The sequence below is a fragment of the Phalacrocorax carbo genome, chromosome 1 (assembly GCF_963921805.1).
Source record: "Phalacrocorax carbo chromosome 1, bPhaCar2.1, whole genome shotgun sequence".
NCBI classification, from domain to species: Eukaryota; Metazoa; Chordata; class Aves; order Suliformes; family Phalacrocoracidae; genus Phalacrocorax; species Phalacrocorax carbo.
Genome location: NC_087513.1, coordinates 212136266 through 212208354, shown reverse-complemented (window position 1 = coordinate 212208354; position 72089 = coordinate 212136266).

The following is a 72089-nucleotide window of genomic DNA, read 5'->3' as shown; positions in this document are numbered from 1 at the left end:
GTAAGTAAACAAGCCTTTAGACAATAAGAAAGAGACAGGAAGGCCCTGGAATGGACCATATTGAGCAGCAGATCTCCAAGGTACAATTTCTATACCACCTGATCCAGAGCAGGACTTGGTTTTGGAAATATGCTAAATCCCATGTGAACTCTATAATCTGAGATATGTTTTGGGTCTGTCTATGTTTCTCTTCTTCCAAGGGGCAGATATTCTGCTCTTGATTTATCCAAACAAACATATGCTCATAAAGTGTCCATTCCAACAAAACACATTTTTCCTGTCTGCGGGGGAGTCTGAACGATTTTTCAGCAAAATGGCTTGGATAACAACAGGTGATAAGACTGTGAGAGTACACAGCATATATGAATGTAATATCTGAAACTGCCTGACAAGGTGTTTTCCCCAAAATTGGTAACACTGAGGGGAAATCAAAGTGACAATATTTGCATAAATCAACCTCCAACCACATTAAACCAGATTACCAAGGGAGTCTCCGAGGAAAGAAGGAGCCCGCTTGAAAAGACGTGTAAAAGAAGCACGAAAATTTGTGACTGTGGGGAGATACACTGGAGTATGAACAGAGTGGCAGTCAAGCCTAGACTGATACTTCCAGATGTTATCCCATTGGCATCATGATCTCCAACCAAGGGCCGGTGGAGCATCTTCCCTGCCAGATGCTGTGAAGACCCTTCACCCTGCTGATGGGCTGATAGTCCAGGGGAAACATGTAGGGACTCACACATGGGATGTCAGTACAGGAGGTGGGGTTTCTTATTGGCAGGTGGATTAGCAGACTGTTGGAGATTCACAGGTGCATGTGAAGATGGAACACCCATGACAGCTATAGGAGGAGTGAGCAAAGAGGAGATGTCCTTCCAGCGTGTGCTTGCAACCTGTGCTTTTGGTGGGGTAGCATCCACATAACTGCATGTGTGAGATCACAATTTTTGGAGATTAGTTATAGAATGGTGCTTTGAGATCTGTAGGTGCTTATTCTGTAGGCCTTTGACACTGTCTCCCACAGCATTCTCCTGGAGAAGCTGGCTGCTCACGGCTTAGACAAGTGCACTCTGCGCTGGGTTAAAAACTGGCTGGATGGCTGAGCCCAGAGAGTGGTGGTGAATGGAGTCAAATCCAGTTGGCGGCCAGTCATGAGTGGTCTTCCCCAGCGCTCAATGTTGGGGCCGGTCCTGTTCAATATCTTCATTGATGATCTGTATGAGGGGATTGAGTGCACCCTCAGTAAGTTTGCAGATGACACCAAGCTGGGTGGAAGTGTTGATCTGAAGGAGGGCAGGAAGGCCCTGCAGAGGGACCTGGACAGGCTAGATCGTTGGGCCGGAGCCAATGGTATGGGATTCAACAAGGCCAAGTGTTGGGTCCTGCACTTGGGTCACAACAACCCCATGCAACACTACAGGCTTGGAGAAGAGTGGCTGGAAAGCTGCCTGGAGGAAAAGGATCTGGGGGTGCTGGCTGACAGCCAGCTGAGCATGAGCCGGCAGCGTGCCCAGGTGGCCAAGGAGGCCAATGACATCCTGGTTTGTATCAGGAATAGTGTGGCCAGCAGGAGCAGGGCAGGGATGGTGCCCCTGTGCTTGGCACTGGTGAGGTCGCACCTTGAGTACAGTGTTCAGTTTTGGGCCCCTCACTACAAGAAGGACCTTGAGGTGCTGAAGCGTGTCCAGAGAAGGGCAACAAAGCTGGTGAAGGGTCTAGAGAACAAGTGTGCTGGGAGGCGGCTGAGGGAATGGGTTGTTCAGTCTGGAGAAGAGGAGGCTGAGGGGACACCTTCTTGCTCTCTACAACTACCTGAAAGAAGGTTGTAGCGAGGTGGGGGTCAGTCTCTTCACCCTAGTAACAAGTGATAGGACGAGAGGAAATGGCCTCAAGTGGCACCAGGGGAAGTTTAGGTTGGATATCAATAAAAATTTCTTCACCAAAAAGCGTTGTCAAACATTGGAACAGGCTGCCCAGAGAGGTGGTGGAGTCTCCATCCCTGGAGGTATTTAAAAGAAGGGTAGGCGTGGTGCTTGAGGGTATGGTTTAGTGGTGGACTTGGCAGTGATAGGTTAGCGGTGGGACTCAATGATCTTAAGGGTCTTTTCCAACCTTAATAATACTATGATTCTATGATTTTGTAAGCATCTGGTAGAGTGGTCTATCTGTTGTATTGCTGATATTGATCCTGAATGAATAGTTCACTGATTGCCAATTAATTACATGTTGCTAATATATTGATACAACACTTTGATCCTGATTTAATGCAAGCCACATGAGTTGAGCAGTTTTGACTGCATCACCAATCTTTGAAGTGCACAGAGCAGTCAGTGCTGTAACAGACTTAACAATCTTCTTCCCTCGCAGCTGCACTTTTAATCTCTTCCAGGATGTTAAATGCACTTATCTTTGTTATTTTAAAAATGACTGCTGGTTTACTTGTTTGTCTTAAGGCCTTTGGCAAGGACCTTTATTTCAGAAAAGGTATTTCAAACTGTTTTGAAAATTATAACATCCTAAACCAGATCTGGTTTGGTATTTTTCTTCCCTTTCAATCATGCAACAAAAAATAAGACACTTTCTGGGAAATTCAGACCACTGTACAAGTAGTATGTATCTTGCCACAACCTTACAAGAAGAGTTAGCCCACTTCAGCAGGCAAAGTAACATGTTTCTCATCTGGAAATTATTCTTCACATAGTTTCCTCCATCTTCTTTCAGAACCTGAATGAAGTTCCATTTCCAGCAACGTTGAGACCGGTCAAGAGTAAACACACTCATGTGGAGAGCTGCTGAGCACATGTACCTCTTTCAAAGGATATGTGAGAATTCAGTATGACAGGAAGACACAACTCTTCTTTAGGATATTAATTTAAGCTAGACAAGTTCATTAAAAGTATCAGCTATAATTTTCTATCTGCTACAGATCTAAGGGGTAGCTCTTTTTTAAAAAAAATATAATGGAGTCCATGTGTATGTTTAATTCTGTTGGCTTGGGCCCAACTTACAGTCTGTTTTTCTGGCACCTCACTGTTTTTCTGTAAGCAAAATATAAAAATGATGTAAATCTGTGCACAAAGAAGCAGCAGCTTTCTGACAGCAGTTTTCATTCTCTGCACCAGATCTACTGCACTCAGCACTTCTTGTGAAAAAGAGCAGGCGGTCAAAGGGTTGATGCACAGAGAACTGACACTATTTGGTAAAGCCTCTGAATTAATGAAACCTTAATATTCTTCAATGAATCTAGTGCTCTGGTTGCAATATTACTTCCAGTGTTCCTTTTTGTTCAGTTGCTTCACTGTACTTCATCATTGGTCTAATATCAAATCTCTGGGTTGATAACAATTTAGCTGGGCTGCAAGGACTAGAACTAAAATATGAAATGAACATTTTATGCACTTAGGAATCTCTGAGATTGGAGCTTGCCTGTGCTATTCTCTGTGGGACTTTTTCCCTGACTTAACAAACTTGAACAATTAAAAGAACAAAAAACTTTGTGACCTGAACCGAACTGTCTGTGAACACTTCCCATGTGTAAAGGAAGTGTGAAGACAGTGGTGTACATCAGTCTCACAACTGCTTCGTTACCTTCTTACTTAAACCGATGACAGTGAAGTTATATATCCAGCAAGGTTACATTACAGAACACAATTAAGCATGTGCTTGTCTCCTTTGTCAAAAAGAAACACAAGGCACTACAGAATGAGTTTTGAAAGATTTCTGTTGCCCACAGTTTCCAAGCATTTTAAATTTATCATCTAAGTAACGTATGTATTTGTATTCATTTTAATAACTTTTATTATTATGCCATTACTGTAACTATCTAACAAACTTGTAGAAAAAAAAGTGGTTCCATACATGTTCAATTTTGTCTGTGATCTGCCTATGGAATATATTAACTTGGGGCAAAAACATTAATGAATATTCTAGAAGCATGATCTGTTTCCTTATTTAAGATTAATCCTTGACACATTATAGAAATGTTAAGAATTAGACAATCTTGTTGGTCTTAATACAATGTACAAGCTGTTTTGAAAAACTAAAATTTTTGTGTTAACATAATGCCATATTCTTTAGAGCAGCTTCAGCTACAAATTATTAAAAATAAATATATATGCATCACAGGTTATGAAGTTGACCCTATTCCGGAGTCATATCCCCTGAAGAGTCATCCATCCTCTCCTTTCATGGGTGGTCTTTTTTCATCCCAGATCTGTGGTTGCTCTGTAGTGAGGCATAGTTGGTCTTGGTTGAGGTTGAGGTAATTGCACTACTTGCTGTTCCTTGGCACCCATGTGTCCTTTGACATTGTGTTTGATGACAGAATAAATTGGTTGCCACAGCCATGAAAGGAGGAGGTATAGGTGGTGGTTACTCTCCCACCAGACCATTCTCAAATTTTAGGCTGCTGGGATGATCCACTGTGTAGTTTAGTAAAGAAGATTTTTTTTTCCTAAATTACTATCAAAAGGCTACGCAGTTTGTATTGACCTGACAGCGCAAGTTCCTGTGACTTTCTGGGCTTGTCTTAGTCTTGACTGTTTAACTTGTTTTAGCTGTAACAGCAACTGTTTAGCTGTCAGATTTAGGCACAGTTGGCTTTAGTTCACAGTGATAACAAGTTATTCCATGTAGATTGAATTATCTATGATCCTAGAATAAAATGTTGGTTTTAAGACTGTAAATTCAAGACATTACCAAAGGTCCCAGACTGTTAATACAAATCACAATGGTCAGTCAGTAACCCCTACAGGAGCACAGTCTTATTAAACTGGCTTAGATATAAAAAGAGTACAAAAAACTGAATAACTGAAATCAATTTCCAGAGGGAAAATTTTCACAGTGAGGACAGTCAACCATTGGAATAATCTCCCCAGAGAAGTGGTTGACTCGGCCACATTGGACAAGTTCAAGAGTCGTCCAGACAGGGTGCTGGGCCATCTTGTTTAGACTCTGCTCTCCTAGAAAGGTTGGACTAGATGATCCCTGAGGTCCCTTCCAACCTGTGATTCGGTGATTCTGTGAAATTAAGAGAAAGCTTACTTATGCAGAATGTGTTAGGAAAATGATTAAAAATAAACTCAAGTGCCTGTCAAGATGAAGGGTGAAGGGACACCCCACTGCAATCTTCAAAACCCACCCAACAGATAGGCTGGGTTGTGGGCAACTTTCTCAAACCCTGTCCCACCTCTGGCTTCATCATCCTTGGGTCTCAGAGGGACACTGTGAGGGTGTGAATAACACCAGGGAAAAAGGGTACATACTAAAAAGTCTTTACTGTATAACTATTTTACTTGTATCATTGAGGCTTTTCTGTATTATTTTGGACTATGAATGGCATCATTATTATAGCTGAACTAACAATTCATTACTGGATTTGAATTAGAATGGCAAATTAAACAAAAAAAAAAAAAAAAAAACTCTTGGCTCCACGTATATATGGTACATTCTCTTTTGCCACAATGAGAGTTCTGAGTGTAGTGACTGATGGTAGGGGGGAGAGGCAAAAGGGCCTAAATCTGGTGCATAGGGAATACCCTTTGCATGACAGATCTGGGGGCTGCTAATGCTGGAAAGAACTTCTGTTCTGTTTTTTCTGTGCATGCCCCAAGCACATGGGTCCCTCGTCCTGTCCTGAGCAGCTTGATGTTGATCAGTGAGGACCACTATGAACTAGTCCCTGAACAGACCAGAATTCAGAGGGTGCAGAAGTGGATTGCATCTTTTTTCTTGCCTGCATTGAGCTGTATGTTCTGTTATGCCTTCTACAAAATGCAGCATAGAAGCTATCCCTTCCCTGGCAGCAGCTCTTGTAAGAAAGTCAAAGAAAGGACAGCCTGAACCGGAACCAGCAGGAGCTGCACCGGGTTCATTTGGGCGTGCAACTGATTCTAGAGTTCATTATCAAACTGGCGCAAGAACCAAATGAAGAGAAGATGGAAGGAAGAAAGGATAAAAAATAGTAAAGGGGATCAAACTCTATCAGAAAGATGAACTTTTGTTCTGGAGTAAAAAGGCCACAACCTGGAATATTTGCACTGCAGTTTCTCAATTTTAAACTCACACTTATTTGGATCTGTATCGAGTCCCATGTCATGACTAACTTTTTCTTTTTTTTTTTTTTTTTGAATAAGCAGATTAGAAAGCTGCTTAGCAACAGGGTGCACAGCTCTTATCTCTGTGCCTTAAGAAAGGAAAGGCAATGATCTCAACTATGACAAACCTATGAATTTGACCTCAGTAGCATGCAAGATAGCAGGATACTTTTTGAAGAGATAATGATTACAGACAGGGTAATGAATGAAAAATAGGCTTGCCAAAAGCAGATTGTTCAGGCTTCATCAATATTATGGATAAATATTGTATTTTTGAAATGTATTTTGTATAATATTTTGACAAAGGGAGTGCAGTAGATCAAGCCTCTTCAAGAGCAGTTAACAGAAAAATTAAAACAGGACAAGATGGAACTCTTAGTCATACAAAGATCTGATTGCAAAGATTACTAGAAAAATGATGCTGAAATGGTAACCTTGGTAAAAGGGCGATTACCAGAGAAGCTCTTCAAGGCTCAGATTTTTCTGGTGATATGGGTACACAATGCAAGAGCTACAATAAAATTTGCAAATTATGCCAAACTGTGTATCAGTATTTCTTTATAACCAAAAAAATGGCAAATGCTAGAGAAAATATTGAAGCTCAAGGATTAATTTGGTGTGAGAACTCATTTAAGTAAATTTAAGCTGGAAATGAGAGAGACTTATATCCAATGGAACATGAAACTGGAACAGATCACCTTTCTACAGTGTCCAGAACAGACTGAGCCCATCACACATCACACATTGGAGGAGGGGGGAAAAAAGTAGCAATTGTATTTTAAGTTTTCAAAACTTCAGCCCCAGTAATAGCACATCATTAGCACCAAGCATCAGACACTGAAACTGCCAGCCAGTGATTAAACTACTTGGGTCATTAATTACCTGCAGAATGTTAAATGATGTTTCCCCATTGGGCTGTGATTAGGAAGCACATGTGCTTGCATAGTTCAAATTATATTTATAATTTTGAACTAGCACAATTGCAACAAATTAAACAATGGATTAAAAAAAGCACTTCTTTGTTCCCTGTTATACTCTGACATGATTTCAAAGATTGTTTTATTTTTTCTTATCCCACTTAAATGTAAACACAGCTCACAGAAGAAATATTTATTGATCTACAAGGATTGTCACAATAACATAAAGATCTCTGAAAAGGAAGAAGAGTGTACAATATAATGAGGTTCAATAGTCTAATCCACCTCCCTGGATTATCCCATGAGCACAAAGAGCAACGGAACCCCTACCCTGACTCTACAAGAATATTAAAGCTCAGTTTTCTTACCTAAGTATATTAGTTGCATATTATTGAGGCACACTTTGGTATGTGGAACATCCATTCCACAGGCTGAGACATACAACCAGGACCTACAAATGAACTCTGCCCTGACCGACTGGCACTTGTGGGTAGGATGGGACAGCCCAGAGCATCTCAAATAATAACAGATAAATGTCTGGACAACTGGATCCATCCTTAGATGTCTGTTACTCTGCCGGAGCCCTGACACGGTTCCTGGAAGACAGCCATGTGTGTTACAACACTGTGCTGCTCCAAAAGTTGTGGGTTACAGAGTTCGTCTACATGCTTTATGAATCTGTCCAGTTACTGTTATTACTATTTTCCTGGGGTTGTCTGGTTTCTGCAGGCCGTAACAACCTTGGAGGTTTTCAAATAAAATGGTAGGTGACTAGATAAAATTAAATCTCTCTCAAAGTCAGGATATAAATTGTATAGGAAACTTTCATTGTGTTGTTCTCCAAGTGTTTTGTTCTTTGTGCTGTATTCTTAATAGTGTTAAATATTGTTTTATAGGCACTGTTTCCTGTTTTTTTCCGCACATCCAGTGTCTTCACTTTGCCAGTCCTGTCTCCAGTTTGGTTTCTCCTATGGCTTTTGGTCCCCACTCTGTTCCTAATTCCCAGATTCAGTTTCCAGTTCTTATTTTCCTCTTCCTTTTTTTTCTTTCTTTTTATTTTTTTTTTAAATTTCTCTTCAAATATCTAATAATGTATTTCTAACTGAGATTTTCTTCTTTTATTGTCTGGCTAGACATAGTCAGAGGGGACAATATCTCTACCCACATCTTATCCTCTCTCCATTCAGATCAGACCTCCAGAAAGTTAATAATAAATTAGGCCCTATAGTTTCCTTGTTTCATCTACTGGTTTTTTAATGCAGACTAGGCAGTACCCCAAGTGCCTAGACATGACATCTGGATAAATTTTCCAAGGAACTAGCTGTAAAGCTTTACCAAGTATCTCTGCAATTGGTTTTAATGTGGTTCAACAATTAACCAATTTAGCTCAGTTTTCTTGGGTGGAACCAATTTCCTTTTACCCTCCCAGATTTAAAATACTTGCACTAAAGCACTTACAAGAAAGAAGGAAAAAAAAAGAAAAAAAATTATAAGTGTTTGAAAATGTATAATCCATAATTTAAAATCTCCTCGCACCCCTGCACTACGTGCTTCTACACCACTTTCCTGGCGATATATAAGACTACAATGGTCTTAGGGCAAGGGTTAACTGTAAGGCTTACATCTGGAGTTCAAGTGTTGAATTAACATGTAAAAGATGCTCATACAATGCTCCCCTAATCATGTTCCTGTAAACAGTCTGATTAATTTTTAAAAATAATATTAAATGGTTAATAATAATTTATTTTGGAGAGAAAAATGTCAGGCAATCTAAAAATCTGTCATGCTACTGAACACATATACTAACCAGCATTGAAACAATGACGTGTGGAATGTGTTCTGGTGGGATTAAACAGACAAACAAAACAAAAAAGTAATCTTGTTTCCATTTGTAGATAATTTGGGGGGGTGGGGTGGGTAGGTGAGGGAGGAATGGAAAGAAAAAGAAAGAATGAAAATCCATATATGCAGCACTCCCTGGATTTTTCTAGCAACTTCAGGTGCTTGGAAAAGAGTTAATATTTATCAGCTCTTCAGTTACTGCACTGCACTGTGCTCTGACTTCATATTTCTTGTGCTGCTCCTCTCATTTTCTCCTTGCCGATCTCAGTGAAATAACATGAAAGCCAAAAGGGTAACAACCCTTCATAGCCATTTCCTCTCTTCTTTTATCTTAGAATACTTGGTTTCTCATGACCTTTGCACCCCTCCTATTGCTCAGCCATGTAAAGGATACATAAAAATACTTGAATATAACCTCTACCAGATAAAGGAGTAAACAAACACATCTCCTCACACCCCTGGACTATGTGATTCTACACCACTTCCCTGGCGATAAATGAGACTACAATGGACTTAGGGCAAGAGTTAACTGTAAGGCTTACGCCTGGAGTTTAAGTTCTGAATTAACATTTAAAAGCTGCTCATACGAATTATCAAGTATTTTGAATCTGCAGTCCTCAACCTGGCAGTCTTGTAAGAAATGAATCACGGATAAAAAGCAGGACTGAAACTGCAGTGCATGTAACAAAAAAACCACCATATATTTGGGTCCATAGAGCGTGCAGCACCCCTTGTAGCTCTGGGGGAAATGGCAAGTCACATCATCTCACACCTGTTTCCTCTTTCAAGTTATGAAAATTAGGGAACTAACTCTAAATGTATAACCTGAAATCTGATCCACTTATTAAACAGCTTTTTTTACCAAAATAGTTCTCCCTCAGGGAGGTCTTGTATAGCTGTGTGTGCAAGCATACATGCATTATATTTTATGTATATACAACGTTCAGAATAAACTTTTTGGTTTTAGCATAAGCATCAATAACTCAGAGGATCACTGGATAATCTAATTGTAAGATTTATATAAGATGTGAGACGAGTGCATAGTACTTGAAAGGTGCTATAAAACATTATAATCATAATTATATAAATTATTTCTAAGGTATGAAGATTCAGTCAAACTAATTTTAGTGGGATTAAAGTTTCCAATTGCCTTAAATATTTAGGAGAATTAATGGGAACGTTGATCCTAATGTCAGTGAGGATCTCACATCTTTGAGGGAGATGAAGGGTGGAGATGGGGAATGGGGGAATGGGGGAATTTTTTCAATTTAACTACAATAATAATGTCTAAAAGTCTGAGAATTCTGCTTCTTTCATTCAGAGACCAATATTTTCAAATAAAGGGGTATGCTACTTGTTGAGCTTAGTTTGAGTCAAAATTTTGCCTGTTTTGTTACCCGAAATACATTCTAGGTTTAAAAAAAAAATGTACATGCCCTTAATCCATTTGCAATTCAAATATGAAACTTCCAACAAAACTGCAGTGCATCAACCCAGAACAAGCAACTCATCAAACCCCATAAACATGGCATGATCCCTGTAATGAAAAATGAGCTTTGCAACAGCCTGTAATTAGCATGGGAATGACAGGCACATTCTAAACCTTTCTGAACATATGGGTAATTATTGAAGAGCTATGACAGTAATGCATCACCAAGCCTATCTGTCTTACTGTGGTTTCACGTTCTGGCTGCCTCTCAGTGTGTCTTAACATGCCATTCAGTAATTTGGTGGAAACCTCATCACCGAAGAGCAATGATAGCATTCCACCCATAATGAGAAGGAAAATTAATAGAATCATCACTTAAAAGGAGTGTTGAGATTCCAAATAAGCACCCTAAACCATTTTATATTTCCAACCTGCAATCTTTCCAACCTTATAATTTGGTGGTGGGAATTCTGAAATTTCTGCAATAATGGGTATTTGCCTATCATTCTATAATAAGGAAGTGGAGGAGGGGAAAGAAAGAAGACCTGTACAAAATAGGGGAAAGGAAGATGACTGTGGACTTCATCAAGAGCCTAACAATTGTGAATCTGTTGCCCCAGTAATATTCAGATCCCCAAAAGATGAAAATTATTGTTAATACCTTGTATTATGGGAGTACCTTGAGGTCTTCCCATGGGGAAATAACAAACCTCATTGGCAAGTGTGCGGCCCAGGAAGATAGATAATAGACAGGGAAAGCCATTTTGGAAGTTCTGAATGAACACAACAAATAGGAGCTAGTAGGAAAGCACAGCCATTATCACTTTCTATTTAGAAGAGGAAAGCTGGAGTACAGGAGGAAAAATAGTCAATGATCTTTGTTAATGGTTACAGAAATAAACTTATCCTTCCACCAACACTCAAATTTTGATTTATACTTAATGGCTAAGTAGGCTTTTTGCAATGGTATTAGAAGACAGAGATGAAACTGGATACTGGAACAAAAATCCCTAAGTCTAATTTTTCAGGCTTTTCACCCTAACACCTCCCTTCTACAACCAGTAAAGCTTGAAAATGGCTTGCAGTTTTATTTTCATTTTAGATATATATAAATGGGGGTGGAGACAGAGTGGGAGTAAAAAGAGAAGGAGAAAGGCTGGGGATAATATTCACCTTCACACTGAACCACTTCTCTTAGCCTAAGTTATATAGCAGAAGAAAAGACAGGAGTGAGCTAACATCAATCATCCTTACAGATCTTTACTTTTTATTCATTGTTCTATTGATCTCTTTCAGCATTATTTCATAGGTAGATTGCAATAAAAGTCATTTCTTATTATGTCTCCATTTTAAAGCATATGACACAATAGTTTTTGAATGAAGGACAGGTTCCCTAAGGGAAAGAACAAAATCCTGGGCAAAAGCACAGATTTATTGATCTCTCCTTCAATAATAATGATTAAAATCTAACCAAGCACTATTGCCTTAATAAATTATTCAGCTCTCTTTCCCTCCTCCACATTCCAAGTGGATGCACTCCAAAAAAATAAAAGTTCAATCACAAAATGCTGAAAATACTGTCTTCTTCATGCAGTGAGCCATGACAATGTTAAAAACACACTAAATAACAGCATCTTACAGACAAGAAATACTTTGGCCCAAAGCCCAGCTGACCAGCAACTGGGGAAAGAAAACAATGTATGTCCTAGAAAGGAAAGGAAGAGATTTTGTCAGCTCTTTCCATTTTCTAGGCAAATCTAAGGGCACTGTTTTCCCTACTCAGCCACTTTTTCTCTTGCAATGGGGCAATAAGGACTGTCCCCATATCTATAACTCTTCTGTATGAGAATATATCCCTGTGGGTTAAGCTGGAAGCTTATACTCATCTATCAAGTGTCTTCACTTCACCCCAAATCTGAGGAATGTTTAATTGTCAAGACATTTTCTGCCTAGGCCTGCTCCCAGGATGTCCAGCCCTGAAGCAGAGATTTCCGGAGCAGAACATGCTGTTCACAGAAATAAAGCTGGCAAAGGATGCAATTTGTTGCCCCTTCATTTCAATTTGTTAAAACTTCCATGTTCATGTTTCATTCAAAGTTCCTGATAAGATTAACATATACATTGTATGTTAACAAAGAATGAATTATCAGCTGCAGAATGTAATCCTTCATACTCAGTATGCTTATACATACTATACATCTGAATATTTCCTCCGTTTGAATAAAATCTTGATCATGGAATCACAGAATCACAGAATGGCAGGGGATGGAAGGGCCCTCTGGAGCTCACCCCGTCCCACCCCTGCTGGAGCAGGCACCCCCAGAGCAGGGGCACAGGGCCGCGTCCAGGCGGGGGGTGAATGTCTCCAGGGAAGGGACCCCACAGCCTCCCTGGGCAGCCTGTGCCGCTGCTCTGGCACCCTCAAATGATGAAGAAGTAGGAAGACCAGCATAAAAATAGATACATTTCTAGACAGTGATCATGCATTAAAAATAAATGTTTCATATAACCACTCTCAAATTAACCTTTGTGCCACAACTACAGTACATAATTGTGTATCTGGATGGCTAGGGAAACACTTGTCTATCAAGATGACACTGGCTATGGACAGCAGTGGATAGAGGTGTCAGTCCTTTGAAATAAGATTAATGATTTGAACTATAAATATCTCACATTAACTTTCCAGAAAGGTCAAAAGAATCATATAAGCAACCATTTTCTCTTGTGATTATAATTCATGTAGTTTTCAATCAAGGACAATGTTTAAAAGCATGCATGCCAAGTTTGATATAACCTGATAATGAATTTTTTTAATAAGACTAGTTTTCCATAAAAATAGAAAAATTGTTACCTAGCTTTATGGAAAGAATTAGCTTAGTTGATAGATTAACCAGGTGTGACAATATTTATACAACCTGCTATAAGAAAAGTTTGCTATTAGTGGGTTTTGGAAACCTTTTTTTTTGTCATTTGCAATCAGTGCTATCAAATGCAAGCGTAGTTCCACAGTTCAAGCATCAAACAAGTCCACAAACAGTATCTACCTTTTCATTGTTTGAAATACTCAGAACCTACTCCTTTAAGTCTGATCTAAAATAAATTCAAAGTCAGGAGGGGAGGGGGCACAGCCAAGACAGCTGACCCAAACTGACCAAAGGGATATTCCGTACCATATGACGTCATGCCCCATATATTAAGTGAGGGGAGCTGGCCGGGGGAAGCAACGATCGCAGCTCAGGGACTGGTGTCGTCAGTCAGTGGGTGAGACGTTACATCACTTGTATTTTTCCCTTGGGTTTTGCCTCTCTCTTCCTCTTGTTATTTTCATTTTCATTACATCATCATCACCACCACCATCATGATCATTATTATCATCATTTTTATCCCAACTCATGTGTTTTCTTACTTTTGCCATTCCTATTCTCTCCCCCATCCCACTGGGGTGGGGGGAGTGAGCGAGCGGCTGCGTGGTGCTTAGTTGCTTACTGAGGTATAAAGCACGACACAGGTATACGATTTCACAATAACTAATGCATTAAAACATTTAACATTCATTTTACGGTGTTTTACAGGTGACCATGTGCTCCTAGTGCAACTTTTACTGACCGTTATGTCTATCAGAATTAATCTCAACTTTAAACAGACACTTCTAAAACACCCCCAGTGGCCACAGAAGGCAGGGCCAGCTCTAATTCAGTATAGCATATTCTCCTTTTAGGTGGAGACAGATACTAGATGACCAAACCAAACAGTTTACCTGCATGCAGTTCATTTGCCCAAACACCTTCTAGCTTGCCCCATATAAATGCCACGTCTCATTGAAATGAAATGCGCTACAACCAATCCCAAGGTGCCCTCCAGCTTCACTTCTCCTGGTGGGGACTGCCACTGAGAAGAAATGACTTTCTATGTTTATTATGAAAAAAACTGGAAGGAAAAAGAAAAAGAATAGTTCTCAAGATAGTTGTTCCCTTCTGCAAATGCAAACCCCTTTGAATTTGCAGATGTTTTCCTACATTCTAACCAGGACCAAGTGTCTTTGCAATGCTGTTATCACTGGGCTTTTGTGAGTCTCTCTCATATTCAGAGTTGGAGGAAGAAAACTCTGATTGTCAGACACTATAGAAACCATAATTGATCAGTGGGCGGCTCATATATATCATATGTTTTAAGACATATGAAATGCTTGCCTCTCCTGGAGCAAGCAATAGCTTCAATATATGATTCAAAAAAATAGAAGGCTTAGCTATCAGAGCAATGAGGATCCATTTTTGCAGTATTGAAGGCAGGAAAAAAATCCTCTATTTATAACATGAAATTATTTTCATTTATGAATAGCAATATAGGGTATGGTGGCCTGTGATAGCAGGGAACTGAATTTGTTGACATATAAGTTTTCTTCCCTAAAAATAGCAGTTCTGTTATTGGCTCTGGTATGTGCCTGTTGTGCATCACATATTTTTGCTGCAACTCAGAAAAGATTATTATGAATCATGGATATTCAAAATTTCATAAGCTCTGAACCAGTTATTCAGATTGACACTCCACACTTTATTTAGAAAATGATACCAACTTATCCACATCCAGTTAGAGGTAACAATTAAAGGAAGACTTTCCAGTGCAAATTCAGAATGACAAAGCTGTTGTGTGAATCCTCTATAGTGAAGATAGTAACATTAGGTTGGGTATTAGGGAAAGGTTCTTCCCCCAGAGGGTGGTGGAGCCCTGGAACAGGCTCCCCAGGGAGGCATCACGGCACCAGCCTGGCGATATTCCAGAAGCACTTGGACAAGGCCCTCAGAGACATGGTGTGGATTTGGGGTTGTCCTGTGCAGGGACAGGAGTTGGACTCCATGATCCTTTTGGGTCCCTTCCAGCTCAGGGCATTCTATGATTCTATGATTGCAAAGCTGGCTACTTCTACACCTAGTTTTATGTCTGTTATTCAATATTACATCATCCCCCAGGATGTTCTTTCAAAGCCAGTTCTAAAATGCATAAAACTACATCTTAGATATTCTGAGCACTGAAATACAAAATACAGCCATGGAGAGATACTGGCTGGGGGATTCCTCAGGGAGATTTTGCAATTATCCAGAGTAAAGAGCAGGATAGAAAGGTATTGACAGGCCTGGACTATTGAATTTAGGAGTAACTGGGCAGGCAATGATATTGACTGTCAATAAAGTTTTCACTTGGGGCAAGATTTAATCTGTGAGAAAACCAATCTTAATGTACAGGCATATGATTTAATTGTTTTCCCAGCAGAAAGCCTCGAAGAAGAAGTAAAGTGAACATCCTAAGCTTCACTGAACATACACAGATTCAAGGTTTGAGTCATTTTCTGTTACTCTTTCTCTCAGACACACACCTCCTCAGTATATGTGTCATTCTACCCAGAAGTTAGTCCATAGGATTGCAAATGGGACTCTGATTTCTACATACACCTGGCACCTCACAGTAAATATTTTATATTTTGCATATATTTGTTTCTAAGAGAAAGGATTTAATGAACCAATATTTTAGAACTGAAATAGATAGTTGCCAAGCCAATTTCCATGGTATTTAAAAGTCATGGTAGTCTGATGAAGTCCCCAGTGACTGGAAAAAGGGAAATGTTGCATCAATTTTTACAAAGGGTACAAAAGAGGACTCTGGGAACTACCGACCTCTCAGCCTCACCTCTGTGCCTGTGAAGATCACAGAGCAGATCCTCCTAGAAGCCATGCTAAGGCACATGGAGGACCAGAAAGTGATTTGAAACAGCCAGCACGGCTTCACCAAGGGCAAGTCCTGCCTGACCAACCTAGTGACCTTCTGTGATGGAGTGACTACATCAGTGGACAAAGGAAGAGCTACAGCTGTCATCTATCTGAATTTCTGTACGACCTTTGACATAGTCTCCCACAGCATCCTTCTCTCTAAACTGGAGAGAGATGGATTTGATGGGTGGACTGTTAGTAGATGAGGTACTGGTTGCATGGTCACATCCAGAGGGCAGTGGTCAACAACTCAATGTCCTAATGGAGATCAGTGACAAGTGGTGTCCCTCAGGGGTCCATATTGGCACCAGTACTGTTTCATATCTTCATCAGTGACATGGACAGTGGGATCAAGTGCACCCTCAGGAAGTTTGCAGATGACACAAAACTGAATGGTGCAGTTGACACACCTGAGGGACAGGATGCCACCCAGAAGAACCTGGACAAGCTCAAGGAATTGTCCCATGTGAACTTCATGAGCTTCAACAAGGCCAAGTACAAGGTCCTGAACCTGGATTGGGGCAACCCCCAGTATCAATATAGGCTGGGGGATGAAGGGATTGAGAGCAGCCCTGCAGAGGAGGACTTCAGGGTTGTGCTGGTTTTGGCTGAGAAAGAGTTAATTCTCGTCATTGTAGTGCCTGTAGTAGTCAGACGCCTTTCCAGCTTCCCATGCTCTGCCACGTGGGCAAGAGGCTGGCAGGGGCAGGGCCACAGCCAAGACTGCTGACCCTGACTGGTCAATGGGATGTTCATTCCATACCATGTGACACCATGACCAGTACATTAACACAGGCACTTGGCATGTGGGGGTTGTTGCAGCCTGGGGACTGGCCGTGTTGGGTCAACGGCTGATGAGCAGCTGCGTCATGGGCAGGTTGTTTTGGTGGTTCATTCCCCTTCCCCATCCCAGGTTTCACGCCTCTCATGGTTTTTCCTTTTTTCCTTGGAATTTTCCTTTCCATTGTATTTTTGTTGTTGTTGTCTTATTTTCATTATTAAACTGTTCTTATCTCAACCCACAAACGTTACCCTTCTGATTCCCCAGTCCCACCAGTGGGGCAGTGAGCGAGCGGCTGGGTGGGGCTGAGTTGCCGGCTAAACCACAACAGTCGTTGTCTTTTTTTTGGATGCTGGGATAATGGGGCCAGTAGTCTTGAATTAGAGGGAAAAGAAGCCAAAAAACTGGGATCCCTTTCTGGGGAAGGGGGCATTGACAAAGCAATTGGGAAAAAAACACAAGCCCTCAGCCTCTGGAGGCGACTCCTATCCGGAGTGAAGGAAAGGTATCCCTTTAAAGAAGATGTTACATATCGCCCAGGAAAATGGACAACTATGGATAAAGGCATCCAGTATCTAAGGGAATTAGCTGTGCTTGAGGCAGTCAAGGTGCCAGGAGTAGCTCTTGATTAAAAACTGGACACGAGCCGGCAATGTGCGCTCGCAGCCTGGAAAGCCAACCGTGCCCTGGGCTGCATCCCCAGCAGCGTGGGCAGCAGGGCGAGGGAGGGGGTGCTGCCCCCCTGCCCCGCTCTGTGAGACCCCCCTGCAGCGCCGCCTCCAGCTCGGGGCTCCTCAGCACGGGACAGACACGGGGCTGTTGGAGCGGGGCCAGAGGGGGCACAGAAATGCTCCGAGGGCTGGAGCCCCTCTGCTGCGAGGCCCGGCTGGGAGAGCTGGGGTGGTTCATCCTGGGGAAGAGAAGGCTGCGGGGAGACCTTATTGCAGCCTCCCAGTGCTTAAAGGGGGCCTACAAGGAAACTGGGGACAGACTTTTTAGCAGGGCCTATAGTGATAGGACAAGGAATAATGGTTTTAACCTAAAGGAGGGTGGATTAAGCCTATATATGAGAAAGAAATTTTTCTCAATGAGAGTGGTGAAACACTGGCATAGGTTGCCCAGAGAGGTGGTCGATGCCCCATCCACTGTGAGGTCGGACGGGGCTCTGAGCAACCTGGTTTAGTTGAAGATGTCCCTGCTCATTGCAGTGGGGTTTGGACTAAATGACCCTTAAAAGTCCTTTACAAACCAAACTGTTCTATGATTCTATGTATCAGATTTTAGCACATTTTACCAGTAATGCTTTTTAAGAGGACGCTTTTTTTAATCCCAACCTGGAAAAGAGAAGAAGTCAAAGTCCCTTGTCTTGGTTAATCCTGCAGGTTTGCAATCATGCTGGAACGGGGAACAGACCTTCCAACCCATACCAACCCTACAGTTATCTCTGCTTCCCAGAAAGGTCCAAGCTTCAGAGGAGTTTCTCCCTTAAAGACACACAATATCTTGCTCAAAATAATCACATATAACAATGCTGATAAAATTTGAAATTACAGGTTTACTTACAGCATATGGCATTGTAAAGTATTTGCAAAAATGAGTGCACCACACAGCCACTTGCTCACTCCCCCAACCCGAGCAGGTTGGGGGAGAGAATCGTAAGGGCCAAAGTAAGAAAACTCATGGGTTGAGATAAGAACAGCTTAATAATTAAAATAAAACAGTAATAGTAATCATAATAATATAATAAAACCTCAGGAGCGGGGAAAAAAAGACCAAACAAGTGACACAATGTCTCACCACCACAAAATCACAGAATGGCAGGGGATGGAAGGGACCTCTGGAGATCATCCCGTCCCACCCCTGCTTGAGCAGGCACACCCAGAGCAGGGGCACAGGACCGTGTCCAGGCAGGGGGTGAATGTCTCCAGGGAAGGGACCCCACAGCCTCCCTGGGCAGCCTGTGCCACTGCTCTGGCACCCGCAGAGCAAAGGGTTTTTTTCCCATGTTGAAGTGGAACTTCCCGTGTTCCAACTTGTGCCCATTGACCCTTGGCCTGTCATTGGGCAGTATCGAAAGAGCCTAGTCCCATCGTCCTGATCCATGACCACCCACTGACTGACTGCTGGTCCTCGAGCTGCGATCACTACACCCCCTGGCCAACTCCCCCCAGTTAATATACTAGGCATGGTGTCATATGGTATGGAACATCCCTTTGATCAGTTTGGATCAGCTCTCCTGGCTGTGCCCCCTCCCCTCCTGGCTTCTTGTGCACCCGGCAGAGCATGGGAAGCTGGAGAACTCCTTGACTAGTACAAACACTACCCAGCAACAACCAAAACATCAGTGTGTTATCAACACAATTCTCATACTAAATCCAATGCACAGCACTGTACCAGCTACAATGAAGAAAATTAACTCTATCCCAGATAAAACCATAACAACTACCTAAAAGAAAAGGGACAAGAAGCCATTAATAGCAGAGCGCAATCTTCCTCTAGATTTGAAAGGGAAGCTGAGGTAAATGCCCGGATGCTGAGTGGAGGCGTACCTAGTCAGTGAAGGAATGTTAAAGGGGTTGAATCTAGAATGCCATTTTTGTATTATAAATTAGCTCCAAGGCAAAAAGCAGATGTCCCTAAACCAGCAAGTTAGCTTCTATACATCCTATCTTTAGGCACTCTGTCTTTTTCATTAACACTGTAGAGGATTTAGGCTACCTCGGAGACAAGTGTCTTCCTAGGATGCAACAAGACTTCAGTGCCTAGGTCTCCTTGTAAATCTCATTTAGAAGGACTGACTCAATGTTACACAAGAAAGTTGAGGAAAGGTAAAGCCTTGAAACAAATTATGAAGGAGCTACCCATTTGAATGGGTAGCTATGTATTGTTGGACGGCTCTTCTATTTCCACAGATTATTTCGGAAGATGGGCAATAGTCAATAAGGTTCCACAGTCAGCTGTTTTAGAAATATTAATCTGATTTTTTTCACTACAGTTCAGAAAGAAGAACTGGAAGGTTATTTGGAATTGTTTTGGAAATTTCAGTGATTCATAAACCATCAGTGTAAGGAATCTGGATTTATTACAGAGATCCAGGCTAGTTCATTCCTGTCCAGAACAAAGCCATAGTTAATGTCCAAAAAAATTCAGCTTAAGACTTGGATCACTTGTAAACTGCTCAAAACCTGTATATTCACAAAGACATGTTGATGCTGTACACCCATGAATGCCTACCAGAGCAAAAGCCTATTTCAAAAAAAAGAAAAAAAATGATGTTATGGCAAAAAAGTTGCTTGCATTTAAAAAGCATGATGAAAATGATATCTTGCAGGGACTAAATATAGTAGGTTTCCAAGAGAGCAGCTTGCCTAATGTTTTTCATGCTTTAGTTTTGCTTTATTTAAATGAAGTAGAATATTATGAAATTAAATTAAATGGAATCATGGAGAACAATAACGGTCTACACACAACCTCATCATCCAAAGACTTATTTTCTTCTAGCTGCCTCATTTTAAGAAATAATTGTCTTGGACTGCAAGGAACCAAAGCAGTTCAGTGAAAAATTTTGAAAAGTAGATCTAGAAGACCTGATTGAAGTGTTTAAGATGACACAGAGAAGAATTAAGGGGGATCATCTTATCCACTTTTCACAGTCTAGTAAACAAAATAATTTGGTATGATTATTCATTGTATTGGTAAAATTACAGTAAATCAGAAGAAATATTTATTGATATACTGAGAATTTGGTCACCTTGGGGACTTCTTCATTTAGACTGGTCAGAAACAAATGCTGCACATGGATTGAAAATATGAGTAGCTGAAGAAGTGTGAACAAGATTTTGATATTTTATACATTCACTAGATGAAGCTTCAGGCACAGACTGACTCCTAAGGGATTCAGGAAGAGTGTCTTCTTTCATGAATACTCCTACTCCTTTCTTCTCCTGCCTTGTGTTCCTCAATGAGTCTTCACAGATAGATAAGAGCCAACTGCCACTGCCAAAAGCTGTTATCCCTGTTGCAGTCTGAGGTTTGAATGCAGATGTCTCTGTTCAGGTATAGTAGGAAGTGACTAGAAGAAAGAATTAACTTTCAGGAGAAAATATAACTGGACTTGACTGCAAAATGGGAGTCCCACTTCAAAGAAAGTTTATTCCTGAGTTTCTTTTCATTCATTCACTCCATCACAGAGACCACCGTTATGAGCAAAGACCCACATTTCAAGTTCCTTTGCCACTTCAACACTTTTTAAATCTGAAAAGTTATAACATTAGCTTCAGATACCATTTACCTGAAATATGTGTTATTCTATTTTATGCAGTTGTTAAAAAGATATTAAAGAGTCAATTTCTGAAATGAAATCTTTTGATCTGATCTTTTTTTTTTCCTTTATGTTTAGATTCATAGTGATTTTGAAGATGGAAACTGAAAAAAGTATGAGAAAACTTTACCCTAAAATAAGTTAGGATAGTTTAGAAAAGTGATGACTCTCTCTTGAACACTGCAGTTTTCCCCAGAGTTGTATTTACCCACAATGCACCATTTTTACTCTTGATGCAATCCTAATTTTTTAGAAGATATTTTTTACTGTATTTCCATACTGTATATTGATCCAGAGAAATGACCAGTTGGATGTATTGCTTTCCATTTATGCACATACATAACCTCTTTTCATATAATTGCAAATTAAATATTAACAGCATTTTTACCTTAGGGAGTCGACAGCATCATGTAAACAAATTTAAATCTTAGAAACTAATAGCGTGTTTAATAGAAATAATCAGTCTTGTTTAACACTAGCTATGACCTGCGATTTGGAATTCAGAACAATAATCTGTTCTTTTTTGTGGGACAGTTCCTTATTGTTTAGAAACATTTGCTGTAATTATTTCTATTTTTAGAGGGACTACTGAGAAAATAAATAAAATAAAATGGAACTGTACAGGTAGAAATGATGACACAACAGCCAAAGTCATGAATAATAAAGCCTTTGGTATCTCTAAAAGATTACTTTAACTTGCCCATCCAAATGGAACTTTCCAAAGAAATTCTGATCGTGTTCCTTTTCTGTGTAAAGTTCACCTGACTGAGAGTTTAATAATTGGTAAATCCAGTTGATTTGTAATTCAGTATCTTAAGTTCATGCGATATTAGTTGGTTTCTCTGCAATTTGTGTGTCGCAAGTAAAATCATAGTATCATAGAATCGTTAAGGTTGGAAAAGACCCTTAAGATCATTGAGTCCCACCGCTAACCTATCACTGCCAAGCCCACCACTAAACCATATCCTCAAGCACCACGTCTACCCTTCTTTTAAATACCTCCAGGGATGGAGACTCCACCACCTCCCTGGGCAGCCTCTTCCAATGTTTAACAACGCTTTTGGTGAAGAAATTTTTATTAATGTCCAACCTAAACTTCCCCTGGTGCACCTCGAGGCTGTTTCCTCTCATCCTATCGCTTGCTTTCCATCTGAACAGAGGTAGGAATATTTAGAGATGTTTGTTTTCACACTGGAGAGATGGGGTGTTGGTTTGTTTGCTTTCATATGTGTATAAGATTTTACGATTTGAGCTGTGGTTATCCAAACAGAACTTCGGCATTTATATTTGGCTATACTCCAGAGCAATCAATGAGTGTGGAGAACACTCCGCAGTGAGGCATCCCTGAATGGCAAGCCTTGAAATCTTTTGCTTGAATGCACAATGCCAACTATTTATTTTAATTTTCTTCCAGCTGAGATTAGGATAGTTAACAAGAAGTGAAATCAGAAGGTCAGTTTTTGCTAGTTGTAAGCCTGGAAGCACCTCTCCCATCACAAACACTGCAGGATATTATCTTGATTTTTAACAATTAGTCATCGGATAATATACAGATAATTTGTATAGTGTCTGTCACACCATAACCCTTTTCTCAAACAAAAAAAGCTCACATACTATCAGCTCTGGCTTCCTTACCGCTTAGGAATCTGGCTAAAATCGATGTCCAACACAGAAGAACGCAGGGACTATGCAAGACTTTATTTTTTTCTAATATGGGGGTAAATTTACTTCACACTCCCTCCAGTATGGTCCACTCAGATGATGTGCATTGTTTGGCAAATATTGGCTGCCTTTATTTTTCCCTTTTCAAAGCCCTAGATATTATTGTGCTGCAGGCTTTAACTATTCTTACTGCATGGACAGTGAGGTGCTTTAATCCCTCGCTTTTTACAGATGAACGTTAGAGTTCAGAGACTTTAATGAAAAATGACTAAATGTATCAACCTTCTTGGGTTACCAACTGACATTTACATATTTTTTTTTTCAGCAAATATAACCTTTTTACAGTATGACTTCTGTTCAGAAGATTATTCCAACCAACTCTAGATGCATCTCTGAGTACACCACCGACATAGACCCAGAATATCAGACTAGGTGTCTGGAAAAGGAAAACTGTCCTTGTAATATCAAACTTTGCTTGGTGTAAAAATATTATCAGTAGCCCATGCAAAATTTACTTCAGTTAGGAACAGAAACCAGGTCTTTAGATTGTAATCTCTCCTTCTACTCTTCTTTCCTTCATTCACTCTATGTCTTTTAACCTCTGGATTAATAAAGCTGGGGTTTTGTCAAGAATAGACTTGCCTGATCACCTCAGATCATCTACAGAGCAGATTTAGCCTGTAAACGAAGCAGTGCTAGGACTGGGCAAAAGAAAGGGGAGAAATTATTATCTCATAATACAAACACCCAATGGATCTGAAAAGATCACTCAGTTACACATTCAAGTTAAAAAGAGTTATCAAATCCACACATATAAGCTTTGTGCCTGTGAAATCCTCCCAGATGAGATGTAACATGACTGTCTTTAAGCTTTTTTCATCATAGACTGAGCCAAACTGAATTCGTTCACATTTGTTAGGGGCTAACATTATATATGCAGATTGTAGCAAGAGGTAAGCAGATATATGGTGACCCATTAAGGTGATTAGGACACTGTTACTTGACATGCGTCAAAGTTGCTTACACAAGAAATCTTAAATATTGCACATCCTTGTTATGGAGAGCTTGGTGTTTTTCTGAATTGACAAAAATATATGTTGTATATACACACCCTGGCTCAGTTTATTACTTCTGATCAAATGGCAACACTTATTAGAAGCAAAGGAAATCAAATGCAATTTGAGAACTCATCTATTCCTACTCTACTCAAACCAAATCAGCCTGTTGAGAATTGCAGTGATCATATGGATAATTAACACTGTGATTGTTATATTTGTTTCTTTATGAGACTTTAATGTGTTATTTGTTTCTCCCCCTTCTTTCCCTCTTGATATTTTAATATGAATTATTTAGTCAAAAATACTTTAGTGAATCTGTGATAGTAAATGAATTGTAAACTATCCGCCCACATTGTCCCTTTGTATTATTAGCTTTGACTGCATTCATTAATACAGATTGTTCCTCTGTGAAGGAGAGTGACTGATGTTGCAGTAGCATTTGTAGACACCAAAAAGGTTCTACTGCAGTATAGAAGGCAGATCCAACCCCAGAGGAGTTTCTAATGAAAAGTGTAAAGCCAAGGCATATCAATTGTTTATGTCACACGAGATTCTCACCAGCAACATTTTTTATTTTTCTTTCAGAGCTTCTGGTGTTAACATCATTTCAGTCAGGAAGAATTTGGATGGCTCATCCTCTTGACTCCCTGCAAAAGAACTAGTTCATCATGTGAAGTCTTCAGTTCCCTTTCCCTAGTTCAAAAGTTGTTGAGCAATCTTTCTTAATATTTTTGCAAAAAAAGTGTAATTATAGGATGATATCATACAAGTGTACAACTTTCAGGAAACTGTAAAAATAAGAAAACAGATTGTTCCAGTGGAGTTTGTTTCCAAGACAGCCAAAGGACTCTGATTTTGTGCTGTGAAGCCCGTATGTCCTTCACTGTTTCTGTTCTGGAATATGGTTGTGTATAAGGAATAAGTATGTGTGAGTGAGTCAGTTACACACATGTTTACTGGGTCAGGTATTTCTTTTTCATGCTGAATGATCTTGTCTGGCTACTACTATTTCAATTTAGCAAAGGTTTTAAGTTTGAGCTCAATTACAAGACTGAATTCCGGTTCCATATCACAGGTCTCCAGCATACTCTGTATTTTAATCTATCTGTAGAAAGACAGGGAAAATGACCACCCTTGAATTTAAGCGTATTCTTACATGTTATCAATTGATTTAAAATTTGGGATTAAGTTCATACACCATTAGGGTCAGTGATGATCCTTTTCAGAAAAAAACCTACTGAGAAGGAATGGATTTCAGAGGCTTGGGTTCTGGCTACTTCTAAAAGCTCAGACATTTCAAATTTAAGTGCTGAAATGCTTGTCCTTTGTTGAAAATTTGACACAGCAGTTATAAAATGTGTTAAAGTACTTGAAGAATTTATGTCTACTCCTCTACTCCCACAAACGTAAGTAAATGATGGAGTTCCCATTGGACTTGAATTACTTCTTTCTGTCTCGACAAGATTATGAGCTGACAGGAAAACTTACCAACTTAAAATTAATCTTTTTCTTCCATCCCCTCATTTTTTTCAGGTTCATGACATTGCATTTCATTACGACTCTTACAATACCAAAAAACCTCTGGGAGAAACAAGCATCTTATGGTATGGGATATTTATGTCCCTTCAATACCAATACTTACACTAACTTTTAGTGGTTATTATAAAAATATCAAAATGAAGAGTTTCTGTTACATACTTAAAAAAGGTTTTGAATTTATGACAGCAATAAAAACAATATAAAAGTAAAAACAGGAAGTGATAAACACGCATTTTTTCCACAGGTTCACACTGTATTTTTAAGATCTAACCATTCGGTTATACTTCTGGCTATACAAAAAGGCCACCAAACCAACAGTTTCACATGGCAACAGCAGCAGTAATAAACCTGCATGGGTTTGCTCAGAAGATGAGATGCTTCTTTCCAGGATCATACAGAAGAAAACAGAACCAACAAAATGCATAAATAAAAAAATTCCACCCTCCCTGAAAAAAAAAAGTAAAAACCCAAAACACGCCAATAAACCAAACAGCAAAGCACGATATAGAGGTTCACTGAAGAATTAACTCTGCAAAGCAAATATAAATATAAACCAAGACTCTTAATTCAAACAAAGTTTGTATCCTAAAAGAGGGAAAAGACCCTATGGGAACTTGGCATTTTATCTCTGCAGGAGATGCTCATATCTTACAGTCAAAGCATGCAACGTAAAAACCTCTGAGAAGAACTCAGAGGGTTTGAGCTGTGCTACAGTCAGCCCTGCCAAGCCCCATGCATGGCTCATTGAGCTCATTTTCACTTCCACGGACAAGCTCTGATGCTTCCAGTCATTACTCCAAATGTTACCCTTTTTTTTTTTTTTTTCCCTTACATGATCACATAAATAGTACTATTCACAGGGGTTCAGTTAAATAAACAAAACACAACACTGAAAGCTAAAAGTTTCCTTGAGGATGCTGATACAGGGTCCCGTAACACCTCATGTATAGTAACAACTTTGTAATGATTTGAGAACTATTTTCTGTTCTGCTCTTGACCCTGAAAATTATTCTCTCTCCCCAATACCTGCAGCTCTACACCACATGTAGATTTAATGGCGGTCATTCTTGGCCAAAAGAAAAAATGTGCCCCTCATCACAAGTCTTTTTCCTCTGTTTCTTTCCTGTTTGCACTACTGCTGTCTTTTCTTTCTGATGTTACTACTCTTCTAGTGACCTCTAAATGTAACGGGTCTGACAGCAATAAGAAAATTTGATGTGTAAGTATATCAAAAGAGCTAATCACTGCCTTGGCACAGAAGCTTGTTGACTTATCAATCGACCAATCTGGAATGACAGGACTACATTTTCTGTAGCCATGCAATCTTACTGCTATGTTCCTTATACAGTATCATAAAAATGCTGTCCAATGAATTTCAGTGAAATGCACTATAATGGGGACAATAATCATATGAACTCTAAGTACGTACTAGGTAGTATTTATTTGATTTTTACAGCAAGGAAACAGGGAAAGAAGTTACAGTAGCCAGAAAAATATAAAGGACATTTTCATGTCTCATCAATTACATAGAGATATAGTGTAAATTCCCCTTAAAACAGAAAAGGTCTGAACATAACAGACATCATTCTGTCATCCCATCCTAAAAACAGTAATTATTCTTACAATATTTTTTGGCAATCATATCTTAGTTTATGTCAAATTTTTTAAGATGCAGATAGAATTGCTGTTTATGTTAAACTCAAAACATTGGAAAGCCCTCTTGCAGTTCTCACTCCCACAGCTACAGAAAGCTTTGGTCCTATAAGCTTTTGCTCAGGAAAGTGCACAGAGCACCTTTATCATGACCAAATATTGGACTAAGAAAGCAGTAGTCTCTTCAGTGTGACTGATGTAATAAATGCCCAGACTCACAGAAGGAGAGCTAAAACAATGCCAAAACCTCCAGCAATTACTGTCTGCTGCCTTGTGGAATTCACTGGGAAGCTGAGCAAGAATGAATCAACTCAAAATGCTTAGGAGATGACAATGTGTCCTATGGGCTCTGTCATCTCTGGATTCACAATCATCATGTTTCCCTTGGAAATAGAAATATAAACCAGTCCTTCCTTGCAGATCATATCTGGAAGATAGGAAGTTAGCCATTTCACCTAAACTGATAGTCAGCAAGTCACCTAGGTTGCATGTCTAACACATCTATTAGCTAGATTATTCTAAAATAATTCCTGCCCTAGCAACCCTCTACAGGTTGTTTTTTTTCTTGTTTTGGAAGAAGTAAGTATTCCACAAGAGACAGAAGAATAAAGGAATCCAGGAAATATTCCATATCTGTAGTTTTATACTAAATATTTACTGAACCTGAGTTGACCTCTAGATCTCTTCTATATGCTGTAACTAAAAGTCTATAGAATTAGCTACACTGCCACATCTTCTCTCTTCCTAGATGTGAATATTTACTGCTTATCTCAAGTAATGTTTTCATTTGGAAGGAAAGGGTGATCCAAATATCAGAATACTCAGTAGACAACTGATGAAAGCCTTTACCTGGTTGATAGTAGATACAGGCACAAATATCTCAGGTGGAACTAAGAACTGGTTATCCAGTGTCTCAGGTGAATTTCCAATCTGTAGGTCACTGGATGATGGATATGAGAAAGTCTCTGCTTGTGGTTTACCAGGGTTCAATCTAGAACATGCACCCTGACACCAGCTGGCTTGATCCTCCAATAGCTGAAGAAAAATTTACTGTATGAATGCCCACCAACTAGGCTGGTGTAAGCATTAGACATCTCAGGCCATGTCCAAAACAGACCCATAGGAAGCCAAAGAGACTGACTAGTAAATAAACATCTCCCCTGAGACGCTACCTGCTTCCAGTTTTAGAGTATGGGAATGGGGGAGGACCAAATTTTTAGCTTTCTCATCCATGGGCACAGGCAGGCAGGATGCTGCCAATTGTCATCTTGTGGTGCTAACAAACCTCAGTTCTGTGGCTAATAAGAAAGACTGAGAACCAAGGTGGAAGGATACACCTTGGCTAGATGAGACACCAGGTTTGGTATGGGTCAGCCAAGTCTGTGGTCTTCTTCTGAGGACTATGACCAGGAAGTATAGATGCTTGACTGATGTTTCCTGTCTTAACTGTACACAAAACTATGTACAAAACTATATTTGAAACTGTATGACTCCATGGCTATATGAGGAGTTCCAATAATTTTCATGTAGCAGCTCACAGCAGAAAGATGAAAGCTTTGAACTGAGAATTTTCAAACCCATCCCCTATCATCCCCAAAACAACTTGAATTAAAATTTCAAAGCGCTGGACACCTGCTCACCTTGAAATGGAGATCACAGCTATCAAATTTGATGGGAAGATTCCTATTGTTTGTAACAATTCACTTGGGACTTCAAGGGTCTTTGAGCAATCCTGTTGTTAATATATTCATAACAGAAAATTCAAAACAGTCTTAATCTTGATTATCAGTTTCTGTTGAGGAGAAAACAAAAGCCTACATGAACTCCAAGATAAACTTTTTTTGAGCTGTATTATCTTTTTGACACTATCAAATGGCAAGAGACATGTACATTTCCCTATGAATGATATGTTCCATTCACTTGAAAAGGAAAAAGTTGGGTTTACTAAAAAAAAAAAAAAAAAAGGAAAGAAAGAATTACTAGCTTTAATTGTCACAATTTTGATGTTGAGCTTATTATATCACAGATTCTGTTATAATTTGAATTAGAGGAGGGACAGCAGTAAGTATGCCTTCTAACTCTAATGACAAATAATAATGTGCTTCATCTTAGCTCAATTAATATGAATAAGAACTTAAAAGATTACTAAAGTGCCTTTTTGAAATCATTACCCTAATTAGCATACCATTAGTTCACACAGAACTTGAAAAATAAAATAAGCTCAAACACTTGGTCAAAAGAAAACCTACATTTCTGCATAATAATGAATCAACAGCTGCAGCAGTCAGGTTTATTTACTAAATGCATAGATTATAAAGCTCTCATGACCCTAGCTACTTTGCCTGCAATAGTCTTGTAGTCTTTTATCATTGTGTTGGTTTTGGTTGGGATAGAGTTAATGATCTTCACAGTAGATAGTATGGGGCTACGGTTTGGATTTGTGCTGGAAACAGTATTGACAATAGAAGGATATTTTCATTACTGCTGAGCAGGGCTTACACAGAGTCAGGGCCTTTTCTGCCTCTCACCCCACCCCACCAGTGAGGGGCTGGGGGTGCACAAGGAGCTGGGAGGGGACACGGCTGGGACAGGTGACCCCAGCTGACCCCAGGGATGTCCCACACCATATGACGTCATGCTCAGCACAGAAAGCTGGGGGAGAAGAAGGAGGGAGGTATATTTGGAGTGATGGCGTTTGTCTTCCCAAGTACCCATTACACGTGATGGAGCCCTGCTCTCCTGGGGATGGCTGAGCACCTGCCTGCCCATGGGAAGTACTGAATGGATTCCTTGTTTTGCTTTGCTTGTGTGTGCGGCTTTTTCTTTATGTATTAAACTGTCTTTATCTCAGCCTATTAGTTTTCTCACTTTTACTCTTCTATTTCTCTCCCCCATCCCACTCGGGAGGAGTGAGCGGGTAGCTGTGTGGTGATTGGTTGCCAGCAGGGGTTAAACTATGACAATCATGCAAAAATTTTTGCTCAGAAAATCCTTGTGCATATCAGAAAATATATTTTATAAGGTTTAATCCTTCAGATCTGTTTGCCTGAAAAATCTTGGGTATTGTGATGGTCTTTACGTTACATGAGGTGGACAATACTTAGTGTAATGAGGCACTGATCTTCAGCTGAAAGCTACACGTATGTTATAACAGAGGTCAAAGGTTGCTCATTTTGTGTAAAAATAAATTCCAGTACTAAAATGTGTGCTAGAAAGAAGGTGAAATGAATGGCATGCAGATAAAAATATCATCAAAATATAGCCAAGTTAGTTGCAAAACTGTAGGCCAGTTGGTTTCCCTTCTTCAAAAATCTGAAAATCACTTGTGATTTGTTTACTATCTTTTCCTGAACTAAATGTCCACTTTTCAGCAATATGTGATTTATTGTGCATTTAAATAGACAAACTGTATGAACCGCTTGAGATTAGTTCAGGGTCTGTTGAACAGAGCATAGCTGTTAAACAATGTTTTGAATGGGAACTTGGATTTATTTTTTTGAAACACACCTTTGGCTCTTGGTGAAATTTGAAGCCTATTTTTCTCCTGCTGACTAACTAATTATCCTTTTCTAATTTTGTCAACAAATCAGCTTAATAATAGGCTCAGCTGTTTGCCAAACCAAGGATGTGGTTCAACAAAGTCTCTTAAATGGTGCTCAACTTGTGAAGTATGTGAATAATAAGGATCTTAATTGTTTTATGAGAAAATAAATTTGGTAGGTAAGAAAGAGAGCATGAACTTTTGCATGAAAGCAGAGAAGGCTGAATTTTACCTCTCAGAGGTAATAAACAGCATGTACCTAATATATAAATAGGGTTAGTTTCATGTTTTCTTTTGATGAAACTAGGGGAAGTAACAACAAGAGAAACAGTCAAACATGTCCTTTGCAATGGTTTTCTGAATTATGAAAGTATTGATACGCAAACATGCTAAACCTGTTCTCAGGACCTTTGCTTCCATTTAGTGTGAATTATTTCACAGAACCACGTGGGTTGGGAGAGATCCCCAGAGGTCATCTAGTTCAAATTCATGCCCAAAGTAAGTTCATTTAGGGTTGCTCAGGACCTTGTCCATGCTAATTCAGGATATCTTCAAGGAAGGAGAACATAGAATCATAGAATGATTTGGGTTGGAAAGGACCTTAAAGATGATCCAGTTCCAACCCCCCTGCCACAGGCAGGGACAAATTCCACTAGAACAGGTTGCTCAAAGTCCCAGCCAAACTAATCTTGAACACTTCCAGGGATGGGGAATCCACAACCTCTCTAGGCAACCTGTGCCAGTGCCTCACCACCCTCATAGTGAAGGTTTTCTTCCTCATATCTAATCTCACTCTACCCTCTTTCAGGTTAAAGCCGTTACGCCTTGTACTGTTGCTACACACCTTTGTAAAATGTTCTTCTCCAGCTTTCTTGTAGGCACCCTTCAGGTACAGGGAAGCTGCTACAAGGTCTCCCCACAGCCTTCTCTTCTCCAGGCTGAACAACCCCAACTGTCTCAGCCTGTCTTTGTGGGAGAGGTGCTCCAGTCCTCAGATCATCTTCATGGCGCTCCTCTGGCCCTGGTCCAGCAGTCCCATGTCCTTCTTATGTTGGGTGCCCCAGAGCTGGACACAGTACTCCAGGTGGGGTCTCACAAGAGTGGGAGTAGAGGGGGAGAATCAACTCCTTCAACCTGCTGGTCACGCTTCTTTTGATGCAGGCCAGGATACAGTTGGCCTTCTGGGCTGCAAATGCACATTGGTGGGTGATGTCATAGCCTTAGTCATATGAGTTAATATTTTGGGGCCTGAAGGTTGGGATTCACTTCATCTCACATAGATGTGAGCTAGTTAATGGGAGTCTATAATCTGTATAGAGGATTAATAACTCTAGCATTTTATTCTTATCATTCTATGAAAAAATCTGCAGTGTAGCTGATGAATTATGCTCTGGATTTGCCCTCTCTTCACTGACCATAAAGCTATCCCAGGTTACTGGTTCAGATGGAGTGGCTATACTGTAAAAACCTCAAGTCAGGTAGGATGAGTCTTATGGAAGTAGAAGTAAATAAAAATAAGTATCCCAAGATTTTTATAAGAATGTAAAGTAGAGTTTTAAAGAAAAATCACCTTGCTAAAATCACTGTCAATTACTAAATCTGGAAGAAACTTTTTTACTGATACGCTAATAAAAAAGTCATAGTAATTCCAAACTTGTTCTGGCTGCTTTAAAGAACATAAAGCTGACAATGATACCATATTGTCTCCAGGGCAACAATTAACTCTGGTACTGAATGAATTTCATAAACGTAAATAAAACAGACTTGGAGGAAATACAATCATGTTTGATCATGTAGTCACTGCAGGTTTCACCTTTGTTACCCATTTCGCTGTGCCTTGACTGTTGCGGTTTACCCACATGTTGACCACCTGAGTTTCCACTGATTTCCTTAAGAAATAACCATTGGGAAGATTCTCTTTTGAACAAAGGTCCTCTCTCTTTTCTTCCAACTACAGCCCCCATATAAAAATCTCTTTTTGTCTTATAGTTCATAAATGCTAAAATAATATATTGTAAGGTGATGGTAAAATTAATGGTAAATATCCTCCTTAGGGTTGATATATCTTCCTTCACAGTTAATGATGAAACTCCCATTTACCTCCATCATCAAAATTAAATGTTTAGCCATAAATTAGCCTTTTAATTATTCCTTATTATTCAGTCATTTCAGCCCCTTAATCATGAACTCTTTCCAGCCCCTTCCATGAACAGCTACTAACTTGATTAAGGTTATTGACAGGAACAGTCTATACACAATATTTCAGATGCAAAGTACTACCCAGAGAAACCCAAAGAAACCTGATCAAGGACAGGACACCTCTGTATAAACAGCTTTCAATCATGTTTTCTGTAGTGTCACACTACAAGCTATTGCTCAATCTAATTTACTGCTGATGTCTTTTGGTGTCCCTTGGCAGTACTGTGGCATCTAGATTTCTTTTTGTTTCTTATGTACCTTAGGGTTGGGTTTTTTTTTTTGACAGACCTATTATTACGTTTTTCCAAACTAAAGACACCAATTTATGGGATAGCTAAGGAGTTGCACACATGAGCACAGATCTCACCTTTCAACCTGAACTTCAAGCAAATGACACCACAGTATTCACATATGCTAATTAAAGTTTAATAAAATTTGTCATGATTCAGCCTTTCTGGGAATTTTTAAGGCTGGGCTAAATTGCATTTAGGACTACGTCATATGTTTACAAGGAAGGCAAATACCCGATTTAATTATTTTTATTCTCTTATTTTTTGCCGTGGTGTTACCACACGGTCTGCCCAGGGTTCAGATTATTTAGGTTAGAAATGCAAGACAGAATTACACCTGGAGGCTTAGGAGCCTGCTTAAGCTCTTTTTCCTCACTGGCACACATCCTGTTTTTCATGGTCTGACGGTGTTTTCTAATTCATGTCATACTTAATTTTATTAGCTGGTTTGAAAAGAAGTCAATCCTAATTTACTGGAGTTTTCCCCTTTTCATTTTTCATGGGTTGCCCACTGTCCTTCCTGTCCCATTCTTCAACATGTCAATGAACATGTCCTTATAGCAGTAAAAGCGGGACTGTTTTCATGTTAAGAACTTTTATCCCAAACATAAAGACTCATGGCTCCCTGAAATGGCAGTACCTTAACCATAAACAGTGAACCTACACAACAGGTTGCTGCAGCAAGTTAAGAATATCATATCTAATTGAAACCACAGGTGAAATATAGATCAGCAAAATGTAATTATCTGAACTGAAGCTCTTCCAGGACACCTGGGTTATCTCCTGCTCTTACAGAGGCTGGTGTGGGATCATTAGTGGCCACATATATTCAGAACCTCATTTTCCATCTCATCTGAAAGACATCACCTCCAGCAGTACGATAGCCAACACACATGCTGGGGCACAAATTGAGAGACAGTCTATTAACAGAAATGTTGACAGTTCCTCTCATAGCACCTTGCTGTTTGTTGGGTGCCTCTTCCAGCATGACCCTGATTATGTGGTTGCAGGTAAATAATTTATGTTCTGTATTGAATTTCTGGGCCTGTGCCTGCAGCAGCGTCAGACTGATCTCTTAGAATAGCCCCTCTTCCTTAAACCCATTCCCTTTGCTCAGTGAGTTCTCTGTCCAGCACTGAAGGAAAACAGGAATCTGATCATTACAAAGAACCTTGAATAAACTCCTGCCACATAAAGACATTTTATAAATTATTCAGCAGTCATAAAAATATAGCTAAAATTACATGGTCTTGCTAGAACATAATCAAGCATTTCAAAGCTGTCTTTAATCAGTAGCTAATCCATATTCCCACTCTTCCAGTATATTCCACATCCACTGGCAATCAAGTTGTTAAACAAAAATTAAGGCTAGAATTTTTCAGTCATCATAGCCCTGTGAATTCCTGATTTCAGGCTATGACTGTGCCAGTTACCCAGTTACCTGACAAATCATGCATTCCGCAGTGTGGTGTTTAGAGCTATTCAAGCTCTTAGTTATTTCCACTGATAGAGAAAGAAAAAGATTAAAACAAAAAAAAATAAAGTCCATGCAATCCCCAAGGCAGGTTGAAAGGATTGAATGAAGCACATATTTTTCCTTACACACTCCTGTGCTCCTTTGAATTTGATGCAGTTGTCAAACAATGTCACTTTGACACATGGTAGCACCAGATAATCAGATTACAATGAAAAACAATAAAAAGGAAATTGAGCTGGGTCATTCTTGGCCCACTCTGTCATTCACCCTGGGGATCTTTCAAAGGTACCTGATGACAGTGCAGCCAGAGGGCCATGTCCTTGAATAACTTAGCAGCTGCATCAAAGAAAAGTCAGCTCTGCTTTCCTTCCATTGCAGTATTTTCCTTGCAAATCTCATATCTGCTGCATATTTGTCCTTCTTTGACACTTACCTTTCGTTAGCCTTAAAGAGGAGGAAAACTATAGGTGTGAAAGTGCAAAACCCATTCTCATCGTGCGAAAGTGCAAGAGGGTTTCATTTGCCTTAATAACTGGGTATCAGTCTTTAGGTTATTGGACAAAATTTAAGATACCTTTGCTAAATCTGGACTGCATAAAGGGATCCATTTTTCTCTCAGCAGTACATAAAATTGCTACCTTATTGGATATGCAACCACGGTGGGGTATTTTGCATTTTTTCTTAAGAAGTGAAGTTGGGTTCTTTTTAAGGTGTCAGTTAAAACTCATTTCCAACCTGGAATTTTTCAAGTAGTTTTGCTTGGAGCACCACAGCTCCCACAGATAACAGGTCATTAAAACAACATTCAGCTATCTACACAAACCCCCACTCTGCTCCTACTTTCAGCTGCCTATGTAAAAGTCATCCTTATATCTTAGATTTTTACACAGTCAAGCACCTGACAGGTGTGTTGAAATGGCTGCTACCACACATGTCCAGAAAACCAGAATTATTTATCCCAGCATCATTGAGGCCGGGTCTCCAAGGTAATGTCCCTGCTGCAGAGTGGTTACTTCTGTCCCACACCAGAGTGCCTCAGCACACCCTGTTTAAACCTCAAGTTGAAATTGCCTAAAGCAATTTAGGATGATCCCTGAACTTCCAGTATAGTCAATAGCTTGTTAAAAAAGGCTAAAATTACAAAGGTCTGAATTATCTAGGATCACAGGACTGAAAGAAAAGACAAAAAAAAAAAAAAAAAAGAACATGTACTGTATTCCCCAGACAACACTGAATTGCTCTCTCATCTATGATCTTAAGGATTTCTTTTTCTAGTTTGAACTAGTTAAACCAACAGCGCTCTCACCAGCCTTATTATATTTCTTTAATGAAAAATGATATATATTTCTTTTCCATTCTCCCTGCCATCAATGTTTCCTCTTTTCTCTTTTGCCTTAGCCTTCATTGCAACTCTTCTTGTCACTTTAACATTCTTACTTCTAGATGATCTGTAAGGCATGACAGCTGTCCCACCACCTCGTCTCTTGCTTCTAAACATCTTTTATTCCATTCATATCGATGTTCACAGTTGATTCCATAACCATTGTCTCTGCTTTCTGATACAAGAGGTTGTTGACCATGACTCCATTAATAACACAAAATATGTCCCCACATAGGCATTTAATCCCTAGCTACGTCACCAGAAACTATATAAAACACAGATCGAAACTTCTGTATCTTGCTAATCATGTGACTGAATAAAGAGAAACTGAGTGGCTGTTTCATCAAAGCCTTACTTCCTAGTTTTAGAGATAAGCATATCTAATGTTTGTAGATGCTACAGCTAAGTGATAATTTTCAAAGGAAAATATTGCCTGGAAAGTAATTTTATTTCTCACTTCAATGCTTTAGTAAGATTTTTTCTTAAAATTTATATTTGGGTTTTTTGCTTATTTTTTCTAGATCCCTCTGGCAAGTACAGAGCTTATGTTTTACTGGCAAGGAACACTTCCAAGTCCCCACTGATTCCTACCTACTTCTAAAAGTTGTTACCGGCTAGGAGGGGGACTATCCAGAAGGTCATTGACAGGCTTGAGGAGTGGGCCCATGGAAAGCTCATGAAGTCCAACAAGGCCAAGTGCAAGGTCCTGCGTGCTGGTCAGGGCAATCTCCAATATCAATACACGGTGGGGGTGAATGGGTCAAGAAAAGCCCTGTGGAGAAGGACTTGGAATTACTGGTGGATGAAAAACTGAACATGAGCTGGCAATGTGCTTTTGCAGCCCAGTGAGCCAATCCTATCTTGGGCTGCACCAAAAGAAGCATGGCCAGCAGGTTGAGGGAGGTAATTCTGCCCCTCTACTCTGCTCTCGTGAGACTCTACCTGGAGTACAGCATCCATTTGTAGATTTCCAGAAGAGGGCTGTGAAAATTATCAGAGGACTAGAACACCTTTCCTATGAAGACAGGCTGAAACAGCTGGGGTTTTTCAGCGTGGAGAAGGTCCCGGGGAGACCATATTGCGACCTTTCAATATATGAAAAGGGCTTATCAGATAGATAGATGGAGAGAAACCTTTTATCAAGGACTGTAGTGACAGGACAAGGGGCACCAGTTTTAAACTGGAAGACGGTAGGTTTAGATTGGAGATACGGAAGACATTTTTTATAGTGAGGGTGATGAGGCAGTGGAACAAGTTGCCCAGTCACTGGAAGTTTTCAAGGTCAGGCTGCATGGGGCTTTGAGCAACCTGGGCTAGTGGAAGATGTTCCTACCCATGTGAAAGTGGTTGGACTAGGAGACCTTTAAAGGTTCCTTCCAACCCAAACCATTCTATGATTCTATGACTAGTCTCACTAACTAGTCTAAAGGCTTCTGCTGTTGACAAGTTTTATTCATTTTCATGTGTAGTCACCAAATGCACGGTACAACATTTTTCTGCTGTAGTGGCTGATTGTTCTCAGAATTTCTCCATCCCAACCCTAGTTACCAAACAGTTTGTGCAACTGTGTTTCTTCAGCCATTTTCCGCTGCCCACCCTAAAAACCTTTTACCTTCTCCAGTTATTTGCGCTTAACGTCCTATTATGTAGAGGAGGTTTGAATGCAATTCATTTTTTATTCCTATCCATCTGCAAGTAACATAATCCTTCTCAGTCATCCTTTAAGGTGTTTTTGCTTGCTGTTCACTACCACATGAACATCAGTCCTAGTACTTGCACACCTGAAAACAACTAGTGCTTTATGAGAATTGTTAGAATGAAAAAGGGAAGTAATTTCAAGTTTTCTAGTGCTTTAACATTTTATCTCCTTTCTTTCATAAATTGGTTCAGGAAAAGATCAAAATAAATTAATGCATAAATCTATTCACACAGATTCAAAAGGGAATTCAGGAAAGTTTGAAGTGAAATGAATCCCATGTGGCAGAATTATATGATGGCTGACCTGATAGATTCTAGTGCTTCCTAGGAAGCTTTCATGTTTTATTATGCAAATCTACAGGAACATGAATTGTTGACCAAATAGACTTTTGAAGCTGCTATCAACTCAATGAGTACTTAGGAACTCTTCACCATGCACATGATTGACAAAGTAGACAATAAGAGCTTCTTTGGAAGACTATTGTGTATTGTGCCAAGGGATCTTGGTGCTCATACATGCATAAGTTATATTTAATTTGTTTATAAATTCATATGCTATCTTTTCTTAGAAATTTGTTTTTCTTTTCAATAATCTAATAACTCAACCGTCTTCCATTTGTTTCTTGTAAACTGTCAATGGAAGAATGGCTTGATACAACACCATTTCAACAAAAACACTCTCAGAAATAATGACAACTCACTTTTTTTCACAGTAAAATCAAGAAGTTTTAAGGTATGTTCTCCAAAAGACCCGGAGATGGTTAGATGATAAGTGTTATACTTCAACATCACAAATTATCCAAGTATACACTCAAAGTATTCACCATGCTAAGTCAGAGGTGTCAAAGGCATTAATGCTTTCTCGTATAGCACCCTGAAATGTTTATGCTCATTTGCTCTTTGCTGCAACCAGTGTAGCATGTTGTGTTAAGAAGGCGGCCTTGCCATCAGACTGTGACTGTGCATCAAAGAACTGTCTGCTTCACTCTGGGCCAAATGGAAGGATGGAAGAGAGAAACCTTCCTCCTCTTCGTAAACGCTATAGAAGAAGCCTGGGTGGGGGAGGGTCTCTGGAAGGTAGAGTTTGGGAGAATTTAGTAAGGAGGAAGGTGGCATTATGAACAGAGATCTTGAGTTCTTGACAGGACGAGGCTTCAGATGGGCTAAAATGTAAAACATTCTTCCTAAGGCTGCAGAGGGAATCATTAAGATTTTATTGCAAGAGTTTGAGCCCCAGACAGCTGTTGGCTTGAGAAAAAGCCTGAAGAAAAGAACCCACTTTTCATCATTTGTGTATGGGCACAAATTGAAATACAAGAAACTGTTCAAGCGTATGAAAAAACTTTTTTTTTACATTGAGGGTGATCAACAATTGGAACAGATTTCCTGGCAAGTTTGTGGGGTCTCCATCCTTGGAGGCAAACAAAGCCTGACTGCACATGGGTCTGGACAACCTGGTCTAGCTGAGTGTGCTTTGAGCATGGGTTTGGACTGGATGATCTCCAGAGGTTCCCCCCATCCTCAACTATTCTGTGAGTCTGTGATCAGCACAAAAAACTGAGGCAAGATGTTTTCCCTTGAATATTAACCAGTCCCTGTCCTATTTTCTCTATGTCAAGGATTTGTGGCTAGTTTGTGTACCAGTAATACTTAGAGATTCGCAGCTCTCTTGGGTACAGTTATGCTAATTTATGAAGATCTTATACTATTATTTAGAATATTTTTGTTAAATTCTGCTTCAGCGTTATGCAGATCTGTTATAAAGACCTGCTTTCTCATTTTAAACATTTTTGTACTATGCAGCTGTAAATTCTAAGACTGTAATAGAAAACAGCAACAGATCTTTAAATGCATCAACATTATCTGGCACCTATAATTAGCTACCACAGGGAGCTAACAGCATTACCATTACTCTAATTAATAAACTATGTTTTCCTACCTAGGCCCACAATGTCCATTTGCTAATGCCAGTACTGCCAATCTGTGACGGCCACCCTAGTGTTCTTTCAATATCTATTGTAATAAGGCATTCCATTGAAGCCTGCTGTGATTGTTGACATGCATTATAATGCCAGCTTAATTACTGAACTACTGAAATGTACATGCTTATATGTGCTTCCAACTCTGAAGTGCTTCCTTTAGGTAACTGATAGCAACATAAGCCAAAGGTTTAATATGTACTACCAAGAGAAAAAGAGGAGGAAATTTTAAGTTTTAATTTCAGTCCCTTTCTAGGATTTGATGGGGTGATTTTTTACACTACGGACTCTCATTTTGGAGTAGATGAGACATTTTTTCAAGATAAATGAATACTTCACTTAAGAATTGCTGTCACAAGTCCCCTTCTTTCTCCTCCATTTCCACACTTCCACATTTTAATGATAGATATCAACTGGCAAATGCAGATAGGAAAGTCAGAAGTTACCTGTGGTTCATAATATTATCATTAATATGTTAGAAACAAAAAATACAAAAGCACTTTACAGGTAATGATGCAGTATTCACACATGTCCAGGAGTTCAACTTTGATCAAGATAATCAACCAAAGTCAAGAAAAATGGTTACTGTTCTGTGCAGCTCACATCTTTCTAGTAGTATCATGCCATTAATGTGCTATGGGGAGGTGCAGAGTGAATGATCATTCCAAAGAGGATGAGTACTTTGACTTATACGTTAACCCTGATGTATTTCTAATATTCTTTTGCCTCAGAAATATATTCCTCAGCAACTTCTTGTACGGATATATAACTTTCAGGCTGAAAGTATGTAGGCAGTAGAACGTAAAAAGGTGGAAAATATGATCTTTGCCTGAAAATAAAAGTTGAGAACTTAATCATGATGTAAATTAAGACCTTGCATGAAGGTGTATTAAATGAGCAAACTCCTTAATGGATGCACTACAACTGTCATCAACAAAGCTAACAAATACTATATGTTCTTCAACAAGATATTACAATCCAGGGTATGAAACAAAATCAAACACTGAAAAGAGTCTTGCTGAATGCCTGATGCTGTGGATTTGGCATAATAAAAAGAAGGGGGAAAAATGCAAGGGACCTTGCAGAGATTTTCTCTAAATCCTACTCCACATATTTTTGTTGTTTTATTTTGATGGAATAGTTATAATCTTTCCTTTTCTGTTCAGAAAATGAAAACTATGTGTGAAGTCCATTAAAGTTTTGACTGAGAGCTTAATAACTCTGTCAGTGATTTCTTTGTTTACTAGATCCTCTCAGATGCTTTCAACTTTAGCTGTTTTATCTTTTTTTCTCCACTTAGCCTCCTAACACAAGATAAAGAGAAATTTATCTTATTTAATCTAATCATTTTCAGTTATCTACTCATGAACAGTCCTTAATTGCAATTAGAGTAGCAGTCCCATAAAACTGTGAATGCTACTACTTATAAACTTTTTTTTTAAAAAAAAATTACACTATGACTATTTTGAAACTTACTCTTTCCTTTTGTGTTAGACAAACTGCAAAATTTGAGTGCAGTGTTAAGTGCTGGATCTCAAGCTGTATAAACTCTTGTTTGGTAAAGTAACTTGAAGAAATGTAATGGCAGACTGAACATAATTTCAGCCTCACATGGTTGCTATTAAATTGCCATTTGCTTTACTGGAAATTCTGATGAATCACATTAATGCTGAAGAACCACAAGCTAACATCCACCGGTTCACAATTATGCGTGGATAACTAAACCCAGAGGTTAAAAACACATACAAAACGACTTTTTTCACCTCTGAATGCTCAAATACTGAAAAGCATGTCAAGTATGTTTCTTAATAAGACATTAATAAAGCTGAATAGTGCAAAACATTAAAAAATTAGATCTGTTTTCTTTCTTCCAAATACTCTTTTATTCTCAGAAAAGAAACGGGACCCCAGGCAAACATTTCATTATAGGTTTTATAAAAACAAATACATCTTGATTACTTTGAAACAACCACCTAAGTCATGCGATACTGCAATTTATACCTTCAGAGAGTACCATCTGGTGTTAAAAATCCAATACTGCAAAGACTGACACCACTTTAATCTGGTTAAATGGCTTCAAGATTTGTGAGGTTTTTTTCTGATTAAACCTTTCTCTTTTTTTTTCTCGGCTACTGATGTTAACAACTTCCTTCTGTCTGTTTCATGAAGAAAGTAATATGTATGCACACAGTGTTGGCGTAAGAGCCTGGAAGAGTCTGATTAAAACCAGGAAGAGATATATCAACATAACTCTATTTCTAAAATGGTCAAGAATAGTTAGGGAGATCCTATTTCAAAGTTTTTAGGTTTTTCTAATGATCTAACAAGAATGGAAATTGTTACTTCAAATTATAGTTGTTACATTTTGTTGAACTTACTGTGGTTTTATTGGTTTTGGTTTCATTTGAGAACTCTCCCTGACATGACTTTGAAACATACTGAATTTCAAGTTTCTTTTTGTCTCTCTGTCTCTTGTCATTTTCTCTCAAATCACAATGATAACACACTGTGTGGGACATTACTTGTCAGACGTATATAAAATTATACATGTTCCTTTTCTGGGTTAAGTACAGATAGCCTGTCCACCTCGGTAAAGACTGGCGGTTAATGGCTTTGGCAGGGCAGATGACACGTCATGATTCCAAGCCCCTTGTCGTCCTGACATACTATAGCCCTCTTAGCTAAGCTTTTGTACAGGAGTGCTATGAACTCCATTGATTGGGAGCTTCCCAGGCTGCTTTGGCAGGTAGAAGTGATTATCATAATTTGGTTGTTCAGAGAGCGAACCCCACAACTCTGCAGACCTAACCTGGATGCTCTGCACTCACTTTGCTGGGAGGAATCACTCCTAGCAAAGAAATTACTGAAGGCTGCATTCAGACCATGCAGTGCAGGGTTGTGCTCACACACTTTCAAAAGATGATATTTTTTGTTTCTAAAATGGATCCATGTCATCAAGCTTGCTGAGTAGGACAGCTTGCTACATGCTATGCTCTCTGGCAGTGGCACCGCTGTAAGGTGTTTTTCTGCACCCTTCATTCAGTGGTACTAAAGGAAAGGGGTGACATCACTGCACGTCTATATAAATGTAATAATAATTACACCTATGGTCACAGTTCGGCAGTGAAGGACAGATTTCTGCTCAGGCACAAGTGTTCTATTGCTCTTTGAAAATAATATTATCAACCATTAAAATTGGTTTGTTGCTCTGTCCTGTCCACTCACAAGTTTTGAGACAAACCTTGCTCTTGTGCCTAACAGAGAACGTATTCAGGGATGACACTCATCTCACTGACTATGGGTGTTTGCCTACTGTTTTTCTTCTATTAGATAATGAGGACATCTAAGGCACCGTGCATATAAGTAAACTATATTTTTCTACTGAGGATGAAAAGTACCTAGGACTTCAGCTCAGGTTGAGATGTTTGCAACAGTAGCCTCTATATTTACTACCCGTGTTGACACTGAACCATTAGGCACCTGGTTTTTCTCCTGATTGTTACCTTCCAAGATGGGTATAACATGGTATTACTGTTTGTCAGTGTTATGTTCCTATTCTATTCTATTCCTGTCGATATGCACACTTATGAATGAATTTCAGCCTGTCAGCCTTGCAGAACACCCTGTGAAGAACACGAGTATTGCAAATAGGTATAGAAAGATGTTGGCATCATTTGTTCATTTATCTCAAAGCAATCAGACTGCACATGTACATACATACCAAATTAATAGGCAGCCTGCCACACATCAATCAAAACTTTAATATATTTTTCCCTCTCAGCCCTTCCACTCTCCCACAAATATGTTCCCTCCCTTAAATTAACTCATGGCACAGACACATCATGGAAATGCATTTAAAAGTGAACCTAGTGTTTGAAAATCTGTGTTGCACTGAAGTAATTTTACAGCATGCTAAGATTAGTGGTTTCTATTTCTTACGACCTGCTCAGCAAGAAATCCTTGTGCTGTGCAGTAAGGGCCAATGCTTGTTTGAAAGGCTGTTCAAGAGTATAACCGTGTCTTGTTTATGAATGTACTCCTGAATATTTTCTCTTTTGCACTTAGCTGAGAAAACAGTTATCCTTCCTTAAAGATATGTACTGAATAACCAAAGCTCCAGTTGTTGAACAGCTTTCTGCAGTTCTAAGAGCAGGACTGTGTTGCTGATCTACCTCCTACTTTCCCCTACTATTTCTTAGTACCATTCCCAGAAGAGAACTACTGCTCAAAGAATTATTGATCATGTCTGTTTCCTCTCTGTTTCACATGTCCCTGCTCAGTGGGAATTATTTTTTTTTCTGACCAAATGATGAGTCTAAGTTATTGCTCTTACACCTCGAAGTCAAGGATCCTCCTATTCACCACCCTAATAGTGATCTATTCCAAAAGAAAAGTACACAGATATGCATCATTCTGGCTGTAAATGATTTAAGTATAAGACTCTTGCTCTTCCTCATGGTCCTGCAGGAAAATTCTAGTGCTGGAGTGGTCTTGATTTTGCTGCAGATAATTTTGAAAGGCCGTTTGGCCATTTGACATAACATCAACCCAAGATTCAGGAGATATTCACCAGGATTTAGTTAATCAGCTGCAGATTTATACATCTGAGTTATCACCTCCTTATAGTCCCCAGGGAGAAATGGGAAACTCTGTGGTGAAATTAACCTTATCTCTCTAAAACAGACATTTTAAAATGTCTTCATTTACTGTGGAGTTCTACAAGAACAGGCAGCAGAGAGTAACTCAGATATAGTCATAACTTTGTAATATAAATCCCAAACCTACTGTATTTTCCTAGTTTTCCCTTTAGCAAATTGCTTGGCCCTGGTAATTCCCCTCCAAACTTTTTGCCCTGTAATTTGTAGCACCATTTTTGCTCAACGTGGGGTCATGCCTTGTGAAACAGTATAGGTTTTTGTTCATAATAACTATTTCTTTAATTTACTCTAACAATGATCCTGTGTTTCTTTACTTGGTTTTGCTGTTACAGGATACTTTGTTCTGGTGGTAGGTAAGTTTTGTGCATCCTCCTGGATCAAAAGTTTCTTTTGTAGTCAGATTCTCTTGCAAGGAGTTGTGTGTCTTGGCAGGTCTTCTTTGATTATTTTCTTCCTGTATCATTAATAGGGTACAGCTTCAGGCATGGTTAGTTCCCCAGGCCTTATTCTAAGACAAATGCCAAAATAATAATAGAGCAGCTTCTTATGTCACTTTTCCTCATCTCTATTAAAATGCCAAAACCATATGCTTCCCCCCCTTGCCTATCCCTCTTAATTTTTCTCTATTATTTACCTTATGACTAAATACTTAATTAATTCTGGGTACATTGTGTTTACACATTGTTTTGTTTCATGCTGCCGTCTGTCTCATTCTGCTGGGTGAAACGCTTGGGGACAGGAGCTTCTATCAGAATCCACTGTTTAGAAAAAGGTTGTGTTGTGTTGGTGAAATATACAGCTTGTAAAATATAGTATTCTACAGAAGTTATGCACATACCAGGAAAACAGAGGCATAGAGACTGCTTAGCAAAAAACAGAAGTTCATATTAGAATGTCTGTTGCAGGGAAGAGCAGAAAGCTGAAAAAAACCCCTAGGTCTCTTGCCTATATTTTAGGCCATTAACTGAAGTAAGATTTTTAAAGAGCATTGTAAATGTGACTGAACATGTTCAAGGTTCTAAATAACCCTCCTTTTCTTACTAACTTTTAGCCTTTAATAATTTTGTCAGGTTTTTCCATGGCATGACAACTGTTCCCCACTACCTTTTCAGATGTTTCTCCATTTCTATATTTGTTCATGATTGCACCGCTGACCTTTGAAAAGAGCTGGATTACAGGAGTGCATTGTTTATGTAAAGATGTACTGTCATTCAATTGTATGCATTTTTAGTTTGTTAGGAAACCATGTGTAATGAAATATGTGATGGATTAATGTTGGTGAGGATACAGTTTAAAGAATTCTATCCTTCTCTTTCATACCCAACCTCTTTCCCCTTAGAAAAATGCAAAGGAAAACCTTCGGTAGGATATCATTCTGTTGCCACTGAGAGGAGAGAAGTTTGAGTCAGGGCTGATTTCTTTACAGTCAGAAGTCCAGCTGCCTGGTCTGACCTTCTGAGCTACATATCATCAATGACCCATGCTCAGGTCTCCAGAAGGAAGCTTTGTTTGGGAGAAAGAGAGTGGGACTAAGCTTCGCAAAACCTAGGTTCCCTTCTTGCCACAGGAAAGTAGTGTAATCTCAGGGAAGATGCCTCTGTTCTCAAAATTTTTGCTTGCACACCATTTACACCGTAATCCTTTTAAGCAGGCAGTGTTCCTTTATAGCCTTTCCATCATGAATGTTTGGGTGGTACTTCTACTGGCAGTATGATAATTCAAATGACAACTGAAAAAAAGCACTTATATTTCAATTTTATTTTCTCTTTAAAATCTCAAAGCCTCAAGGGGCGGTTAACTATTGTTTTATTTGTTCTTTAGAGAGTGTTCAGACCGATAACTGCCATACTCACATGTCATTATAGAAAACTAACATGACAGTTAATTAGCTTTGTGATCCTTTCCCAAGCTTTTCATCATTTAAAGCTCTTTGTGTATTTTGTGTTTTGCACTTGGAGTCTGGAGGTATTTGCCTGAAGTTTTTGGGGAGTTAGAAGCTGAGGAAAAACTAAATTTGTAACCAAATGTCAGCAGGTTTATTCTTTTTTGTCATTGCTGTTTGAATGTAGCTGTAGGTAGGAGGAAAAAATCAAGGATGGGATAGAGTGTGCAGAAGGGTTAGCACAAGAGCAGCCTGGAACCGATGAGACTACTCATAGCCCTCTTGCTGTAATTAGGATAGAGTTGAACAAGGTGTTTCAAGGAAATTGGACAGAATCAGAACAAAATGTATGATTGTACCTTCCAAGGGAGAGAACTGAAACCTGTCTGTCCCATAGCCTGAGCAATTTTAAGTAGCACAAGAGTGTTCATATAAAGAAATACAGTGGGGCAGGGAAAAGAGAAAGGGCAGGTTCTGCTAAAGAATATCAGGATCAAGAGAAGTTGTCTGAAGCAAAGAGACAGTTGTTCAGAAATAGCAGATGGTATTTGTGGCTGAGTTACCACAGCAGAGAATAAAGTGCTGTCGGGGATTAGGAAATGTGTAAATCAGAACGGAAACAGGCAGCGCAAGGGACCAGAGATAACTGTGGCTTAAATCATGAATAGCTGAGGAGAAATCTTTCAGGGAGACCATTTTTGTAGGGCACTCACAGGCTGTCTGTACTGTTATATTAAACAAGACCGGGGCACAGACTTAAGCACTGATACGCTATTGCATCTACCCAGGGCTATCTTTATTTAAGGACTGAGAGGATAGGCAGCATATTCAGAGTAATGACTAATATTTTTAATGGTGATCTGGAAAAGAATTAGAAAATAATTTCAATCAGAATTTTCAAATATTCAGACCAGAAAGGACCAGTCATCTATGTGTACGAATTGGAATGGTCTGATTAACCAAATACCACTATTTCAATTTCTCTGAACTGAAGAAGGTCCTAGCACTCAGAAGAAGATACACAAGCTGTCTTTGCCAAAAAAGTAATTATGTTGTGGAAGGAAATGACTGGTATCTAAGAAACTAAGATGGTTTCCTTCCATACTGCTGTAACAATCAGGGCTAATGCATTTCTTGGAAATATGAACAGGATTTGACACAAAGATGTTTTGTTGCAGGGATCAGTAATACCAAAGGAAACTTTGCAACCAAGCTCATCAAACAAGTATTCTAATTTGATAAAAAACTCCTTTTTTTCCTTTACACACTGAGGTCAAAATATGGTTTTGCACAGCTACCTGGTGAATAATCGAAGTTAGGCTTACTCTACACACTGATTTCTATGGTAAACATCTCTCTGTCAAACATCAGGGGATTTTTCAGTAAAACATACCAGATTTAGTGTTGATATAATGCCCTGAGATGATGGGGAAGATGAGTTCATCGTGAAGAATTCTGTCACAGCAGTAGTCCTTGGTAAAATGACATGAGAAAATCAATGCATGGGAATAAATATGAACTGTTATCGAGTTGGAAAGCAATGTGTTTATGGATAGTAGTAGAACTCAGGACACAGAAGACGCGTACTCCTTTTTGCAGAAACAGCAGAATGGTTGTAACCTACCCAACCAAAAGAAAGCTGAAGCAAAAGGAGAGGCCAACAAAAAATTAAATCATGTCTCAGTTACCAGCAAACAAATTATGGCAAACTGCAGCTTGGATTTTGCACTCATGGTTGGGAGTTAATTATTTTTTTATGAACTGGGATCTTAGTCTGAGAGCAGATTTATACAATATTGAGGTTAAGAAAACTCAGGCATGAAAATCTAGTGAATACCATTGAAAACCTTGGCTTTAACTCCTTGGTGCCCTATTCATTCCCACCAGAGCTTTACAGCCCTTGGTAAATTCTTCATGAGTCTTATTTCCCTCCTGCACTAAGCAAAAGCAACACAACTACTAGCATCAAGCCCAGCACCTCAACATACCAGTGCAGGAAGAATACACTAGAGCAGAACTTAGGCTGCATTCGCAGAGTAGTTCTCAGAGGGGATTTCCCTGGTTATCCCCAATGTTGCAGAGAGGTGTGCAGCAATTCAAGCTGAACACAAGAAGCAGCACACAGGAGTCCTGACGCTCAGCTCCTCTGTGATTTCATTCATGAGATGAGTGGTGAGAAATCATTGTAAAAGTGTGTGCTCCGACTTTTCACATTGGAGTTGTTTGAAGCATAATTTTTTGTGCTGGAAAAACATGTTCAGTGAACGTGTTGCAGAGGCCATGTGCATTAGTGAACCTATGCAGTGGTGGTCAGTGAGGATTTCGCTTGCTATCCTCAAGCACATGGAGGTGGTCGTGTGGCAGCTTGGCTGAACATAAAAAGTGACATTACAAACTCTTTTATAAGGTTATGACTTTTTTTGTGTGTCTACATTTTCCAACACATGCTAGCAAGATGAGAACATTTAGTTCTTAGCTATCTTCATAATAGATAACCTATACCACTCTCTTTGTTGCTACTAGCTAAAGAACAGTAGCACTGATGCTGTACAGAATTGACAAAGTGCTGTTTTATGACTAATTATGAATGATGTCTGTAATCCTCCTAACTAATCACGTGAATCTGTAAACCATAAATAACATTAAGTCTTTTTCGGATACAGTGTTGTTTATAAAATACTATTGTATTTTCTTTCCTTCCAAACTTTGCTGGTTTGGGTCAGCTAGACTTTATCCTATATATGAGTATAGTTTCACTGCGTTTATTGGAATTCCATCAAATCCTGTCATCAGAGAATGTGGCTATGCATTTGGCTTTCTTTTAATCTGCCTAGGCAGTCTGGCTTTGATTGACTCCAGCTCATTTTGTGTAGGGCTCTGGCATTAGCACAGTTAAGCATTTTCAGTTTGCCCCCCTGAAACCCCTGGTTTCTCAAGCTTTAGTTATCTGACTCCTGGACTGTGATAGGCACAGTATTTTATGCTTAGCATCTCTACAAATGTTATGAACTCAATAGAGTGAGATCAAATAATTCAGTATTTAAACAGATTTCACTATTTAATTGCCTAATGAAGGCGTGGATTTACATTCATGATGGAACATGGTCTATAAATGCAGAATTACCTGTAAGCATAACAGATGATTGAAACCATTGGAGAAATATAAATGTGAAATTCTTTCTTCATAAGTTTAAGACCAGAAATCTTTGTGAGAAAAGAAAAAGGACTGGGATGAGATTATGCATTTCAAAAATCTTTAAAATAAGCTAGAATATGCTAATGGTATCAAAGAATATTTCACCCAATGAAGGTTGCTTCCATGCAGCAAACAGACACACAAGGGTGTCTTTGTATCAATTCCACCAGATTATTTAACAGTTTCTACACAAAGTGAAAACATATCCCAAGATAAACCAAACCACTCTCTACTTTTCTGTGGTCTCCTTGGAATCACATCAAAGCAAAATTTTCTTTTGCCACCCTTTGGATAAAAGCAACAAAGTTGTTTCTTTTTTTTTAACTGCATACAATCTGTTCCTTTTAAATGACCCTTTTTTGGAAACACAAGTTTTATTAAATAAGTTGGAAGTTAATTGTAATCATTATAATCTCCTTATATTCTTAATAATTTAATTTATGTTTGTGCATGCAGCTGTTGGGATTGACTGAAAAAGTACAAACCCACATGGCCCTACACAGCATTCTCTTGATTAAGAACTGATGTCTTCTAAAGTAACAATAATGTATGAAGCAGGGGGCATCTATGGAGAAAAGGCCATATGCCTGAGATGCAGGCAATGCTCAGAAGACACCAGAAAGGTTTCTAAAGTAATGAAGGAACAGCTTTATTGGCAAGTAATTACTTAAGAGAGATGAAAACAAATTCATGCTACTGAAGCAAGTCAGTCACTCGTGTGACTAAGTAGGTGTAGCAGACGTGCTATCTTTGCTTATGCTTTTTAGCAGGAAGGAAAAAAAATGTCCTTTACACAGTGACAAGTCACTTATCACAGAAAAGATTAAAGAAAAACTAGCAAGCAGCATATGCAGTGTAATTAGGAAAAGTTCACGTTGTACAGACAGTAAGGCAAATTCTACCCTTAGTGGCAGCCACGAAACTCCTCTGGAGGGTAGCCAACAGTAAATTTTTAATGCCTCCAACCTGTACCTCCTGTCTCAGTCTGCAGTACTGCTTAGTCATGTTAACATTTCCCAAAAGATTTTTTTGTCTTTTAAACAAAAGTATTCTTGGACCCTGGTTTCTGGACTGTGCTTTCTACTGTCTCCTTGTTATCCAACATCCTGCCTTCTATTGGCAAGCTCTCCTGATTTCTCTGCCTTTTCACCCCCTTATGAGACATAAACAATAAATTCACATTAATTACAATGAGTTTAACAGTATTTCCTTAAATATATCAAGGCCTAATCGCTACTGAAATAAAAGTGAGTCAAGTAACTGATGGCCTTAAAGAACTGTGGGCTCTCTTACACAGGGAAGATCTGGATCAAAACACTTCCTTGACTCTTTCTGTCTTCCCTCAGTTAGTTTAAAGCCCTTAATATTCTGGATCAGATTTTCTCCTAAAGCAAATTGATGGGATCTCCTACAGTCATCCTGAGTCACGTCCTTGCAGGACATTTGTGTTCTTTGTGACTCTAGTGTCACTTTTACATTGCTTATGATTGTGAAAATGGGATGGTCAAACAGTCAATAAAAATCATAGTCTGTAAGACACTGAAAATCACTTTACATGTCTATGTACTTCCTTAGGAACATAAAATAATCCCAGCTGAGGTCACAGGGGAAAGGGAGAGGCAAAGCAAAGCAGTAAAATTAGGTGTTCCTCATTGCCTGGCCAGACTAGCTCAAAACGGTGTTTCTTCACTTGTGTGCCAGGCTTGCTAGCTCTTCCTTCTTCCTAGGTAACCTTTCAATTTTTATCACTAGTCCTCAGGACTTATCCCTTGCTCAAAGACTTTGTTTTCTGAAATAATGTCCACAGGTGCACTAGCATTGACTTCTTATAACACAGGTTCAAACACCATTTTGGCTAAATCTCTTCAACTTCCATTTTTTTGTTCTTGACAGCTTGACAGTCTGTCAAAGAGTTCCTCCCCCATTTCCACTGTTTCTGTAACTCCACCAAGCTCTTTCTTTCAACACACATACAGTTCTGGTGTCATTTGTGATACCTCTCTCTTCTCCTGATGCTGTCATTGCCTCTTTGTGTTTCTCTCCCCTCCTGCTTTTATATAATCTCCAAAATGCATATATTCCAACTGTTAATCCTTGAGCATTTTCAGCCATGAAATCTGTGATAGAATTGTGAGATCTGACAACATCATGTACCTATAGATTAATGCTAGAAACTTGACCTGGTTCAGCATGTCTTTCAGCCTGAAATTTCTCTCTTATCAATCATGTCCTCTTTCAATATTTACTGCTAAAAATACTTTCGCTTGTAATTGTCAAAGTGCACTGTAAATGTGTGACAGGCCTCCACATGTGAACCTAAAGTCAATATGAAGAACCAAAGGATGGGAAGGGAAGGTAACTACATACACCATGAGAGTGAGTGTTGATAAGCAGCCATCAAATTACTTCTGCTTGGCAGGAAGGGTACTACAAGATGATACTTAAAGTGCTCCATTAACATGACCATACACAATTCCACTTCCTACTGCATTCTTCAGTCTCCTTCCCTTCCTTATATCATAATACCAATTGTGGGTTCAGATGCCTAGTAATACTTAACTCACATTAAAATCACAAATCTCTGAAAATCTCAATGGAAAATTCCTAAATTTCTGCCCACTGGCAGACTTCACCCAGTCCCATCCACAGCAGAGCTTTGAAGATTGCCCAGACAGCAGATAGATTTGCCAAGGGAAGCCCTTCAAGTGTGGGTTATTATTTTATTGTTTTGAATGAGCATATTCTCTTAAGGTTTTCTATAGAACTCCACAAAACCATAACAATATGTGTTCTTTTTATGATTCTTGAGTTAATTAAACATTTCCAGCTCAACGAATGGATTCTGTATAATGTCTCTAGACAATAGAGCTCCGCATCCTTAATTGCTGTGCCATAGGTCAAGCAGATGATAATGTATATGCTCTAGTGGAAATAAGTAGTTTACTCCTTGTTCTAAGCATTCAGCTCCTCTTGATATACAAGTCTAAAAATCTCCACAGTACTAAAAGAATATAATTAGATAATTGTTATATTCAAAACTATTTGCCTCAGATTAAATAAAATCCTAAATAACTTCAGTTTCTACCCCTGCTAATTAGCAAATTTTTTGTGTGTTTCATTTAAACATAATGCTAGGACCAATTCAGTACTTTCACCTCTGGGACTCCATTTGTTATGTACTGGTTCCTTAGAGACCTAAAGCAATTAAAATTAAATTGAATTTATAGCTTAATCCTTCCCTGAGAACTACAGGACAAAAATTATTACAGCTTTCCAGAGGTTTTCTTTTTTTAGAACAATCCTGTTCACTGACTCAAACAAAACTCTGCCTATTTGCACCAGCATTAAATTCACTCTCTCAGCCTCATTAAGTAATTATTTTTCTTTCTTATTGTCAACTTTGCACAAATCAACCTACCAATACTTCATGTTTAAACACTGACTTTGAAGAGTACAATAAAGATTATTATATTACATGTATGTACATTAATTCTATTCATGTTTTAAGTGCACCTTACCATAATCAGTCATGGCTGCCTGGAGATTAGAGTATCTGCACTAAATTTCTAGATTTTAAAATAGGCTAATTTTTTTTCTCTGACAATTTGTGGTAGATGAATGTACAAAAAGGATAAGATTCACATGAAATACAATGTTGTCAGGCATCTTGGTGTCCCTTTACAACCAATGCAGAATAGCTAAGCAAATTAAGACACAGTTTATCTGGCCTAATTTAGATGCCAACATCAGAGTGAGATGAATCATGACCTAGCAGAAATGGATGCTTCACAGCCTGGTATCTCCAGATCTTCTGGTTATGTTTGCATTTGGCAAAATGAATGCAATTCATAAACTTTCAAACTGCAGCACATGGAACTGGAAAGGCTATTTTTCTTCTTGTTCTAAATGCAGCTTTCATCTAAGAAGCACGTAAAATCAAGGGATGTTGGATGCCCCCATTACACAGTCTCTTGGGCAGAATTGAAGTAAAGGTGTACTTATGTGTGGCCGCCCCACTCTAAGAGGTTCCTACTCTCTTTTAATAGACTAATTTGTGAATGTAGTAATTAGTAATAGACTAATATATGAATGAAGGTGCTAAAAAATGCTTTAATAAATGCTCTAATAAAAGTTACAGAAAAGGTTATACTGTTTGAGGTGTTACCTATCCTTCAGAGGGAATTATTGAAATCATGTTGAAATACAGGGAAAAGATGGGAGTTGATCACACTGAATTATATATGAAAAGTTAAGTAACGCAGGGAAATGATACAGAATATGAATAATATCTCTGAAAAAGTCCATAATGAATCCTGTGATAAAGAATAAAATGTCCATCTTTTAACCATAACGGGAGCAAAACTGATCCTAGCAATGGCTTACCTTCATTACATTCATTGCGGGGGGTAAGACAATAAGAAGGTAAAAACATTCTTTTCATTGTGTGTTTGACACTTCATGTATTCAACGGGAGGGTGGAGAAGGACTTAATGCAAGGTGAATAATTTAATTTTGTTCCACTGTTAGCTAAAGAAAACTCTAAAATACTAATGTTATATGCTGTAAAACTGGCTTTACAGATAGCTAGAAACCAGTAATTTTTTTTTTCAAGAATTTGGAACTGTAACAGTAATCTATTGAGGTGAATTGAAAGAAAAGCGACTTTCTATATATTTTTAAAAGATCAAGTAGGATGATTTTAGCAATTACAGGCTGACTAGTCTAAAATGCTTTCTAAAAAAAGAAGTCACTGGAACAGAAATCTTGTCTAGTCAATGTCAGTCTGCACGATATGCTAGAAAATAAGTCATCAAGCAAACTTCCCAGGGCTTTTGGAAACATGACTGATAAAGATAATTTTAGAGATCTATTTAGATTTCTCTGCTATAAGGATATAAGTAACATATCCTTTGGCATGATGACAATGCCATTAAGCAGATAAAAACAAATAGAAGGCTACTTAAGAGACCATTAGTGATTAATGAGGAGGACACTGATTAGATGTGTTCCTGTGTATGAGCAGGCAGAACATAGCATAGGCTGTGACCATGATAACATGCGTGAATTTAATTCTTCACACAAAGCTTCACCTACTTCACTATGCACAAATATAGAGAGTATCTACACTAAAATCATAGGGTGTGTTCTCTGAACACTGCGTGGACCTCATGAGAATTTTAAAACACAAATCTTAATTAGCTTATAAATGAACATTATTTTTAACAAGGTCTTTAAAGAACTGTTTTCCTGTGTCAGACAATTTTGTCCTCAACTCTTTTAGACCAGCCTGATGAAGCAAAGAATCATAAACATGATCTCTGAGGATATCTTTTTAAAATAATTTAGTCAGATTAAGGTTTTTTTCCACTTCCATTCTACTACTGAATTTCTCCTTTGACAGATGTTAAAATTTAGTTCCTTTCAACAAAACTCAGGGAGGCAGCTTTCTCTGAAAATATCTTCCCTCCCCCCATTATTCTCAATGTATCCAGGGGCAATAAAGGTGGCTTCTTTCTTGATTTAAGCCACTTTGGCATTTTCCTCTGCTGCTTAAAATCAGCAGTCTCCATGTTCTCTAAAGCAGGGTGATTTCATTCCTGCTGGTTGTATTTGAAATTAAAAGATAGCTTTTCTAGAAACTGTTTCTTTTCATGTTCCCAGTCAGAATAATGGATAATAGCTGCTGTTTCTACCAGACCAAAGCCTCAAAAGCCACTTATGCTTGCTTTCTGTATGTATAAATAACAACACTCAATTTAAAGAAGGTCCTGTGTGAGCTTTTTACTAGTCACCAAATATAATGTTAATGCTCTTGAAGTACTAGAAAGTTGTACTCCTTGGAAAAAAAAAATGCAACTAATGGATTCCTTTCCCACAAAATAGTCACAAGTATTTATATCAAAACAGCAGATAATTTAAGTGCTGGAGCACCTGCTTTTTTTTTTTCTACCTGTGTCTTCCTCATGTCTCTCCCTTGTGACTGTTTTCCTCTCCACAATTCAGTTGTCTTTCCAAATCTTTATGTAGATTCTGACACAGTTAATGTGGTGGCTGGTTAATGCTATGAAAACAGGAGTTCTGTTTGCTGTGTGGTCACTTTTTTCCTGATATACAAACTTTTTCCATGCTTTGTGCAGTTGCAATCGTCCTTGAACAACTTTAATTATTTCAAGGCTTCAAGGTTAAAATCAAGGGTCTGCATAAATCTCCTTGGCCATAAATCTCACATGGTCAGGCCAGGCCAGTTTCTGTAGACAATATCTTGTCAAGTGTTACATACCAAACATGTCATTATTCCAGCTTCAAACAGTTACCCAGATGAATGATTACTACTTTTGTGTTGTCACCTGGTTGTCTACCTTGTATGTTGAGACAGTGTAAGAGTTGTCCCACGAGACACCTCAAAGCATGTACATGTACATGTGCTGTCACAGTGTCCTTTACTGGAAATTCTTTGACTTCATCAGAGAAAATGGGTAGATTTCTGCTGGCCTCCAAGAAAAGGGAAATTAATTTTTACAAATTATTTTTCCAGTTGCTTTCAGGTGTGCTTCCTTTCGCACTAGATCTTACTTCCATCTAGATGAATGATGCTATGCAAGCTAAGTTCTTTTTTCTGTGTCAGGGTGCTCCAAGGGCTGGCAGGGCATGGATCTCACCAGCCAGGGCCCATCCCAGACTCCAGCAAGTAAGTAGGGTAGGTATGGAGATGCTACCAGGTCCAAACAATAGCCCAGGCAAGTTCATGCTGATGAAGCAGGTCCAACATCAGGCCATGAAGTCAATCCACAGGTCAGAGTCCAGATCAGCTGGGTAAATGACCAGGCATGGGCATGGCTGTGAGGGGTCTGGACACAGGTATACCTACAACACGCTTCTGGCAGGGACTGGCAGAGAGGATATGGGGCTTCTGGGACCCCAAGGTGTGTGGGTGGAGGCCCCCAGTAAAGCTGATCAGGGCCAGTAAGGGCTATTAGTACTCATTAGTGGACATAATCTGGGTGATGAACCCTTTACCTATAAATTACTGACTACTTCCTTACTGATTTCTCTGAATGATGGAATTTTTCAAATGACAAATTTTCTGAAACTATCCAGCATTCATAGTGAGAAGGAAAGCCTTTAACAGAAGCATCAAGCCTTACCACCAACACATTTGGGCCCAATGTACTGGGCTTGTTTAACCTGGAGGAGATAGGGTCAGGAGGAACCTAATAGCAACCACCCAGTACCAAAGAGAAGGTTACTGAAAAAGCAAAGCTAGCCTCTGCACTAAGTTGCAGAAGAGAAGCAACAGTCCTAAATTAAAATGGTGAGGTATAGTGGGGTATAAGGAAAGAAATTTTTACTGTAAGGATAATTAAGGGCTGGAATTGGTGCCTAGAGAAGTTGTGTAATCTCCATCCTTGGATATTTCAAGTTCCAACCAGACAAAGCTTTGCGCATCCTGGTCTAGACAACCCTTCTTTAAGCAGGGGGCTTGACTAGAGGTGCCTTCAGATCCGATTCCATGATCCTACACCATTCACATGGATAAATGTTATTGTTTCTCTTCTCTAGATGCATAAAATTAACTACTCTGAAATGGCTTTATCTCCACATTTCTCTGGTCCCTTGCCGTTACCCATAATCTCATACTCTTTAGATACCACATCTGCTCCATATTAAATATAGGATAGTTCAAGGAAAATAAAAGAAAGTGTACCTGGATTCAGGAGAAAGTGGGAACTACTAGTAGGAAGACAACTGTGTTTAACATAGATATTTATATTTATAAGTTTCCCTAGCAAACAAGTAAAGAAAATGAGGGTTTATGAGGAAACCAACAGCAAATTCCTCTAGAATCAGACCTTACTGAATAGAATAGTAAGGCTCTGTTCCTAGTGGGGTAATGTTTTTGTTTAACAGATCTTAATCAGAACTGAACCCCACAGCCATCACTAACTAAATATTTTGGAGTGTTTTCACTTTGTTGTATGTGAAGTACCACTACCTGGGATGTCATGAACATGGAGTGTTCACAACATTGTCTCAAAAAAGTTGCAAATGGCCCATTTTGATGTTACGGACAGAGCAGACAAGTGCCAAGAAGAACAAAATGATCGTTTTTATTATATATTTTCTTGGCCATTACACAACCTATTTATTAATTATGATTCATTTAAACTATGACTAAAAGAAGTATCTGATCCAAATCATCATATACTGCACAATCCTGATTTGTGAACGGAGAGATTAGGTGATGGGAGATGCTGTGAATACAGGTAGGGGGCCCTGTCTTTGTCTTTTGGATTTCTTTCTAGTTATTATTCTATAATCTAGGCTGCAAAATCTTTGCTGTAAAGGCAAAATTGCATACCAAGTCCAAATATCTCTCTTTCCCCCTCTTACTTCTCTCTGTCCCTCACAATCTGTTAATCTGTTCTGGTTTATTTACATTGCAAATCATTTAGAAAACGAAAACAGCAAGGAGAATAAGCAATCTTTGCCTGGAGGGCTTGACAATGTTCCTATGAGTGATGCATGAGCAGGCAGGAGGCTTCTGAAGAGTGGATGGCATATCAAAGATTTCTTTTCTCTCCAGTAAGATAGAACTCATTATCAAAAGAGACATGAAAAGAGGACCGCTTCCCATTTGTGCTGTTAGGCAGATGAATCCAACCAGTTATCTTACTAATTCTTCAAGATTAAAGGGAAATATAATAATATAAAAAGATGATAATGTGTATTCTTTCATGAAGAACTGATTATGTGAGTATAGCACGTTTTACAAAGACTTTCATGGACGACTGTTTGTTTAGGTCACTGTACAATTTCCCAAGAATAAGAAGTGGAAAAGTAACATACACAAGAACTTAACAATAACTTTGTGTTAGACCTATGCTTGAATATCTTAAAAAAACATGTTTGATAAATCAATGGTTTAAGAGTGAAATCATCATTGAGGTGGATATAGAATCACAGAATCATTAAGGTTGGAAAAGAACTCTGGGATCAAGTCCAACCATCAAACCAACACCCCCAGGCCTCCTAAACCATGCCTCCAAGTGCCACATCTACACGTGTTTTGACCACCTCCAGGATGGTGACTCCCCCACCTCTCTGGGCAGCCTGTTCCAATGCCTGACCACTCTTGCAGTGAAGACATTTTTCCTAATATCCAATCCATATGTGTCATTATATATTATTATATTATATATACAATACCATTGTTTTATAAATATATATTTATATATATATAATTTTATTATATAAATTTTATTATTTATTATTATGTATTATTACTTTGTGGTCTTTACATAAAATTATAGAATTTTGTATTTTGAAAAGTACTAGCAACAAGCAGGTTTGAGTTTTGTATGATCATAACCCACAGTTCCATAAATTTCCATGGAAATATTGTAATGGAATTTGTGCCATTTTGTGCCATGTACTTTAGAATAAATGTCAGCTTTTTCTAATTTCTGATGCCATAATTTCTGAAAGATGTATCACTATGAAATGACACAGTGTAAAGTCCAGCAGACACCTTTCCCTTTTCTCCTGCTATACTTCTCCTTTTGACTTACATTTGACAGTTTGCAGAGTAACGTACAGTTCTTATGACATGTTTTACAGCGTTTTTTAAATATGCAGAATCAGGCCATTTACATATTTAAGCATAAGTCTATGCTTTTTTTCGAGTCAATCAGCTTAGCAATGAAAACAGGAATTAATGAAGTTTTCTGGTTCTCTCACTAAGCTCACCAAGGCTTTTGCCATGCTATGACTACCGTTTGTGCTATGCCTACCAACACTGGGAATTTCAGGTAGTCCCAATGAATTATGGAAGTCAACCAGATCCTGCTTAGCCTCTAACATCAGTCAAGAAGTTTTAGCCAAAAAAATGCAACTGCACACAGAGCTCTATAAAAAAGAATTGCTTTCTTCTTTAAAATAATTTATAAAATTCCCCAAAAGTGTTTCCTATCCAGAAGTGGGATATACTGCTGCTGCCTAGGTCTGTTTCCTTCCCACCTTACTCAGTATCGCTTAACACAGAAACACTTGGTAAGTCATGAATTGTTTCATGTCTTTGTTTGAATTCTGCAGATGTCATATATATATATATATACACTTATTTTTATTTTGCTAGTCAAGACAGTGGAACTCATACAATTTGTCTAGGCATTTCAATTAAAAACATCTAATATGTTGTAAGCACTACCATTTATCTGACTAAGTGAGGATATGAAAGGAAAGCAGGCAAATTTTATCATTTTGATTGTCTTTGATAGATTTGCACAACTGAGAAAAAATTATTTCAATTTATTTTATTAACAACTGAGTAATAATCAGTAATTTCTAGTAAGGTTGGGCATGTTCTTGGATTATTTCCTTCTTCTTTAAACCTCTAACCCCTGGAAGCCCTCAAAGACTGGTATAAAATCACCATTTATTGCTTTCCTGGTCCAAGTATAGCACACACAGCAAAAACATCACCTCTGCTTTTTATATTACATACTATACACTTCAGTGGAATGTAGCACTGTGTTTTGGCCGATGCTATATTTGGAATGAATATAAATTTATATTCAGTGAAAGTCTTCTCTTTTTTGGTATTGAAAACATGAATAAAAGAGTAAACGCCAGAAGCTGTGACTTTCAAAAGAGCCAGGAACTGGCCTAGTCTGTTCATTTCGGTGTCAGCAGGCTGTTTCTTATTAATTTAAACAAACGGCGAATTAAATCAGTGGTGACTGCTCCCCCCAAAAAGCAATGCAGTGTCTTCTCAATCCAGTGTCCTTTTTTTTTTTTTTTGTATATATTTTTGGCCAAGGAACAAAAATCTATGGTACATTTTGGACTCTACATATCACATTTCACATATGAAGCACAGTCTACTGGTCAGTTTGCCACCTTCTGTTTTCCAATCAAAATATGTACTTCTAAATTTTGAAAAAAAAACCCAAACCTATTTACAATTAGAGACAATAGATTGAAGATATTTTATAGGGTTTGTTGTGAAAAGGAATAATGAAACATAAAGAAATATTGCATGCAGTATATGTATTTGCCAGCAGGCATGCAGTCTTGTATTAAACTCTCCAAATACATTTTATGTAGGTGGCAATACAATGGAGAAGACTTGATGAAAAGGAACTTTCACTGAGAAGTGGGAGGTGGAACCTCTGATCTAATCCATTGAACAAAACAAAGTATTTTTTCCAAATCAGATATCTAAGTTCTGATACCACAGGTAAAGTTCTCCTAAACTTGTTTTAAAAATAACACCCATTTTCTTTGTCTGACAGCAAAAATTCTATGGATTTATAAGCCAGAGGTGTTATTAAAACAGTGATGTTATTTCTTTTTTATTATTTTAAGTTAATAATCTCACAAGTCTTCTGGAGGTTTCATGAAATACAGAGCTTTTGTGTCACTGTTTTGTTTTGTTTTGTTGATTGTTTGGGTTTTAATGCATAGTGTTTTCTACTTTGCAGAATTCAGATGACTACAGCTGTATTTCCCAGTTATGAGGTAGCTTCTAATCTACCACACTTCTTTTCTCCTGTTTCGTAATAGCTGTGGTAACATTTTTCTTCCCTTTCTGTTGTTTTGAAATCTACAGATGCTGATGTACTGTATAGAAAGTGAATGTTTTTGCAGAGTAAACACCTGCATAACAAGGCAATGTACTTCCTCTCAGTTTTTCTTATGGTCAGATGTTTGGTAACGTTCCACTCATTGTCTAAAGAAGTCTTTATGTTTTCCCATTCAACAGCTTGGAGACTTTGCTGCAATTCATCTGTCTGTACAGATAGGTATGTAACAGGCCACAAAGCTTCTGAAAGTGCCAACCTGAGGTTCTCTCAGCATTTCCCACATAGTAGTAAATATAGCTTAATTTGTAGCATGCTATGGAAACATCTAAAAAAAAATTTTTAAATTCCAGAAGAGTAAGAATAGTGACAGAATTTCTGTACTCCAGCAGTTCTCAGTAGGGGAATCCCTCTCTTGTGTATTTGTGTGTAGCTATTCAGAAGTTGTTCTATATTAAATCATAAGGTGCCATAAGAAACCTAAGGCCAAATATTCAGAAATTTTACACTTCTGTTAAATTTAAGAATATGCGAGAAAGACGCATCAGCTCTGCCATCTGATCTTCTTTTTAGCTCAGAAAATGAGTCATATTTTTGGAAATCTTACCTTAAATAATTTCTCAATTTTAACTCCCCCACCAAAACACCATTAAAGCCATTGTTATAGGCAAAGTCAACTGCAAGCACGTGTTGATTATTTTCAAAAGTACACTGCTTAAACTGTCAAGACTTTTCTCTGCCACATTTTTAGACTACATTTCTTGCCTTATCTGACAATACTGATATCAAAGTCTTATGACAGATCTAGTGTATTTTTAGTTCCTGCTAATGGAAATGAAATACAGATTTTCCAGGGAAGAGGATGATGCACAATATATTTAATTAAATATATAAACTCTTGAGTTAAATGAAACACTATTGGCTGGTTTGTTAACAGACCTGAACAGGAATGTGTGGTGCACTCAATAGACAGACAGTAATATAAGTTTTTGCCATGTAAATTAGCAGTAGCATAAAACTTCTACTGCTTTGCAATAAAGAGAAGAGGGAATCTTTTACTGTGGAAATTTCATAAGCATTATGCTTCAGTTTCTTCATCAACAATTCTGTGGCATGGAGCTAAAGGAAAATGTCAGGAAGGAGGCAGGTACCTCAAGCATCTTGCCTATATAGAAAGGATCATAATATTCTTTATGAAAAGCTAATTTGTGGAATGTTGTTTTTGAGTCAAGCATTAATCATAAAAATATCAACAGAAATGTCAGAACCTGTGGGTAACAACTGGAAAAAAGAACAAAATCTACCAAAACCCCAGATTTTTTCTGGGTCAAGAGTGTTTTCATCTGCTACACCTAATCAAAACAATCTCACACACATCAATGTCATCAATGTCATCAATTGTCATCAATGGACAATAGAGTGAACCGAGCTCACTGGGTCATCAGCCCATTGGGGAGTTCCTGCGAGTGGCCACTACGAGCCCGGCCAGAAATTGGAAGAGTGTTTAACTACATTTTTAGATATCAAGCTGAACTTGCAAAATAAGTTGCTAAAGAATAAAGGCAGCTTTTGAAGCATGATGTAAAAATATAACATCTGTTGTACTGAGATGTTTAATTTTCAGATCCTGCTATAGTTTCATGGTTTGTTGTTAGGTTTTTTTGGGAGCAATGTTGTCTTCACCATGAGGTTTCAAGAGCAGCAAACCTTCTGGTTTTTAGCTACTAATCTAGTTGAAATGTCAGAATCCATATTATAGAATGTATTTGCAAAGCAGTTACACAACACTAGGGAACCTGCTGTAGTTGACACTGCTTTGAGCAGGAGGGCTGAACTAGATGATCTCCAGCAGTCCCCTCCAAACTCAGCTGTGCTGTGATTCTGTGGTTTAACCTGTTTGGCTTGATGACAGGCTTTTAAACATACATTTTAGAATGGAAAACATGAATTTTACAATTATTTCACTCATACTAATTCAGAAATCTTCCTAAATATATGAGAATATTAGATATTCATACCTCCAGACTTTTCATATAGATGGAGAACTGATATAGAATATTATGTAATTCTCAAGATTTTGTAATGGTGTGAGAGCTGAAGGCAAAGATATGAATGCCATTTACTCACAATTCAATTCACCAAGATCACCACAGCTATATTAAAAGTTTTTATTTGGATCTGTTGAACACAGAAAGGAATGGTGTATATTGGCATATTTTACAGATAGTTTCATAGGTAATCTGAAGGCAGAAAAGGAACATATATACCCCTTACCTTTGTATTTCCATGCTTTTAAGATTGTGGTGAAAGTTAATTTTGTTTAAAAAATGTATCACAGTCAGGATTTTTAAAAAAGGAGGGGTGATAGATCCAACAGTAGGGTTTTTTAATAATCAACAGCTTAGACACATTCACAGCTTGATTTTCTTCCTTTTCTCTCCATATGCCTAAAGAAGAATTTAAAAGACTGATTAAATATCTATTTTTTTAAATGAAGAAACTTCTTAGTATAATATTATTATGGAGCAGTTTTCAGAAATTAGTATAAGGTGGTGGAAAGAGTGAAAAGTACAACATTCCACAAACTTAAAAGGTCATTGAGTATTTTTATCAGGTGTTGACCATGTTTTCGTCTATTTAGGTTCCACTTTTGTAGCTCATAATCCTGTAAAGGCACTCTACCTTGAAAAAAAGTTGTCTGAAAACCTGCACAAAACCAGACATACAGTAAAGAGGAGGGAGGAAACAGCAAAAGAGGGTTACTGAGAGAAGTGAGCAATCTATAGGGAGTTAGTAGTAGAAAAGGTGTGGGAATTGAGTGTAGGGTATACAATTTTCCTTTGGGTGTAGCTCATGCTTCTGCTACACCTCATTTTTGTTTTGTTTTTAAAGTTGACCTGTGGGGTAGATGCATGGAAATATAGTATCTATAGTAACATTTCACAGAGACTCACTAACCACACACAGAGATTCTGCATCATGATTATGGAGTTAGTGACAACCATCTGTTTCAGGTTCCTTCAAAAATGAAAAAGAAAATAAATAAACAAAAAGGGTATGTTGAGAAAAGGTGTGAGAGTCACAAATATCATCTGTGGCAGTTTCTGCTTTGGAAAAATATGTGCTGGTTGATTAGAGGTTTCTGTATAATATGGGATGGTAAGCAGTTATTAATATGTTTATGTTTAGAATTTCAGAACAAAAATCATATGTTAAAATGGATTGTTTAGAGTGTTACACACTACACACTTCTGATTTTTAATCCCTCTAATGGCATTTATCTTCTGTGAGATCCTAAGCTGTTCCTTAGTTTATCCCCAATTGCTAGAGTGTTAAAACTGCAATTGCCCACTTATGTGACTTCTGAGACAATTTCTGTGTTAGCTTTTGTGGTTTCAGTTTCCTTGAGTTTTGTAAAATTGCACCAAAAGTAAATGTCGTTCAATATCTGTACAGGCACATAAAAATAAAAATGGGCACAGGTTGTAAATGGTGGAACTGGAGCAATTAGCACAGAAAATCCTTTTATTTATTTATTTATTCCAGTTGTATCTTGATTCAAACACTATCTGACAAGTTTATGGATAAGAATGTATAGATAATACATCAAGATAGTTCATTCCTATAATATGCTATGTATTATACCAATAGAAGTGTGTCCTTTGGGTTAGAGGCCATAAATACTTCTGTCAGGACAAAAGAAAAGCTACCAAAAATTCTCAGTTTGGTTCATGGAAATAAAACTGTGTTCTCTGCTCTTGGCAATCCAGTGGTCGGGGGAGAAAAACCCAGATCCCACTCAGAAACACCTTGCAGTAGAGCAGCTCTGTTCCTGCTAGAATCACTACTACATTGAACCAGATAACAAACAAACAGACAGACATAATATTTCATCACTGTTCCCATTACACTGTCATGTGTTTTTCTTCCCCCTAATTCCCTTTTCCTATTAAACTTGATTAGCAAGATAAATGTGTAAATAAAAGCTTTCTTTCTTAACACGCTTTCTGTTCAAAACTCGTTCAGATGGATCACAACTGGGGATTGATACTGGTCTTATCACCATGGGATCAACTGATGTCATGCACAGCTCCCATTGTATCTTATTCATTGTGTTCCTGGAGTAAAAGGGTGCTGCTGAGTTGTAAGAATTCTGTTTTTATGCAGGTATTGAAGTGGAAAAAAAAAAAGAAAAGAAAGAATTGTCTATAAGGATTTATTTAGATTGATCAAAGAAAACAAACCAAGGCAGCCACTATGGATGTGAAAGAGCCACAAACTCAAATAGAAAAATCAAAACCAATAGTGACACTGAGAAAATGTAAGGGATTTTTTTATTTTTCTAATGAAAAGAGCAGTTTAGCAATCAATAGTTTTTCAAAAAAACTGAAGCATAGCTTGTGCCATGTTTATCTACAAAAATTACAAAGAATCCTTGCTATATACATCAAAATATCAGAGTGAGATTTGTCTGATGAAACTTTGGGATTGGATTCACTTCCTATATCTTTAGAAATCTACACTATAGATATCTGCATCTAAGTTATTTACCTTAAATTGAACCACTGGGTTGAAATAGGAATGGCTCATTTGAGTTATCTTAGTTGTCTACTTTAGGAGGAGATGACTTCTACCTACATTTCCTAGTTCTAACGCCACTGATTCGAAAGACAGTCCAGGATGAATAGCCCAATGTTATATACTGCAGATATACAAAGTTAGGTGAACTGAATCCCCACATAGCTGGGTAAACTTTACCTATTTAACCCAAGGTTGACTATCCAGAATCTAGGCTTGTTGTCTAGGATTTCATTGTCAATGGAGAAGGGGAAAGGTATTTTTTAAAAAGTTGTTCTTCTGTCTTTTCTTAAGTTACTTATCTGATGATAAAACACCTTCTGAAGTTGTCTTAACTCTCTCCACCAGCTAGAGGGGAAAAAATAGAGAATGTAGGCTGAATGCCATACTCTTAGGTGACTAGATTAGAGTAGCATCCACTTTTGATTTTTGATAAGGAAAACTTTTAGCAATGGGCTACAGCCTTGTGTCATCTTTCCACAAAAGTCAAGCAGAAATGGAGAAGCTTTACATTAGTCCTGAGCTGCAAGAACGCTGTCATAGCTAATGAACTGCAGTGCCTTCAGTTTCTGGTTCAACCTCAAGCTAAATGTACTGAGAATTGTCAAAGAAGAACAAAGCTGGTGTTAAAAAGCTGGAGGTCAGAAAAAAAAGATAAAGATGGAGTTCTGCAGAAACACTCTCTCTGGGCTCACTCACCAATGCTCATCCCCTTTCTCCCTGTCCCATAACAAAAGAGAGACTTTCCATTTGGACCACTGCTTTGGCTGGAGGAAACATGCCCTTCTAACCCTCAAGGCAGTGGCATAGGGAGACCTGCAGAAAGAGGGTTGGACTGACTGTGGATCGCACTGGTATGAACGCAAAGCATCCAGGGAAACATGCCCATATATTCATGACCAAAAGCAACTTGGCAAAGTTGTTGAAAAGCAGCTTGACAGAAAAGGCCGTGGGGGTCCTGGTGGACACCAAATTGACGAGGTCATACTGTGGAGAGCCCACCAGTGCCTCCCCCAGCATGGCTATTGGGGTCAGAATGGGATGTTCTGTTGACCCGGTGCTGGCCCGTCAATTGCCGCAGTGACTTCAGGGATGACACTGTGCCGGCACAGAGAGGCACTGGAGAGAGGCAGGCTCTGGCCAAGCAGTACTGCCCAGCCCTGGGACCCCCCTTCACAGCCTCACTCGGTCTGGCTGAGCATTTCCCTGAGCCTTGCCAGTGTGTCCCATACAATGCTTGTGCTGGCCTTGGTGGGGTGGGCCAGGTGAACTGCTGCCATGGCTCCAGGTGGGCTCCCCCCATGGCTCAGGGACACACTGGTACAGCTGGTGCTCACAGCAGCCACATTTCTCATGCAGGGACAACCCTGACTCCTGTCCCAGCATCACCTAAGCCACTGCTCCACGAGCATGGTGGTGACCTAGGCTGTTTCTGCTCTCTTTCTGCAGCTCCGGGTGGTGAAGGACCTCTGGGTCAGCACACTCCTTGGGTAAGCCCTGACTGGCACTTCAGCCCCGGGCGCCCGTGCTCATGTTGGGGGAATGCTCTAGGCTCTGCTCTATGAGGAAACACTGCTCCCAAGGTGGGGATAGGTGCCCCCACAGCTGCGGGCAGCTCTTGCTGACAGAGTTGCTTCACCCAACAGTGTCCAGCCAGCACCTGCCCAACCCTGCCCTCACCACTTCTGCTGCTCTCTGCTTGACTGCTGGGCAGTACCCAGGTATTTTAGGGCTACTTGGAGGTACTCCCTGGGGTGAAAGGAGAAAGAAAAGGTGGCTTGGGTCTCACACAGCTTTTTCTTGCCCCTTTCCCATGCACAGGCAACCAGAAGGAGCAGAGGAATCCCGGCTGACCTAGCTGCCCTCCATCAAGCTCCTACTGCCTGGGCAGCAGAGGGGTTCTCTTCAGCCATGCCCTGGCAGCAATCTGCAGTGACAACAGCATGCAATCCCAGCTCATCCATTTAACTCCCCCCCCCTCCAGGCCACATGGTCCCCATCCCTCTAGTTTCTCTGGAGAGGTGATATCACCAGCAGAGGGATTCTGGATGGATCTCAGGGAAAGAGCCAGCTCCTCCCCACATCACCCACCTGCAGTCACCCCTCTGCCCTTCCCCAGTGAAAGCAGAGCTGTCCACACTTGTTTCTTTCCATGAGGAATGTTCACCTGCTCCAGGGCCTGTCTTCAACAAAGCAACTGTCCTCCTCTGTCCTTTGCAGGACCTGTTGGCTCTCCTGCAAGAGCAAGGACCATCCACAGATGGGATACTCCAGATTGTGGCCAGCAAGAGCTGAGGGAGGCCCTTGACAGTGGAGTGGAGGTCCACCTGGAAAGCCTGACTGCACACCTGCTGGCTGTCATCCTGACGGTGAACCCTGCTGATCTGGAGCCCTGCAGCTCCCAGTTCTGTCAGCGCTGATGAGTACCTGCAAGAGCAGGAGCCAAAATCCAGCCAACTCTGCATCAGCCAGAGTACCGAGCTCCTCAGTGTTGAACTCTGCAAGGAGTGGTTGAATGCCCTGCACAAGACCAGCAGACAGGAGAAGGTGTCAGGACTGAAAGAAGTGTGGCAATTAGCCTGCCAGCTCCCCACGGTCTGGCAGAGGCTGGGGACTTGCCTGCAATGTGACAGCCTCCTCGAAAAAGTTATGTTTTCTGCCAGCCACCTCTTGCTGCTGTGGGGTCAGATTTTGAGGGAAAGTGGAACAGAAAAGGATTTCTCTCCTTGGAGAATTTCTTGAAGGCATTGGACGTTGCTCCACAAACAGACTCTTGCTAGATGGGGAAGGAGGGAGGTAGCAGTATCTCAGAGAAAGCAGTCTCTCTGCTGTAGACAAACATGGCAAGGGAGCCTTCCCTCAGGTGGGCTTGGGTGAGATCAGCCTGGGTGGCCTCTGTTGACAACATCTAATTTATTACTGTTTTGTTCCTGTTCCCTCAGGGTGGTCAACAAATTGCCCAACGCCAACACCCTGCTGTTCAAGTGCTTGCTTTCCCTGCTTCTCAACATCAGCAAAAGAGCTGACAGCACCAGGATGACTGCCAGCAACCTGGCCATCTGTGTGGGGCCAAACCTTCTGAGGCCAGCTGGAGAAGCACACGCAGCCCCCCTGGAAGTCCTGGCACAGGTGCTGTATTTATCAGAAGCAGAAACAGCAGAGGCATGTCAGGTCCACAAACACCATGACAACAAAAGCTTCCCACCTCAGAAGCTGGGACTGTCTCAGCATGGATAAGCAAGGTCATCCAACAGCCTGCACCTCTGCAGAAGTGCGGAGTAAGGATGATGCAGGTTGGCCATTGCACTTCATTCAACCATCCCATCAGAATTAGTACAGCTGTGCTGAGCAAACTCATCCAAGGGACCTGTCTTTAAGAGCTAAGGTAGCAATTGGGCAAACCATTGCTTCCTGCTCCACGTAGGTCCTTGACACCTGTTAACTTCTAGATTGCTATTGTAGGTGCCTACAGTTGTTCCAGAAAATGACCAACTTTCCCCAGCTTGGCTGGGGAAAGAAGATAAAATGAGTTAGCTTTGACTGAGGGAATAATTCATTCAAGTTTATCATGGTTTACCTTTCTCACAATACTATCGAATGAGGAGGTTTTCAGGCTCTTCCAAGGAATAGGAAGAACAAACAAAGAGAAAGAGAAAATCAGGCTGTGAAGAGTGGAGTGAAGGCTAACCAGGCAAGAAAAGGAGTAAGCTGGAAACAGCTCTCAGGGCTGGGTAACTGAAAAAACCCAAACAGGGAGAGAAGGAGGAGACCAGGCATGTAGCAGACTCTGCTCTCTGTCTTTCAAAACACTGCTCTGAGTATAGGCAATGTTTTCATGGTGCACAAAGATGGTCCCAGAGAGGAAGCATGCACCTGCCCTTGGGACATGTATGTGAAGAGAAAAATACCACTCCAACGGCTACAGTCTTCATTTTGCATTTGTTGAAGTTCTGTTTGTGCAAGACTAAGCAAACACCCTGGCAATCCTAACGCTTGCTGGCACTGTCTGAATCTCAAATACATAGCAAGGATTTGTTCTCAGCAGTTTTAGACACTAAGGTACTGGCACTTCTTAAAAAGCTTATATTTCACCTGACATAATTGAGAGAGAGAGAAAAAAAAAAACCCAAACCCAAACAAACCCCCAAATTAAACAAAACAAAACAAAACAAAAAAAGACAAAACCATCTAAGTCCTGCACAGAAGGGATCTAGCCTGGTGCCTTCATATTTTTTCCTCCTCACTGCCTACCAAAGAGCAAAGCAGTCCAGGATGGCCCAGGACTGCTCAGCACGGTGGTTTGCAGAACAAGGGGCTGAGCCCTGGAAGCAGCACAGTCCTGGCCAGCTCAGTGGCTCTTCCCGAGGGAGAGTGTTCTGCCTGCAAACCTGGGACAGGAAGGAATGCTGCTACACAGTTTTTGGAAAGCATTACATCACAGCTCTCTGTGGGCTCCCTGTCAAGCCCTACTGCCTGGCAAAGAGGCATTACACATTCCTGTAAACTTGCAGTGCTTTGAGGGTATCATGTTTGTTGAGAAGGGGCCAAAACAATACCCTAGTCGCTGCCAGTATTGATTCTCTCTCCTGTGCCAGGAGCAACCCCTTCTACATTGTACTTCCCAAAGAAAGGGGGAGAAAATCATGCCTGTTCCTGCCTTTATGTTTTCATCACCGCCTTATGACTCTGTCTGTGTAGGTGCCCTGCTGCTCTGGCCAGAAGATTTACTCACACACCCCTGGGCCAGCATGAGAAGGGACAACACAGGGCTTCTGCCCACCGGGCACTGGGGCTGAGCGCTACCCTGCTGCTGCTGCTCAAGGATGTTCCTGCACCACCCTCATACGCATGCCATCAAAACTGAGCAGATCACATAAAAAACTGAGCTGAAATTTTCTTTGAATCACAGGTTATTTACAAAGTTTAGCACAAAGAAGATACTGGTTTTACACCCAGAAATTAGATAACCACATCTTGATAGTCTTATCCAGTTAATATATTGGTCTGAAATAGAAATTACCACTCTAGGTCATATTGGAAACCCTTAGATATCGCTAAATAGTGTTTCCAGTTCATCTGTCTAGATTTTCTAATGTTTGTAATTTTTTTAGGATTTTTTTTTTGTTTTTTTGGTATAATCTAAAATAAATGGTTTGAGAAACTCACTAATCCAGCACATTATAGCTAAAGGGCATGAATGCTTAATGTCAGTTACCTAAGCCCATTCTAAGCTTAGGAGTTTTAAACCAGGTCATAAGAGTGAGGTATCCAGTTCTCGCTTAACTATGAATGGCGACTGGATGTTTAACTTCCTGAATTACAAAACTAGCGAGTGGCTTCTTGGCTCACAGTGATGGGCTGCAGTACCCCTTATGGACTTCTGTGTTAGCTGACATTTACAGGTATCTTCAAGATGCCATTCAACTCTTTGCATGAAGAATTATGAAGTTGCAGGAATGACACTGGCTTGTTCTTTTTAAACATATATACAACCTCTGTTTCAGGAAGGGAGCTTGAAATTAAATATAGCATTGCATGCCAAAGGCTTTTCCTCTTTATTTATTACCACTTTGTACGATACCAATGTAATGGCAATGCAAAGAGATTGCAGCATATACCAGTCCACTAATTACAGTAGCTGAGATATTGTAAAGAAATAGGAACCATCTAATGTGCCATGAGTGATAACGTGACTAACGAGAGAAGGTTTCAACAATGCTTCTGTCTAATACATCTCTCTACATGAATAATCTCTCTAAATAAAGTTTTTTAAAAATAAGGGGTTTTTACTTAGTTTTACTTGGGCTTCTCCATGATAAAGACATTTATATTAAGTCAGATGGCTGTTAATGCTGCTGTAATTTGGAAATAAACACCCACTAAAAGAAACATTAAGCAGAAGTACCACAGTATGACAGAATAGTTGAGGTTGACAGGAACCTCTGGAGATCATCTAGTCCAAAACCCCTGATCAAAGCAGGGTCAGATAGAGCAGGTTGCTCAAGATAGGAAATGAACACTGGACAACCATGCTGAAAATTACAGAAATCCTCCTTTTTGACTGGAGATTTAGCCAGAAATACTACCTGTGAATTTTTTTTTTTATTTTATTTTGTGTTCAGGCTGGTAGTAAATCGGTGTGTCCAGAATGGGAGGGGTGTCCTGGGGCTCTGTCCACCTACATTTTGATGGGCAATAATAACAACATAACTGTGGACTTAACTATTTGTTTTGACACAATATAACTCGCTCTGTATCTTTACCTAATTATGTTTTAAGGCCATGTAACCTTCATTGTCTATGTTCTTGATAGTTTAATGAAACCTGTTTTAAATTATATGAAAACCTCAGCAGGTGTAGAAAGATCTAAGTCAGTTGCAGTGAAAGACTATATAACACCTTTCAACATCTGAATATCAATCTTTTTTTTTTTCTTTATCCATGACCCACAGAGAACTGAAACCCAGTGGGACAGTGCCTTGAAGTGTGATATGCAACTGTCACATTAATTAGAAACTGAGCTTCAAAATACGCCTTGCTGAACCCAAACAAGTCTAAGCAGATCATTT